This window comes from Oryctolagus cuniculus, chromosome 9 (genome assembly GCF_964237555.1).
Source record: "Oryctolagus cuniculus chromosome 9, mOryCun1.1, whole genome shotgun sequence".
NCBI lineage: Eukaryota > Metazoa > Chordata > Mammalia > Lagomorpha > Leporidae > Oryctolagus > Oryctolagus cuniculus.
Window position 1 is genome coordinate 137,416,898 of NC_091440.1, and position 61,671 is coordinate 137,478,568.

General features: G+C 66.6%; 3 protein-coding genes across 25 annotated transcripts; 1 reads left to right on the forward strand and 2 right to left on the reverse strand.

Annotated features, from left to right (window-relative positions):
• Positions 1–4: 4 nt before the first annotated feature.
• Positions 5–14,235, reverse strand: RAPGEF3 (Rap guanine nucleotide exchange factor 3). 8 transcript variants are annotated; one of them, XM_070049736.1, is made up of 27 exons: positions 13,831–14,235; positions 10,237–10,290; positions 10,059–10,165; positions 9,813–9,934; positions 9,547–9,692; positions 9,172–9,256; positions 9,026–9,086; positions 8,881–8,957; positions 8,647–8,793; positions 8,389–8,501; positions 8,121–8,209; positions 7,861–7,939; positions 7,341–7,491; positions 7,183–7,265; positions 6,654–6,693; positions 6,007–6,088; positions 5,670–5,816; positions 4,526–4,623; positions 4,137–4,295; positions 3,462–3,643; positions 3,273–3,385; positions 3,110–3,160; positions 2,320–2,407; positions 2,055–2,119; positions 1,909–1,963; positions 1,749–1,820; positions 5–539 (listed from the first exon to the last, which is right to left on the reverse strand). In XM_070049736.1, exons 4-27 carry the CDS (start codon positions 9,831–9,833, stop codon positions 20–22), a joined length of 2,724 nt encoding a protein of 907 aa, XP_069905837.1. In that variant the 5' UTR covers positions 9,834–9,934; positions 10,059–10,165; positions 10,237–10,290; positions 13,831–14,235; the 3' UTR covers positions 5–19. The 8 variants fall into 8 exon arrangements, with proteins under 8 accessions (XP_069905837.1, XP_069905836.1, XP_069905835.1 ...); XM_070049735.1 differs by having other exon boundaries at positions 4,137–4,262; positions 9,547–9,715; XM_070049734.1 differs by having other exon boundaries at positions 9,547–9,715.
• A 9,861-nt stretch (positions 14,236–24,096) lies between these two features.
• On the forward strand, positions 24,097–29,390 carry SLC48A1 (solute carrier family 48 member 1). Of its 2 annotated transcripts, XM_070049746.1 has the most exons (4): positions 24,113–24,342; positions 26,541–26,609; positions 28,068–28,235; positions 28,531–29,390. In XM_070049746.1, the coding sequence occupies exons 1-4, from the start codon at positions 24,207–24,209 to the stop codon at positions 28,665–28,667; spliced, it is 510 nt and encodes a 169-aa protein (XP_069905847.1). In that variant the 5' UTR covers positions 24,113–24,206; the 3' UTR covers positions 28,668–29,390. The 2 variants fall into 2 exon arrangements, with proteins under 2 accessions (XP_002712714.2, XP_069905847.1); XM_002712668.5 differs by lacking the exon at positions 26,541–26,609 and having other exon boundaries at positions 24,097–24,342.
• HDAC7 (histone deacetylase 7) lies at positions 29,358–52,881 on the reverse strand. 15 transcript variants are annotated; one of them, XM_051850414.2, is made up of 27 exons: positions 52,686–52,881; positions 41,736–41,785; positions 40,995–41,174; positions 39,803–39,993; positions 39,636–39,708; positions 39,367–39,478; positions 38,977–39,092; positions 38,758–38,883; positions 38,435–38,526; positions 38,226–38,336; positions 37,963–38,143; positions 37,698–37,855; positions 37,427–37,600; positions 37,068–37,287; positions 36,408–36,541; positions 35,524–35,644; positions 35,389–35,438; positions 34,421–34,528; positions 33,890–33,945; positions 33,704–33,791; positions 33,001–33,120; positions 32,789–32,886; positions 31,725–31,843; positions 31,298–31,431; positions 31,135–31,219; positions 30,216–30,351; positions 29,358–30,109 (listed from the first exon to the last, which is right to left on the reverse strand). In XM_051850414.2, exons 1-27 carry the CDS (start codon positions 52,862–52,864, stop codon positions 30,064–30,066), a joined length of 3,258 nt encoding a protein of 1,085 aa, XP_051706374.1. In that variant the 5' UTR covers positions 52,865–52,881; the 3' UTR covers positions 29,358–30,063. The 15 variants fall into 15 exon arrangements, with proteins under 15 accessions (XP_051706374.1, XP_051706373.1, XP_051706378.1 ...); XM_051850413.2 differs by having other exon boundaries at positions 29,358–30,133; XM_051850418.2 differs by lacking the exon at positions 52,686–52,881 and adding an exon at positions 52,330–52,633 and having other exon boundaries at positions 29,358–30,133.
• Between the last annotated feature and the right edge of the window lie 8,790 nt (positions 52,882–61,671).

Consider the following 61,671-nt stretch of genomic DNA (forward strand, 5'->3'; position numbering starts at 1 on the left):
CACCTCCACAACACCGGCCTCAGAAGAAACAAGAAAGACCCCCAGGGACCGCCCCTCCCAGACGGAGCCCTGCCCACAACTGCTGCTCCTCACCGAGGACCCAACCAGGCCACACACACGCAGTCTCAGTGCACGACAGAGCAGAGGCAGAGTCCAGAGTGCGCCAGGTGCGGACAGCTCTATTGGACGGCCCCGGACCCGCCAGCCCCGCCCATGCCAGGGTCTCTCCGTTCCCCACTCCACGGTTCCACTCGGAAGTCCTCCTCAGCCACCAGTCATCACAGGGGACAGCAGCTCCACGCTGCCCACACCGGGGCCTCCAGTCCACTCCACGGGGAGCCCTGCCCAGCCTGCGGGAGCCTCTGCCCCGGCCTGCCCTGGTCTCCCCGTGGGAAGTGCCTGCTCCAGCCCCCGCTCGCATCATGGCTCCAGCTCCCGAGACAGGCGGGATAGCTCCCGCTGGTTGTCGATGACCTTCAGCTGCTGGACGTACGCCCAGGTGCTGGCCGGACTCCGGGTGCTCAGGGACTGCTCCGAGCCTGGCAGGGAAGAGTGGTCAGCAAGGCACTATGCCACGTGATGGCGACCGCCCCCCCTCCCAGGACCAGGGGCAGTAGAACACCGTGCCTAGGAGACGGGATCTGGGGGCCGGCACTATGGCACAGTGGGTTAAGCCGCTGCCTGTGATGCCAGCATCCCAAACAACGCCGGTTCGGGGCCTGGCTGACCCACTTCCAATCCAGCTCCCTGCTAACGCACCTGGGAAGGCAGAAGATGGCCCGGGTACTTGGACCCTTGCCACCCTCGTCGGAGACCCGGATTAAGCTCCTGCCTTTGGCCTGGCCCAGCCCAGCCATTGCAGCTGTTTGGGGAGTCAACCAGCAGGTGAAGACTGATTTTTCTACCTCCCTCTCCCTCTCTAACTCTGCCTTTCAAATAAAATCAAATCTTTAAAAAAACCAAAATAAAGGCAGGGTGTGAAGAGAGCAGATCTCGGGCTGCAAACATCAACCTCACCGGGGTCAGAAAGAGCCAAAGCCAGAAGCACTTGCTGTCTTTACACGTTTAACCCATGAGAGGGGTCCTGAGGAGGAGGGGTGTGTGTGAGCGACGCCGTGATTTCAAAAAACAAACAGGAGCCACTCAGAATTCAGGGAGTGGCTGCCCGGCTGGGAGGGGCAATGACTGGCTCCAGAGAGGCATGCGCTATTGGGACAGACGCAGACTGGGGGCGAGGGCTGAACCCTATCACACAGCGTGGCAGTTACGGACCTGGCGGGGTACCCTGCTCGGGTTTCAGTTCTGGTCCTGCTTCCAACTCCAGCTCCCTGCTGATGCGCACCCTGGCAGGCAGCAGTGATGGCCTAAGTATCTGGGCCCCTGCCACACACCTGGGAGACCCGGATGGAGCTCCTGGCTCCCGGCTTCAGCCTGGCGCAGCCCTGACTGTTGTGGCCCTTTGGGGAATGAACCTGCAGACAAAAGACCTGCCCCCCACCAGCCCCCGACCCCATGTGTCTGCGTCTGTGTGTCACTTTGCCTTTAAAATAAATAGATAAATCTTTAAAAAGGAGAGCAGAGACTAAACTGAATTAAGAACTGAGCAGGCCAGAGAAGGGTGGCCCTGGCTTCCTCGCCAGGCCGCAGGCAGCAGCAGGTACTTCCATATTCTGAGCCGGCTCGGAGGCCGCCGGGAAGGCAGAGCCTGGCACACCCAGGCACCGGGGCGCCCGCCCGGCCCCACTCACACGTGGAAATCCGCGACGCCTGGCTGTCCTCGTGCACGTGGGAAGCTCGGGTCCTGAGTGGGGAGAGGGGTGCTGGTGGGTGAGAGGGGGGAGTCAGGGGCACGGCTGAGCCAGGGGATGCTGGGGTGGGGGGCTCTGCCCAGGGCCCCAGCCCTCTCACCATGGCCGTGGCCTCGGCAGTGCTGCAGCACGCGCACGGCTCGGGCCATCATCCGCTGTGGGCAACACGGGGGTGTGAGCTGGGCCTGGGCTGGGAGTGTGGAGCAGGGAGCCCCGGCCAGGCCCCGGCCACACCCCCACGCTCACCATCTTCTCGAAGTTGATGAGGTTCTCCACCAGTGTGCGGTTGCCCTCGTGGATGAAGGTCATGTCTGCAAGGGGGGTCTGCTCACAGCCATACCCTGCCCTGCAGGCCCAGGCCCCCGCCCCAGCTCTCACACCTCCTGCAGGGGCTCCGGGAACCCAGGAGGCTCCAAAGGGGGCCTCACGGGCTGCCTCTTGGGCTCTACTCTTCCTCTGTCCCTGGGCCCCACCCAGCACTGGCGGCAGGAGGGGAGAGCTTGGCCTTTACCTTTGAGGAGGAGGGGCATGAAGGGGATGATGGGAGGGGAGAGCTTGGCCAGGGCCACACGGTAGGCTCGGTGGTTCCAGGAGGGGTCCTGTGGGGGGGGAGGGGCCGCAGTGGGGGGTCCTGCCCACCACAAGCACAGGACTCCCACCCCACCCCTCCCACTGAAGGCCCAAGGCCGCACTAAGCCACAAGGTTAGCCTCAGGGTCCAGCCTCACAGAGGGCTCAGCCCAGGCCAGGGGCTGCAGCCGTGGCTTCCGGATCTCCCACCAGCCCTGAAGACGCTCCACAGCGGGGGCCACAGGCGCCAGGCTCCTGGGGCACTCCTGTGTCTGCCCCCTCGGGGTCTCTGTCTCTGGTACGTAAGGCCCTGTGAGCCCAAGAGGCCAGCTTCCTTCTCAAAGGCTCCAGGGCTAAGCGGACCAGCACCAGCTCTGCTCTGTTCTGCCCACAGCTCTACGGAGACACAGAGCCTCCAAAATCCCCCCCACCCCGAGGCGGCTCCAGCCCCCAGCTCGGGCCTGCAGAGCGGGTATGCTCAGGGCAGCCGGAACCACCATTCCCCTGATACCGTCCACTCGGATCAAGGAGCAGACAGCCCTGCCACCTGCCCCAAGTGACCAGGACTCCACTGTGGCCACCGCGTGACCTGTCCACACACGCTGAGGCTGGGACTCCATGCTCTCTCCGGCGTCCAGCACCCTGCCAGGAGCCTGAGGGACCCCACAGAGGGGGAGGCGCCTGGGAATCCTCCCGCAGGGTTCCGGGGGCGGAGCCGACAGCGGCACTCACCAGCAGCCTCTCGAGGGCAGAGTGCAGCTTCCGCACCTTCTGGGGCAACCGCTGGAAGACAGCGAGACGGGAGGGGCCCTGTGGCGTCCACACAGAGCGGCCCCCTCCCCACACCCGCCAGGGCTCGAGGCCTCGCCAGGACTGTGCCTCCAGGGGCACCTACCTCCCAGGTGTGGGCCAGGCGGCTGATGGCCGAGTTGCTGAGACCAAACATCACGGCAAAGAAAGAATTGAGGTTCTTCTGCTCCTTGAGGCTGTGAGCAGAGGAGCAGAGACCTAGACACAGGGTCCCGGGCTGGACGGGCGGGGAGCCAGATTTCAGGACAAGGAGGCCGCAGGCCCCGGCACTCACTGGGCAGCCAGCTTGATGAACTTCCTGAGCAGCTGGGCCCGCGGGCCGGGCAGGAGGCAGAGGCACAGCTCCGTGGCCACCCAGTACTGCAGCTCGTTGAAGCGGCGCATGAAGCGCTCCAGGTTGGCAGTGGTGACGTCACGCAGGTGCTGGGGGCCCAGCACGTAGTGGATCAGCTCCACCTGGGGGGGGAGGCGTGGTCAGAGCCACCTGGGTGGGGGAGGCATGGATCACCTCCACGTGGGCAGGGGGGGGCATGGGCGTGGCCAGAGCCACCTGGGCAGGAGAGGTGTGGATCAGCTCCACGTAGGTGGGGGGGAGGCGTGGATCAGCTCCCCGTGGGCAGGGGATGCATGGTCAGCCACCTGGGGCCACCTGCTGCCCCCCCCACCAGCATAGTGGATCAGCTCCTCATGGGCGGGGGGAGGCGTGGATCAGCTCCCCGTGGGTGGGGGGGGGGAGGCGTGGATCAGCTCCACGTGGGCAGGGGATGCATGGTCGGAGCCACCTGGGGCCACCTGCTGCCCCCCCCCTTAGAGGATCAGCTCCACCTGGGCAGAGGGAGGTGTGGATCAACACCCCGTGGGCGGGAGAGGCGTGGATCAGCTCCACGTGGGCCCGAGGTGGGGGAAGCGTGGTCAGAGCCACCCATGGCCACCTCAGCTGGCCCCACACCTGGTGGACGCTGTAGAAGAGGTCCCTGTCCTGCTCGGTCAGCTGACTGGCCAGGTCCTTGGCGCTCACTAGCTCCAGCGCCTCAGCTGAGCCCACCGTGGGCCCCAGCTGTTCAGGGTGTGGACTCTGCAAGCGAGAGCACAGGGTGGGACGAGGGTGCTGGGGAAGGTGAGCAGGCCACGGGGCAGAGGAGCCCTTAGGCTTCCTGACAGCTCCCTGATGCTGGGAATCCCCCGTCCCCACCCCCCACCCCCAACAGGGCTCCTGTCTCCCGGAGAGTCCTCTACCCAGCAAATCCCATTAGTCCTCACCACCAACATGCAGGGCCAGCAGCAGCCAGAGCCAGACCCCTCCCCTGACCGCCACCCACACCCCGTCCCGGTGCTTACCAGCTCATGCACTTGCTGTGGGTCGACCACAAAGAGCCGCTCATTGAGCCCCAGGGATGTGGCCACACCGCGGGCATCTGGCTGCAAGCCCACAGCATCTGCAGAGAGAGCAGGGGCTGAGCTGGGTGGGGAGGGGCCCATACTCACACTGCCCAGGCAGGAAGGGGACTCCATGAGCCAGGGAGGCCCCTGGGCAAGTGTGGCTCTCCAAATCTGAGCTTCCGAATGCAGAGTGGAGATGGCAAGACCTGCCTGACCACACAGGAGCACTTGGTAGGCCTGGAGTCCCTGATGTACGTGGAAGCCCCTGCAGGCTGGGAGCCGTGCTCAGGGCGTCCTGATGCTGCCCTCCAGCCCAGCACTGCAGGCTGTGGTCTTAGTCCCTGGGGGTAAGGCAGCTGCTTTGCAATTGTATTTCATGTACAGCTTGATGGTGGCACAACAGCAGTTCTTCAGCGTTATGAGTCACACACACACTCACTCGGGGGTTTGTAATAAAATATCAGCCACTGAAGTCTGTCCGTCATCACGGTCTGAACACTGGCACCGCCAAAGCTCCAGGTGCGCAATAGAACCCCAATGACAGGGTCCTGGGCAACTGCAACTCAACAGGTGGCCACTAGGGGGCAGTGCCCCACAGGAGGGAGCCCGCAGGTGGCCTCATCACCTGCAGGGAGAGGCTGTTGTCCCCTGCACCTCCCATTCTGCCCGGGCCCATACCCACTCGTCGTGCAGCCACAGCCTGTGCCCTGGCCTTGTGCCAGGCCTGTGTGCTGAGGGCTGGACACGTGCTCTGCCTGCTAGGTACACTCAGGCTCGGCAGCGTGCCTGGGACACAGCTCTGCTGTGGCCATGGGGCTGACTGTCCGGCCAGGGCACGTCTGCCCTCCCTAACATGCTGTGGGTCCACAGTGCCCGAGGGAACAAGGACCCCACGAGGCAGCTGCACACTCTGACCCGAGTCCCGGCTTCCTGTCCACAAGCCTCCCGGGCAGTCAGCAGGGTCAAATGAGAGCAGTGCCCACGCAGGAGGTGCAGGCCCACCCGAGGACACCTGGGGTAAAGCATGCTCCCTGCACATCGCGGCCCTCAGCACAGACTCGGTCTGGTGCCCGCTCTCCCCCAGGGCTGGCCCACAACTCACCTCCTGCAGAGTTGACCTTCACCAACACCTGCCCCCTGGTCCCGCCGTCCTCCTGAGCCAAGGCCACAAGCACCTCTCGCACAGAGGCCGTCACGGGCAGCTGCAGGGTCAGCCCCGAGTGGTCGGGCCGGTAGATGTCGTAGGGGACTGGAGAGGAGGCCGAGGCTGAGCCGGAGGGGTCACCCGGCCTCCCCATCCCTGGAGGGTCAGGCGGCGGGGAAGGGGCCTGGGGTGCACTGTGGGGTGGAGAGGCCCTGAGCCCAGACACACCAGGCACACGCACTCGGCGATGACAGCAGGGAGTGCACGTCCCCTAGCCCCGTGGCCGAGCACCCACCTTTGTCCCCAGCCCGGATGGCACAGTTGCTGCTGGCCAGGAGCTCGTCATGGCCGGGGAGCCAGACAGGTGCGTTCCGGGCCTGAGAGGGAGAGAAAGCCTGAGGGGCGGACACCGAGGGTGCCTGGGGAGGGGAGGGGCCGGGTACAGGGGCCGCGCTGCACGCACACCTGGCGGCTCTGCCTATGTGTTAGCACCCGGACCCCTGCCCAGGAAGGCTGGCGCAGGCCCCAGGGTAGGGCGGGTGTGTGGCGCGTGTTCTTTCCCCCTGCCAAATCAGTGCTGCACACAGGCCATGGATAGGCCGACCTGCCGAGAAACCAACCCCGGGGGCGGAGCTCTGCAGGGGATGCACGGGGCTCGGCAGGGCTGGAACGAGGAGGCCCGCGTCAGGCAGAGCCAGTGGGGGACGCTCCCGGCTGAGTCAGGTGCAGAAGCCCTGAGGTGAGCCTGCGCCTGGCCCAGCAAGGGGCACGAGGCTGCACAAGCGCCGGCTGGGACGGGCAGGGCGGCCAGGTGGTGGCCACCCCAGACCCCTGTGTCTGCACCAGGGGGCTTGGCCATGGAGTGGCACAGAGCAAGGCCCGGGGCACCTGTCACGGCCCAGAGCATCCCCGGCAGCGCCGACGGCAGGCCCAGGCCAGTACCTTCGTCTGAGGAGAGGCGTTCCCGCAGCCGTTTTCCAGCCTGTGGGGCAGGAGAGGAGGTGAGAGGAGGAAGCCAGGCTCCCACGGCAGCAACGGCAGGCCCTGGCCCTGGAGCCACCCGCCCACCCTCACGGAGGCACACAGGCTAGAAACCAGGCCCAGGGCTCCCCGGATGTTCCAAGGAGGCAGGGGAGTGGATGGCGGGCAGAGACCCGGGGAGGCAGACGGACTGGTTCAGGGGAGCTCTGGACCCCCAAGCCCCATCCCCAGCCTCAGCCGCCCCCACAGGAATGTCTGGGAAGGCGGGGGTAACATCAGGGACTGTGGCACGGACTGGCACCGAGGGTTTCCAGCAGTAAGTGAGCTGGATGGGGCAAGTGAGGACAGCAGGTGTGCCGGGTAGAGAAGGAGCCAGTGGACGGCGTGGTGGTGAGAGGGGCTGGGGCACACAGTGGGAGGTGCCCAGCAGTGAGCACTCTCGTGCCCTTGTGCGGCTGGCGGGGGTGCCAGTCACTGGCTCAAGGGTCACCTGTGGTGTCGCCGCCTCTCTGGCCACTGCCCCCTCAGCAGGCTGCTCAACTGGACGTCCTCACTCACCAGCTCGGACAGTCTCTGTGAAGAGCAAGAGCAGTCACTGAGCCGCCTGCAGCCCCAGGGGGCCCAGCCAGACCCCTCGCGCCCAGGCACCTGGAGGAAGCTGGAGGCCACGGGGTCTGCGTGGAGCATGGGGCCGTACAGGGCCACCCACTGGCTGACCAGCCGTAGGATCTGCTGCCTCTTGTTGCACACGTAGGAGCTGCGTTCCTGCTCACTGCTGCCCGCAGGCTCCGCGTGGAAGGTGGCACCCGTCAGGAAAACCACGGCCCAGCCAAGGAAGGAGGCAGTGCCCCCAGAGCCCCCACCCAGCCAGGGAAGGAGGCAGCCCCCAGAGCCCCCACCCAGCCAGGGAAGGAGGCAGCCCCCCAGAGCCCCCAGTCCAGCGGGGGAAGGAGGCAGCCCCTGCAAAGCCTCTGGCCCAGGAGGGGAAGGAGGCAGCCCCCCCAGAGCCCCCACCCAGCCAAAGAAGGAGGCAGCCCCCCCCCAGAGCCCCTGGCCTAGCAGGGGAAGGAGGCAGCCCCCCAGAGCCCCCACCCAGTACACATGCACACACCCTGGTTGACGGGTGCCTTCTCCACGGCCTGCACCCCTCAGCAGGCTGCAAGGATATTGGTGCAGCAGCGCAGGGCAGAGCTGGGCGCTGGGCATGAAGACGCTGTGGGTCAGCAGGAAGTCGCTGAGGAAGGTCTCTGGGGGGGAGGGGTAGTGGCAGGAGGCTTCAGCGTCCAGCGCTGCGAGCGGGACGCCCTCCCCCAGCCCCCGTCTGGAGCTGAAGGTACCTGCAGGGCCTGGCTCTCTGGACCAGCCGAGGTCCCAGGTTCCCGTGCAGTGGCCTGGACCCAGGCTGCACCGATCACCCAGTGCTCCTACCTGTGGGGTCGTGGGTGCTGGAATCGGGCCGCATGGCCTCCAGTAGGAGCTCAAGGATCTTCTCTGGGGTGCCGGACATCACCGTGTACCTGGGGAAGGTGGGCCCTGCACTGACCATGTCCCACCTCCACTCCCCCACCCCAGGGCGGCAGACATCAACCATGCTGCCACCTGCCCCGCCCAAGTGTTCCAGCCTGGCCCCGGGGGTGGGGCGAGGCTGACTCAGGGGCACCTCCCTCACCGGGGGGAGGAGGGGCAGCCTGTGTACCGGGTCCGGCCTGGGGTCGGGGGGCAAGCAGGGCCGGCGCCCTGGGAGGCTCTCTCCAGCACCAGCACCACCTTGCCGTGCTCTTCCAGCCGCATGGTCTTCGCTTCCACGTCCTGGAGAACAGAGCCACTCCGCCCTGTCCTCCCGGCCCTAGCTGCCCGGCCCGGCCTATGCCTCGCCCAGCACCAGGCCCCAGGCCCGGCTGGGCTTCTCCCCTGCTCCGCCACTCCATGGGCAGGCACCCAGGGCAGGAGGCACCTTGATGATGCGATTGAAGTCCTGCTTGTCCACGCGCAGGAAGTGACAGCTGTCCTCCCGCAGGACGATGGTGGCCGCGCGGGGGGCGTCGTTTACCAGGGCCAGCTGTCCAAAGTCGTCTCCCTCGTGCAGGGTGGTCACCAGCCCCTGCAGCCAGGACACACGGGAAGGGTGGGGGGCAGCAGCCTCGGGGCCCGCAGAGGCCCTGCTGGGGAGGACGAAGCCGGAGCTCACCTTGCCATGGGTGACCACGTTGACAGACCCCTTCCAGATGATGTACCACGAGGTGCCCTTGTCCCCCTGGCTGAACACTGCAAGAGGCACGGGTCAGCACGGGCCACCCGCCACCCCCCAGGCCCCAGGGCCCAGCCCCACTTACACACAGTGCCCGCCTTGCTGTGCGGCTCAAACAGCAGCACGGCCGCCAGCTCGCGCTTCACCTGTGGGCGGGGCGGGGCGGTCAGTGCGGCCAGCCCAGGCGAGGCTGCCGGGGACAGAGACCGACAGGGGCAGGGCTGCACTGACCGAGTTGGACAGGTGAGCCACAGCCTTGATGTGCAGCAGCTCCTCGAAGATGAGCTCCAGCTCCTCATGCGTGCGCTGAGCCGGGCTGTGGCACAGCACGGGAAGCGAGGGTGACGCGAGCCAGCCAGCGCCTCCGCTGACCTTTCCCGGCGCCAGGGGCCTTCACGCATCGCCTCGCTGCTCTCCCGCCAGCCTTCTGAGCCCCGCCCACTCCACAGGGGAGGAAGCTGGCCCTGCCGGAATCTGACCTGCCCGGGCTCCAAAGCCCACCCCCTCACGACCACACAGTGGGCAGGCCCCTCCGAGACCCCAGCTCCTTCCCCTCGGCAGCAAGGGGGCTCTCCCCAGGGGCCGCGGTGAGGGATCCCCACTCACGGCTTCCGAAGGGCCACGGTGAGCAGGGCGTCGGGCCCCCGCTGGGCCAGCAGAGCCACAGCCTCCAGCAGATCCTCCTCCACCTCGGGCCTGCTGGCGGGCTCCGGCTCCGGCCCAGGGAAGCGGTAGAACTGAGCATCGCGGTCCTGGAAGGCCCAGTCGTGTCTCACTAGGGACAGAGGCCCAGGCGAGAGGAGGAGAGGGTGTTGAGGCTGTGTGGGCCTCGGGCCCCCTGCACTGCCAGCCCCGCCCCCGCCAGCGCTCACCGTGGCACAAGGCGCCTTCATCGAGCAGCACCTGGCACACGCCCACAGCCTGGCTCCGTGAGTGCACCGCCAGCCCCAGAGCCAGGATCCCGTCCACCAGCTCCCGGCCGGAGCAGCACTGCCTGAGGAACGAGGCCCGTCAGAGGGGCCGCAGCCAAGCAAGGCCCACAGCCGGGTCTGCCTCCGGCCGCTGGCCGGCCCCCAGGCCTCTCCAGCCTGGGCAGGGGCAGCAGGAAGCCCGCTCACCGGTAGAGCCTCAGGTGGTGCTTCCTGTCACGGATGAGGCCCGGACAGGCGGCCAGGAGGTGCCGGTGCAGCTGCTTCCCAGCCCTGAGGACTCGCTCCGTGGAGGCCTTGGAGGGGGGCACAGCTGGCTCAGGCCTGCGCCCCTCCTGCGGCCCCCACCCCCCACCCGTGCTCCTACCTGCTCCAGGCTCCCGCTGAAATCCAGGGACTCCTGGCTGGTGGTGAGCGGCGTCTGAGGGCAGAGGGTGGGCATCGGTGCGCGGCCTCACCCCACTGCTGGACCTGCCTCTCGTCCCGTCCGCCTCAGCCGTGCCCAGCCCCCAGCCCAAGGCGTCCACGTGGCACTCACAGGGTGCCTCCCCAGCACCCACAGAAAGACTCCTGCAGCCAGGGCTCTTGCAGGAGGAAGCGACGGAGCTGCCGTGGGCAGCAGCAGAGAACTGGAAACCAGCTCCTGCGCTGGGGTCCCGGGCCCGATCCCCACCCCGACAGGCAGCTTGCATCCTCATCTACAAAACCTGCAAGAACCCCGTGACACTGACAGCGGGCTTTGGGGAGGGCCAGAGTGCGTTGCTGTTGCCGGAGGCTGTGCCGCGAGCAGGCAGCGCCCCCCTCTGGGGGACAGGGCCCCCCAAGGCCCCTCTTTCCTAGGCTGCCACACTCAGAGCACTTGACCAGCAGATGTGAAGCAGGCTCACGGGGAAACGGAGGTGGGGGTGAGGGGCCCTAGTAACTGCGCCACCCACCGGGACCACGATGGACAGTCTGCCTGCAGGTGCCCAGCGCACCTGCTCCTTCCTCTTCCTCCCATTCCTCTCGCTACCTGAGAAGGATGTGGCTGGGAGCTGGGGGCACAGCAAGGCTCTGACTCCAAGCACAGGGCCGCTGACGGCCCAGGCAGGGGCCCGAGGCCTGGCGTGCGCAGGCGCCTGGCCAGAGGCTGGGCGGAAGTCACTAGGTGTCCCCAGGGTATCCCTGCCGGGGTCACGGGGCCCAGGCCAGTGCCAGACACAAAGCCCTAGAGACTCAAGGACAGGAAACGAGGAGGAGGAGGAGTCGGGGGAGGGAGGAAGGGCAGGAATGCTGCCCGGCCTGTGCCCAAGAGCTAATGACTCCTTGTTGTCCGGGACGAAATGACCAGGTGCCCACAGCCCAGGTGCCGGCAGCAGCCGCCTTGTTGGCACTGTTCTGAGCCAGGAGGGCACTGGAGCAGAGGAGCCAGGTCATGCGCTTGGGGGGAGACGACGGGGCCTTAAGGCACCCCTCCCACTCCGCCGCATGGAGCTGAAGCCACAGGCAGTCACTCCGGACTCCCCAGAAATCAGGTCCTCCTGCCCAACAAGGTCTCTGACACTGCCTGGGGGCAGGTGTCTGTCCCCAGTTCCACAGCTGTGGAAAGGAACCTGGGGCTGTGCCCCTCCTCCGGCCTCAGGAGAGCCAGGCGTCACAGCCTTCCCCTGCCCGTGGTGCCCACCTCCTCCCTCCACGGAGCAGGTGCGTCCCGTGGGAAGCAAGTGTGGAAAGCCATGAGCTACACCATGCAAGACTGCCTGGCATCAGACCCTGTGGGCCCCCAGGACGTCCAGGCACTTGGGAACATTCTAGGATGTGGAGGGGGGCCGCTTGTGGGAGCAGTGGTCCCATGTGTGGCTCCGGGGCCAGACGCTAGGGTTGAATCCCCTCTCCCACACAGCTCCCTGCCCACCTGACCAGGTGGCTGTGGGCTGCTCATTTAAGCTCTTGGTGCTGCAGGGTGTGGGAAGCGTGCCTGGTGCCCATGCCACGGGGTCATCCTAAGCATCAGATGAGGCAAGGATCTCAAGTGCACGGAGCCGCGCCTGCACATAGCAACCGCGCACAGGTGCTCAGGGACGCCATCACCCTTCCTTATCTCACAAGGGGCATTGCTAACTCCACACAGCACGGGATGCTGCACCACGGCTGCCCCGACGCACTGGCCCTGCGTGCCGACTCAGGGTCCGCAGTCACAGAGAAGCAGCTGGCATGGCTGAGGGGAAGGCCCTCGCCCACCTGCCCCTCTCATTCCCAGACATGGAGGATTTGGGCACTCCTGCGCACCGGCAGGGCCGCTGGCCACCCCCACCCCTGCTCTCCTTGTCACTAGCACAGCTGCTTGGTGTGGGGACCCCGCAGACCAGCTCCCTCCCGCTGGTCAGACCCCAGGCTGATGGGGAAGGCAGCGAGGGGCAGGGGCGCCTTGGGCCAGTCTTGCTGTGCGGCAGGAGCAGCTCGGTGTGGTGGATCCTGCAGCCAGGCCGCCAGGACCGAGGTGCAGCTCTGCAGCCACGGCCCTGCCACCTCTGTGCCTCCACCTTCCCACCCACTACACGGGGACAATCTGATGGGGCTGTTGGGAGGACTTGCGAGGGGGCCCGGGATGCAATCCCACCCCCGTAACTCTGAGGACGGCTGGATGAAGCTGGGGTTTGAGTTGGAGAACAGGGCCACTCCCCCAGAAGTCACTCAAGGGCAGCGTACTGGGCTCCCCTCAGCTGGCGGCTCCACAGAGGGCACCCTGACCTTGCCTGCCCCCACATGGCTGGCAGGACCTTCCACGCTGTTCTGCACCCTTCCCCGTCACCTTTGCCATCCAGGGTCCCTTCTGCAGCTGCTCTCCGGCCTCTGCCAGGCCTGCCTCAACCCCTCTCGCCCTGGTCTCGGCAGGAGCAGAAAGCCACCTGCAGGCCTCCCGCCCCTGCCTGGGCACTGCCCTCCTGAGCTGCACCTCACCCCGGCCCCACAGAACTGAAGGCATCAGCCGGCTGTGAGAGGTGCGGACACTGGGGACTGACCCAGCCCAGCCCGCTGCTCAGGGGCGTCTCTGGACACAGGGCGGTCAGTGCTTCTGCCCTCAACCTCTGAGCTCCCTCCAGTCCCAGCACCTGGCAGGGAAGGGCCTCATTTCTGTGCCTCTGACCCCATTCACAGCCCAGCAGCCTGCACCCCACCCTTCCGGCCACCCCACGCACGGGCCGGTGGAGGGGGGGCTCCAACTCCAGGGCTAGCAGTCAGGAGGCAGCCTGGCAGCCTCCTCCAGCCCCTCCCAGGCTCTGGGTCCCAGGAGGCTAGCCGCTGACCTCACAGTCCCCCGCACCTGACCTGCCCCCACCCTACCTTGAGTCCATGGCTGGAAAGGGGACAGGAAATGCACAAGTAATTATAGCCTGGGCGGGACAGAGGGCAGCAGGGTTCCAGCCCAGTGGCTCCAGGCCTAGAAGCTCCTGCCAGGCCCGGAGCCGGGCTGGGGACCCCTCTGCCTGAGCCTCATGGTATGGCACACGGAGGGCGGGGGGGGGGGCCCTCCACTCAGGGGGCTGCGGGAGGCAGTGCCCTCCGATTCCTCTGCTCCCACCCCCATCCCCACTGCAAGGCAGCTTCAGGGCCCCTCCTTCCCCGGCCGCTGGCTCCTTCCTTCCTGCAGCTCCAGGGAACTTTTCCACAGCCTCAGAGGCTCCACACGTCTCAGATTCCGCCCCAGCCCCCAAAGCCAGGACCCCAGTGGACCACTTCACCTCAAAGATAGAGCCCGGTGGTGCGGGGCTCGTGGGGGAGATCGGCCGCAGTTTAGCTCACCTACCCCACCTGGCCCCGGCCGGCCCACACCTCCGTGCACCTGAGCCCCGCGCAGTGGCAGATGGGGCCCCGAGGAACACCCGGGCGCACGTGCACTCAGCAGGCACTCCCCCAGCAGGCCAGGGACCGCCCGGCCGCTCTAGCCCCGGCCCTCCAGCCCCGGTCCCGCCGTGCTCACCCAGCGAAGCCCTTGCACGCGTCCGGGGCGCCCGTGCGCCAGCAGCAGCTGGTAGGAGCAGCTCCGGGGCCGGCGCATCCTCCGCACCGCGTCGAGCAGCTACGCCCCCGGCGCCAGGTCAGCGAGGCCGCCCACCTGCGCCGCGGGCTCGGCCCACTTGCAGGCGGCTCTCACCTGAGCAGCCCACCTGTGACTTGAGAAGGAAGGTGGACAGCCATGGACAGCAGCGGCGGGACCGCGGCCTCACCGCCCAGCAGAACCACCTCCTCCAAGCGCTGGGCGGGTCAGCAGGAGGCACCGCCCCTGCGCGCGCGGGGTGCAGGCGGGCTCCTCCGGTCCCCGTCGCCGGAACGCCGCGGATCTCCAGCCCCGGGACTGCCGGACGCTCGGGACCCGGCGGCCCCGCCTGCGCCCCCGCTCGCGGCTGCGGGCGTCCGCTGCGCCCGCCCCTCGGCTCCTCCCCGTCCGGCCCCCTTCCACCTTCAGGGACCTCCGGGCGGGCGCTTGGCGCAGCTGGGTCAGGTCCTGCCGGCGCCGCGGAGCCATCCGGGCCCAGGAGCCCAGAGCTTGGGCCCCTCTCCGGGGGCGGGCGGAGGCGCCCCGCCCAGGTGGGAGGGGGCATGAGAGGGGGCGGCCGGGCAGGGTGCGGGGTGCTATCCCGGCCGCCACGTGGCCTGGAGGAGAAACGCAAACAAGGAAACGGGGCGGGGGTGAGTCACGGCGGCCCCACCCGCGGGAAATCCGGGCCGGGGGCCGCTTCCCGTCCTCAGACGCGCGCCTGGCGCAGCGGGGAGCTGGAGAGGAAGGCGGCGCTCCGAGCTGCTGGGCAGGGGGAGGGCTCCGCACCCCGCAGGTGCCGGCCGCGTTGCTGCCAGGGGGCCCGGCGCCGACCTCGCCCCACTCCTGCTTGCCCGAACCGTGCTCCGTTCAGGAAAAGCGCGCCCGCAGCCGCCCCTGCCCCGGGATGCTTGCTCTCCTTAGTTGGGGTTGGAATCTCCGTCTTGATGTGTACCGTGCAGCGCGCCTGTCCAGGTGCGGGCTCCATCCTCACACGTCCAGGTGCGATCCTGCTGGCGAGGACGGGGAATCCGACTCGTGCAGACACCGCTGGGAAGAAGCCAGCCGAGGCTGAACAAGAACAAGAACAGCCGAGGGTGGGGTGCGGGCTGCTGGGCTGTGAATGGGGTCAGAGGCACAGAAATGAGGCCCTTCCCTGCCAGGTGCTGGGACTGGAGGGGGGGGCCTGGAGGGAGCTCAGAGGTTGAGGGCAGAAGCACTGACCGTCCTGTGTGCAGATCCAAACCCAGGGCCGAGCCCTGGGAATCTGCAGAGGAGCGTGGGTCCCGGTGGGAGCAGGAGTGGGCGGGCCAGCTGCCTGGGCAGGAGGTCTTGCAGGCGAGGGCCCCGGCTCCTGTCCCTGCTGGCCCTGCCACAGCATTGTGGAAGATGACGGGCAGTGAGGCCAGGCACCAGCGTGCTTCCCTGTGGCCCCTCTGCTGAGCTGCAGGGCAGGCTGCGTCCCTGGCACTGTGCCCAGAGCGTCCACACATTTAACCCTGCCACAGCCCGTTTACATGTGGGGACACTGAGGCTCCAGAGTCACCTTCCAAGGTCAGCTGGCAGTGGACATGGGGTTGGGTGGAGCTGGGGCGAGAACCCAGGCGGCCCCAGGCAGCAGGCGCCCAGTACACGCCTTCTTCCCCCGGCCTGTTCAGAGGAGCAGGTTTGGAGGCTGCTGCCGCGGCCGGCCAGGCCCCCGGTCTGGTGGATGCCACTGCCTGCTGCAGCTACCTGTGATGCTCCACACACATCTTGGCGTCCTCAAAGCAGCTGCTGGGACGAGGGTGAAATCGAGGGTGAAATGGGCACGAGGTGCGGCGCCTCACCTGAGGTCACACAGCGGCGAGAAGAGCCAGCCTGCGGCCATCTGACGGTCCTGCCCTGGCTCTGCGGGCAGCCTCAGCCCATCCTTTCTATGCAGTGTGTGGGAGCCAGGAAGGGATCTGCTTCATTCGGCAGCACTGTGGGTGAGGGAGCTTCTGGGCCCACCTGAAACCCAGCCTACCAGAGTCTGCATCACACGGGAACTACACTTGAGCCCACACCTGTGTCTGCATCACACGGGAACTACACCTGAGCCCACACCTGTGACTGCATCACACGGGAACTACACCTGAGCCCACACCAAACCCAGGGTCTGCATCACACGGGAACTACACCTGAGCCCACACCAAAACCCAGGGTCTGCATCACACGGGAACTACACCTGAGCCCACACCAAACCCAGGGTCTGCATCACACGGGAACTACACCTGAGCCCACACCAAAACCCAGGGTCTGCATCACACGGGACTACACCTGAGCCCACACCTGTGTCTGCATCACACGGGAACTACACCTGCCTGACCCTACACCAAAACCCAGGATCTGCATCACACGGGAATTACACCTGAGCCCACACCAAACCCAGGGTCTGCATCACACGGGAACTACACCTGAGCCCACACCAAACCCAGGGTCTGCATCACACGGGAACTACACCTGAGCCCACACCAAAACCCAGGGTCTGCATCACACGGGAACTACACCTGAGCCCACACCAAACCCAGGGTCTGCATCACACGGGAACTACACCTGAGCCCACACCAAACCCAGGGTCTGCATCACACGGGAACTACACCTGAGCCCACACCTGTGCCTGTGCCTGTGCCTGTGCCTGCATCACACAGGAAAGCACACTGAGCCCACACCTGTGCCTGCATCACACAGGAGAGCACACCTGAGCCCACACCTGTGCCTGCATCACACAGGAAAGCACACCTGAGCCCACACCTGTGCCTGCATCACACAGGAAAGCACACCTGAGCCCACACCTGTGCCTGCATCACACAGGAGAGCACACCTGAGCCCACACCTGTGCCTGCATCACACAGGAAAGCACACCTGAGCCCACACCTGTGCCTGCATCACACAGGAAAGCACACCTGAGCCCACACCTGTGCCTGCATCACACAGGAGAGCACACCTGAGCCCACACCTGTGCCTGCATCACACAGGAGAGCACACCTGAGCCCACACCTGTGCCTGCATCACACAGGAGAGCACACTGAGCCCACACCTGTGCCTGCATCACACAGGAGAGCACACCTGAGCCCACACCTGTGCCTGCATCACACAGGAAAGCACACCTGAGCCCACACCTGTGCCTGCATCACACAGGAAAGCACACTGAGCCCACACCTGTGCCTGCATCACACAGGAAAGCACACTGAGCCCACACCTGTGCCTGCATCACACAGGAGAGCACACCTGAGCCCACACCTGTGCCTGCATCACACAGGAGAGCACACCTGAGCCCACACCTGTGCCTGCATCACACAGGAGAGCACACTGAGCCCACACCTGTGCCTGCATCACACAGGAGAGCACACTGAGCCCACACCTGTGCCTGCATCACACAGGAGAGCACACCTGAGCCCACACCTGTGCCTGCATCACACAGGAGAGCACACCTGAGCCCACACCTGTGCCTGCATCACACAGGAGAGCACACCTGAACCCACACCTGTGCCTGCATCACACAGGAAAGCACACTGAGCCCACACCTGTGCCTGCATCACACAGGAGAGCACACTGAGCCCACACCTGTGCCTGCATCACACAGGAGAGCACACCTGAGCCAAACCTGTGCCTGCATCACACAGGAGAGCACACCTGAGCCCACACCTGTGCCTGCATCACACAGGAAAGCACACCTGAGCCCACACCTGTGCCTGCATCACACAGGAAAGCACACTGAGCCCACACCTGTGCCTGCATCACACAGGAGAGCACACTGAGCCCACACCTGTGCCTGCATCACACAGGAGAGCACACCTGATCCCACACCTGTGCCTGCATCACACAGGAGAGCACACTGAGCCCACACCTGTGCCTGTATCACACAGGAGAGCACACTGAGCCCACACCTGTGCCTGCATCACACAGGAGAGCACACTGAGCCCACACCTGTGCTTGTGCCTGCATCACACAGGAGAGCACACCTGAGCCCACACCTGTGCCTGTGCCTGCATCACACAGGAGAGCACACCTGAGCCCACACCTGTGCCTGCATCACACAGGAGAGCACACCTGAGCCCACACCTGTGCCTGTGCCTGCATCACACAGGAGAGCACACCTGAGCCCACACCTGTGCCTGCATCACACAGGAGAGCACACTGAGCCCACACCTGTGCCTGTGCCTGCATCACACAGGAGAGCACACTGAGCCCACACCTGTGCCTGCATCACACAGGAGAGCACACTGAGCCCACACCTGTGCCTGCATCACACAGGAGAGCACACTGAGCCCACACCTGTGCCTGCATCACACAGGAGAGCACACCTGAGCCCACACCTGTGCCTGCATCACACAGGAGAGCACACCTGAGCCCACACCTGTGCCTGTGCCTGCATCACACAGGAGAGCACACTGAGCCCACACCTGTGCCTGTGCCTGCATCACACAGGAGAGCACACTGAGCCCACACCTGTGCCTGCATCACACAGGAGAGCACACCTGAGCCCACACCTGTGCCTAGAGTCTTTTTCAAGGCAAAGTGTACAGTGGGGAGTTGGCTGCTGCCAGCTAGGCCCACACCCAGCGATAGCTCTTGTTCCTGGTCACCTCCTGCTCTGTCCCATTTTGGGCAGCAGGCCTTGCTCACCGGCCCTGCCGTGCATCTGAGCTCGGCTGGGATGGTCAGTGGGCTTGAAGTGAGACTAGAAGTAGAGGCCAACGAGGAACCACAAAAGAGGGCACTCAGACACTGGCTCTGAGACCCAGCTGAAGGGGTGGGAGGGCTCGGCGAGCCCTTCCCGGGGCCGGGGCTCCTGTCTGCTGGGCTTGGTCGACAGAGGCCAGGGGCTGAGGTGACGGTGCAGGGATCCTCGTCTGGACTCTGCTTTGGCTGTGTCTGGCAGAAGGCTACTTCTCCTGTGCATGGTTCCAGTTCAGTTCCCCCATCCCCTCCCTGCCCATTCCTGGGGTGGGGGGCAGAGGCGGGTGCTGGAATGTCCATGGGCACAGCCAGCTCTCCCCAGGACAAACAGGCCACAGCCAGCGCCCCGTGCCACTCCTGCCAGGGCTGTGGGGCCATAGCTGGGGGTGGACTGTAGGCCAGGGCAACAGAGAACAGTCCATCATGCTGAGCACGGCAGGGCCACCACCGGGCAGTGTCACCTGCCATGAGCTTCTGCTTCTCCAGGGTGGGCCTGAGTGTGGCTGTGTGGGCGCCAGCACCCAGGGAGCCCGGCCTCCCACCCCGAGTGGCCACTTTGCCTTATGCTTACCCTGGTACCAGACCCACTGCCCATCTCCTCCCTCCTGAGAGGACCTGGTCAAAGACCTGGGGAGGCCCAGAGGTGGGGGCTGCGCCTCCAGTGGGGTGCAGAACACTTTGTGGGGTGGCCTGAACCCTGAAATGAACTCTCCTGGCTAGGCCTGCCCCCCCTCTGCACCCCAAAGTTCACTGCCTGCTCCTCCCTCGGGGCCCCTGGGCCACTGCACCCTCAGAGCCTTCATGGTGAATCCATAAACCCAGCCCTCAGGCCCCCACACAAAGGGCAGGTACCGCTGGCCCCAGGCTCAAGTCCATCTTAGGTGCTCTGCACGTCTTCCCGCCCCTGCCCACCCAGCAGCAGCGCTCAGGCTGGGGGGCTCAGGGCAGGGGTCGGAGGTTGCCAGGGCTCAGCAGGCCCCAGGCAGGCCTGGCGCCTCCTGACTCCTTGTGCCCCTGGAGCTCCCGGAGCTCTTGGGAGCTAAGCTGCAGCTTGCACTGGGCTTCTTTGCCGCCTCGAGGGCCCCCAGGCTGTGCAGAGAGCGCCCTCTGGGGGCAGAAGGCTGCAGCTCTGGGGAAAAGGCTCCTCAGGCCAGGGCTGGAGCCCTGGAGGGAGGGGCTCACCCGGCAGCCAGCTGCCCTGCTCCCTAGGGCAATGTTTCTCTTCTGTGGTCCACAGGCCAGCCTCAGGAGGGGCGCAAAGCGGCCGAGTGGGCTGGGGAGGGGCAGGGATCCCACCTGCGTCAGGCATGGCCTCGGGACCTGGCCAGGGCCCTCAGCGTGGAGCTCTGGAGGGCCCTGGGGCAGGGGTCTGCACAAGGGCTGGGAGCACTCTGGACCTCGGCTGCTGAATGCACACGTACCAGGGTTCAGCCGCGGCACGGCTGAGGAAAGCTGCCTGTGGGGCCAGCTCGGGGGTTCCTGGACAACAGTGACCCGTGGGAGGCCCTGCCTCAGGGCCAGGGAACGCAGGCTGAGGCAGCTACCGGGCGACCGCCAGCCCGGCTCACCCTGGACGGAGCAGCCTCCTGGTGGGTGGCACTTTGAGGGGTGAACCTGCAAATGCCCCAGGGCAATCAGGGCAGGGTGACTGCCCTGAGAGGCGGGCTCCCGGGCGGCAGGTGATGTGGGGGAGACCCTTCCCAGACAGAGTACAAAACCCCAGGGCGGGGTCAGGCACGGTGTACACAGTGCCAAGGCGACGTGAGCAGGGTCGGATTGCCCTAAGAGCTTCCGGAAGCCGTGGAGGGACTGAAGCAGGGACTGCTTGTCCAGGATGTTGTCTTCTGATCACTCCAGCTATGGGGTGCTGGGTAAAGCCATCATCTACAGTGCCGGCATCCCGTACGGGTACCAGTTCGTGTCCTGGCTGCTCCATTTCTGCTTTAGCTCCCTGCTGACGGCCCAAGTGTTTGGGCCCCTGCGCCCACGTGTGAGGCCTGGATGAAGCTCCTGGCTCCAGTCTGGCCGAGCCCCAGCTCCGCAGTCCTGGGGGCCCGCCTGTCAGTGCTTGCACGGCAGGATCTCAGCACAGCTGTCTCTGGCACAGCCCTGTGGTATCTGAGCCTCATCTCTCCACTGCCACAAGAGTTACTCAGGTCAAAATCAAAATCAAGTACAATCAAAACCTCAGTGGTGCAGTCACGCCAGCCACACTCCATGCGCTCTGCAGCCACATGTGACGGGTCACCCCTGGGGCAGAACAGGTGCAGACTCCTTGGTGGCAGTTGTGTGGGCCCCTCTGAGTGGAGGGAACCTGCCCAGGACTGCACCTGGCCCCCAGCTCAGCCTGAAGCCGACTAAGAAAGGGGTCGGCCTGGCCTCCACCCTGTGCCACCCGGGCCCCTGCTGCTGTGGCCTGCTCACTTCCCAGTGCCACATGCAGGGCCCTTCACGGTGGCCTTGCTGCCCTCCTTCGGGTCTGCCCAGCAGGGGCCAAATCACCTGAGTCTCCATTCCCAAGGCCTGCACCAACAGAGAGAAACCACTCGCCAAGTGCGCTCGTCAGAGCCGCAGCCAGGAACCCGAGTGCAACCCAGGTCTCCCCTACGGGGGGTGGGGGTGGGGGTGGGGCCAACGTGTGGACTCGCCCTGGGAGGCCCGCATGTCGGAACGGTGGGGCGACGGCGTTCTCCCACAAGAAGCACCAGAGACGAGTTTCGGCGAACAAGTCCGTTTAGCAACAATCAAGCACACCTTTTCAGGGGCACGCAGAGGGGGCGTAGCTAATTCGGGGCAGCACTCCAGGATAGAGCCCATACTGTGCTTCTCCAGTCAGCTTGAAGGTCAGTGGCCTAGTAGCCTCCCAGGTGGCCCTGATGGGCCTGGGCCACACCGGGGGCTGTGGCACAGGATCACCTGAGCCATCCCTGGTGCTTCACAGGGTCTGCACCCGGGCACGAGGCCCTGAAGGCGTGGGAACACCTGGGCTACTCCCCGGCGCCCTCTCATGGCCACAGCACTGTGGGGCAGGCGCCCTGGCAGCAGCACGCTGGGGACTGGTAATCTGAGCCCAGGAACTGTGTCTGTTCATGGGCAGCTCCCGCCATGTCTTCACCCCAGCCCACGTCCTCAGGGTGCAGCCTTGGCATCCCTGCTGGGCATCGTGGGGAGCACGGCCTTCCCAGAGCTCACAATGCCATCCCAGTCCCCCACCAGCACTGCAGCCTCAAGCCACCCGGTGTCTGAACCTGTCACGCCCTGTGGGCCACTGACCACTGCTGGCAGTGCCAGGGGTGTCGCCAGGCACCAACTCTCCCCCAGCAGCCCCTGCAGAAAGGCTGGCTGGGGGCTGAGCTCATGGTGTTAAGATCCCTTCTTCAGGTCAGTGTCAAGGCATAGCAGGTGAAGCCACCACCTGCAGTGCCGGCATCCCATATGGGTGCTGGTTCGAGTCTCAGCTGCTCCACTTCTGATCTAGCTTTTCTCAGCTATGGCCTGGGAAAGCAGTGGAAGATGGCCCAAGTTCCTGGGCCCCTGCACCTGCGTGGGAGACCTGGACGAACCTCCTGGCTTCGGCCTGGCCCAGTGCTGGCCATTGTGACCGTCTGGGTAATGAACCAGCAGATGCAAGACTTCTCTCTCTGTCTCTCCCTCTGTCCTTAACTCTTTCAAATAAATAATCTTGAACACAAAAATCCCTTCTCATTACAACTCTCCAAAACTCAAAATGTGGTGGGGTGGTTAGGTGAGTGAGGTAAGGACATGCCCTGCACACTCTGCTTCTGTCCCTGTGTGCAGCCCCTGACCTCACACACACTCACCTGCGCCACCAGGATTTACCACAGTGCCAGACTCTCTGAGCTGCCGTGGACAGGCCTGGCCCACACCGCACAGCACCGGCATTCCAGGTAAGGTAAGGGGCAGAGGGAGGAAGAGGGCACAGGTGGAGAAGCAGGGGCCCCTGAGTGTCCAGGGCTCCAGGGCTGCAGGGCTGCAGCCATCAGTCTGTGTGCAGTCAGCTGAACCCGCGGTGGTTTCCCTCCACAAGGCCAGTGCGGGTCCTGTGGCCAGCAGTCCGGGGGCCTGGGACCCGCCTCCGCAGCTCTCATTTCCCGCCCGGGGCCGCACAGGGGCGCCACGCGTTGCACTGTAGGACCCTCGGGTGCTGAGGGTGGCTGGGGCTCAGTGCTGAAGTCAGGAGCCCACGGCGGTGTGCGGAGGACTCTCTGGGTGCGGGAGCCCGCGTGAGGGATCCAGGTGGAACCTATTCAGCTCGCCCGTGGGAGGCCGCATCCCGTCAGAGCGCTTGCGCGTCCCTCCGTGCCAGCTGCACACCCCGGAGGCGGTGGTGTCGGCCCAGGGACTTGGCTCCTGCCGCTCACATGGGAGACCTGGGAGGAGCTCCCAGCTCCTGGCTTTGGCCAGGTGCAGCCCCAGCACTTGCCAGGATTTAGTGAGTGACCCAGTGGGGCTCTCCCCTTCTCTCTGCCTCTCAGATAAATGAAAGCAGTTAATAGAGCAACACTCACCACCGAGCTGGCTTATACCTCGGGGACTCAAAGTTCATTTAAATGGAATACAGGCCGGCGCTGCGGCCAGCAGGTTCAAGTCCCGGCCTGAAGTCCGGGTCTAGTCCCGGCTGCTCCTCTTCCGATCCAGCTCTCTGCTATGGCCTGGGAAACAGTGGAGGATGGCCTAAGTCCTTGGGCCCCTGCACCCGCATGGGAGACCCGGAGGAAGCTCCTGGCTTCAGACCTGCGCAGCTCCGGCCGTTGCGGCCATCTGGGGAGTGAACCAGTGGATGGAAGACTTTCTCTCTGTCTCTACCTCTCTCTGTAACTCTTTCAAATAAATAAAAATAAACCTTTAAAAAAAAAAAACAGAGGCCGGTGCCGCGGCTCACTAGGCTAATCCTCCGCCTTGCGGCGCCGGCACACCGGGTTCTAGTCCCGGTCGGGGCACCGGATTCTGTCCCGGTTGCCCCTCTTCCAGGCCAGCTCTCTGCTGTGGCCAGGGAGTGCAGTGGAGGATGGCCCAAGTACTTGGGCCCTGCACCCCATGGGAGACCAGGAGAAGCACCTGTCTCCTGGCTTCGGATCAGTGCGATGCGCTGGCCGCGGCGGCCATTGGAGGGTGAACCAACGGCAAAAAGGAAGACCTTTCTCTCTGTCTCTCACTGTCCACTCTGCCTGTCAAAAAAAAAAAAAAAGAAAAAGAAAGACTCTTAAAAAAAAAACAGAATACAAGGTAAGTTTATTTCGCTGCAAAAATTTGTGAAACTTAATGCATGGTTTTTTCATAACACGCATTTTCCAAGAAAGCACAGCTGTCCTGAGGCGGGGTGAAGGAGCCCCCAAAAGACCACGCTCCGCCAAGCTGAGGCTGGGCGCGGCGGGGGCGGGTCAGGGGGTGGGGCCCGGGAGGGCGGGGTGGGGCCCGGGAGGGCGGGGCGGGGCCGGAGCCAGGCAGGGCGGGCCGGTCCTGGAGGGGCGTGTCTGCGATTACGAGGCGGGGCGGGGCTCCGCTGACGGGGCGGGGAGGGGCAGGGCCATCGGGCCCGGCAGGGCCTGCACCTGCGCCCGCAGCGCTCGCCTCCGCACGCCGCGCCGCAGCCCATGGCCCCTACGCGGCTGCAGCTGGGCCTCCGCGCCGCCTACGCCGGCGTCAGCTCGGTAGCCGGCTTCTCCATCTTCCTCGTCTGGACCGTGGTCTACAGACAGCCGGCGACCGCGGCCATGGGCGGGCTCGCAGGTACCCCGGGGCGCTGGGGACACGGGGCGGGCTCCGTCTGCGGTTCCGGGAGCGACGGGAGTGGGAAGGGTTGGGGGCTGCGGCCGAACACGCGCAATGGCAGCGCAGGCCCCGAGGGGCCAGGGTCTGGGCGTCCCCGGTGCCGTCCGGATCAGCTGCGCGCCCAGGGCGCCCTGCCCGCTGGCCTCCCGGGCGCGCCCCTCCGGACCCCTCTGCTTCCGCCGCGCTCACTTCAGCCTGCCCTCAGCGGGGCGCCCCTCCACGCTCAGGCCTGGGCGGCCCCCGCCCCTCCAGCGCCCCTTGCACCTAGTGCGGGGTGCTGGGGAAGGGAGAGGGCTGGGGGACCCTCGGGAGTCGTTCCGCCTGCCTGCCGGCGCAGACACAGCGCCAGCGGAGTCCGGCAGGGAGCCGAAGGGCTTAGGAGCCATCGCCGGCTGCGGCTCCGAGCGAGGCCTGTTGCTGTGCACCTTGGCGCTCGCGGTGGAGCTGCTCTGTGTGGCCTGCAGTGCCTGCGTCCCTACTCGGGAGCCCCTCCAGGTGGGTGTCATCAGTGAGCCGGCCTCACGGGTCCGGGGGCGGAGACGGAGTCAGTGAACAGCTTGCCCAGGGCTGCACGCTTGTGCAGGAGAAGTGTGGTGAGGGGATACTTTGACACCCGCTGACCCGATCCCCCCTCCCCAGAACCTTCAGCCCAAAGGGCCTGCAGTGGAAACCCTCATCTCCTCATGGCCCTCGCAGGTCGCAGCAGGAACTGGTGGGGGGGTCCCCACCTTACAGGAGCCTGTACAGGCCCAGGCCAAGCAATTCCAAGAGAAACACGGGGTGCCCTGGGGCTGCTCACTCCCATGGAGCCTAGCTCCCTTCCCCTCCCCCTCTGCACCCTGTGCACCACCGGGGTCCTATGGGTGCTGGGACCTGTGAGAAGGGGGACAGTTAGGGGCCCACCCGGGGGAGGTTGGGGGGGGGCTGCCGGGCATGTGGGTGCCTCCTGGGCCTGTTTCCTCCGCTGCGTAAGTGGCGTGGGGAGAAGCCACCGAGAGCTTGGGTTCCCTCCAGGGCTGAGGTGTGGTCCCTCCCTGTGCCCGCCCTGCCTGGCCAGGCCCTGCCCTCTCTGGGTGCTGAGGCAGGCCGGCGGGGGAGCGTCCTTGCACAGAGCCTTTGAGGTGGCCCGGGAGAGCCAGACCACGCGGTGGCGGGCAGATGGGGTCTGCAGCCAGCCGGGCTTCCTCTTTGGGGACGAGGAGTCAGCAGGTTCGCCGGCTCGTGAGCGCTGCACGGACAGGCACTTCCCTAGGCAGAAGCTGCTGAGTCACCGGGAGCAGCTCTGGGGCTGTGTCAGGTCCGCCCTGGAGCCCTGCGGGCAGAGCCCTCCTGGCTGGGGACAGGGGGACGTGACTCCTGCCCAGGGTCTCCGTTGCTCTGAGAGCTGTCGGCAGGGAGCCCTGGGCCTCTCCTCCCACCGGAGGAGCTGGGCTGTACCTGACCCAGGCACCGTCCTGCTTCTCTGTGGTTTCCTTTGGGCTCCCCGCTGCACCTAACCCTTCCTCACCTCGGCCGGGCTCCCAGCTGGCTGGCCAAGGGCACAGTGGTCCAGACATCCCTGGGAGCCCTTGGCCAGCCGGCTGGGAGCCCAGAGCTCAGCAGGGCCCCTGAAGTGGGTGAGGGGGAGGCAGCACGAGGGCTGGCATGGACTGGTAGCCAGGGGGTCCTGGGCACCCATCTGCTTCACCCAGGTTGTGCAAACCGGGCTTCCTGGAGTCCCAGGGCATCTTACTCGGTGGGGGGACAGGGATGGGAGTTTGGGGCATGGCCGGTGGGCTGAGCTGGGGAGACCAGTTAGTGGAGGAGGGGGCGTAGGAAGGGGCTGGGCAGGGCTGAGGGTGGAGGGAGGCAAGTGAAGTAGCCCCAGACAGCCACCCTCAGCTCTGTTGGGGGTAAGCATGTTGCTGGGGATGGCATTTGGGGCATGGCCAGTGGGCTGAGCTGGCGTCCTCGGGGGCCCCATCTCAGCATTTCCTAACCCAGAAACTGCTGAGTCACAGAGGAGTACTCTGACCTCATTTGTCTCTGAGGCTGGCTCCCAGAATCTTCTGGGGGAAAGCTCCCCGACTCCAGCCCCTGTGGCAGGAGGAGACAGGGCGGGGAGGAGCTGGTGGGCCTGTCCCAGATGGCCCGGTGGCACTCAGTCTCATCCCCAGGACCTTTGAGAACGAGCCGGGTACCCCCATCTTGGCACCGGGAGAGACTTCTGGGGACGGAGGCCACAGGTGCTCGCAGAAGCCTGGGCTGGTGTTTCCCTCGTGGTCAGCCATGAAAAGATGCCCGAGTGGCCCTCCCTGACCTGCGGGGTGGCAGGACCCACGTGCCAAGCCCCCAGCCCCAAGGCAGGTTGGGAAGCAGCCCTCTTGGTGCAGAGCCCTGGGCCCACCCCCTTGGTGGCATGGGAGCGCCATGCCCAGGTTCTCGTGGGACCATGTCCCTCAAAGGCTGCCTGGTGTCATGCTGAGCTCCATGGTGACTGCTTTCCCCGACTTCTTAAGACCGTGGGCCATTTCAGGCATGTTAAGAGACAGCCAATTTGACCAATGCCCTTACCTTGGCTGCCTGGCCTAAGAGAGCAGGGCAGCAGATGGTGTCGGGCGCCTGTCTCACTGGCCCTCGCCAGAGACCACGCTGGCTGCGTGCATCTCGGAGGCTGCTGGGCCTACAGCCTGTGTGGCCCATGCCCAGGGCCAGCCGGGAGCCTGCAGCTGCCCTGCCCCAGGCCCTTGGCAATGGAGTCCACATTTGTTCCAGCCTTAGGGCTGTGCCACCAGGCACTGCCTGGCACCGAGGACTGAATGGTACCGGCTGAGTGGCAGCAGTGCTGGGGGAGGTGCCCACCCAGGCCCAGAGGGCAGGCCCAGGGGAGGCTGGGGGGTACCCGGCCGCCCTTGGCTGCAAACCGGGAACAGCGCGAGGTCAAGAAGGCCAGGCACCTGCCCGGTGGCCCTGGGAGCCTCCCGCCCTGGAGGAGCCTGCTGTGCAGGTGGGGACCCTGAGACTAGGCGGGGGGCTGGGGGCAGGAAGTCCCCAGGAAGCAGGTGGGGCCACCGCGGCCCCCCACACTTTCCCTCTCAGGACCCCTTTGCGGGCTGGACAAGTCGGGAAACTCAGCAGATTCCGCTCGCTTGGCGTTCGTCAGCACCCACCGAACGAGAGGACAGCAGGACGCTGACAAGCTGGAGGGTGGCGGTGCAGAGTGCCGGTGTAGGGACGTCTTAGGGAAGTCCACACTGTCCAGAACAGGAGACGGTGGGGGCTGGTGTCTGCGTGGACCCCGTTAGGAAGTGATGAGTGCCTGTGGCCCTGTGTGCACACTGCAACCAGTGACCAAGGCGTGCCCTCTCAGCGGCCTCTCCCAGATATGCCCGGCCCGGTGGACCTGGAGGGCTGGGGGCTGGGTGGTCTCCCAGTGTCCTACAGGTGTGCTGGCACTGTGGGTGCTGGGCGCTCTGACCGTGTCTCAGGTATATGTGCACTGTGGGCCCTGGTGGCCTGACCGTTTCTCTGGTGTGCTGGCGCTGTGGGTGCCGGGTGGTCTGCGTCTCAGGTATACATGCATGGTGGACCCTAGGTGGTCTCTCAGGGGTGCTGGCACTGTGGGCCCTGGGTGGTCTGATGCACCTGTCCCGCAGGGGTGCTGGCACTGTGGGCCCTGTGTGGCTGACGCGCCTGTCCCGCAGGGGTGCTGGCGCTCTGGGTGCTGGTGACGCATATCATGTACAAGCAGGACTACTGGAGGACCTGGCTCAAGGGGCTTCGTGGCTTCTTCTTCGTGGGTGTCCTCTTCGCCACCGTCTCCGTGGCCGCCTTCTGCACCTTCCTCGCGCTGGCCATCACCCAACACCAGAGTGAGGGCCGTCCCCGGGGCCGGGGGGAGCAGGGCAGGTGGAGGTGACCCTGGGGCTCTGGGGCCTCTTTGCACCCCATGCTGGGTTCCCTGGGTTGCTGCCGAGAGCAGTGGTCAGGGAGGTAAGAAGCGTGCAGCTGGGAGCCGCGCCCCCTGGTGGCAGCGGCAGAAAGTAGCCTGGCAGAGGTCAGAGACGGCATGGCCCCCTGCCCAGCGCTGCGCGCCCCCTGCACCCCTGCAGGCTCAGCCGCCTCCGCCACACCCCGGCGTGGCTCTGACGGGTGCTCCCCCCGCAGGCCTCACTGACCCCGGCGGCTACTACCTGTCGTGTGTGTGGAGCTGCATCTCCTTCAAGTGGGCCTTCCTGCTGGGCCTGTATGCCCACCGCTACCGGGCAGACTTCGCCGACATCAGCATCCTCAGCGACTTCTGACCTGGATGGGGCCGGGGGGCACCCAGGACTCTGGCAGGAAACAGGTCTCAGGACGAGGGGCGTGGGGGCGGGGTCCTGCCTCGGGGCCACCGGTGACACTGGTGAGGAAGCATCCTTGGTGACAGGTGGGGTGGGGATCCTGTGGCCTGCTGCCCCGGCCGCCGCCCAGGGGCTGTCAGCAGCCCCCTCCCGTTGTAAGGGTCGCCGAGGGCCAGAGTGCCACTCGCCTCACACGTGTGCTCGCACCCGCCTGCCCGGGGGGCACGGGGGGCCGTGCTGCTGCCCCACACCTGCCCCCACACCATGCCCCTCACTGCCCCCCACTACGGGCCTGCCCCGCCCCAGCTCTGCCTTATCTGTGGTCACTGCGTCGGCCCTTTGGATTGACCCTGGTTTCTCGCGGGGTGGAGACCTTCGGGAAGGGGCTGTCACGGGGGTCCCGCCAGCCCCGCCCGGCGGCCCTGGGTGCCGCTGTCCACCTCGAGGCCCTGCCCAGCTGCCGCAGGCTCAGGAGCAGGCCTGGAAAGGCCGGGCAGGCCCAGAGCCGCGAAGGCAGGGCTCCCTCCCTCGGTGCGCCTCCTGTCCTCGCGGGCGGGGCAGCAGGGCCAGGTAGGTGGAGAACGGGCTCCTCCCGCAGAGCTGAGCCCAGCCCCGCACGCGGCTCGGAACTGCACGGTCCTCTCACAGGCGTTTTTAAAGCAAATAAAACATTTATTGTTCAGATTTTTTTTCCATTTTTCCTTTTTTTTTACAAAAACATGCACAGGGTATAGTGGGGGAGACACCACACACAGACTCACTGTCTTACGCTCGGCGCCTGTGCACGCACATACACACACACACACACACTCACACTCACACTCCTTCCTTCCTGGACCCAGGCCTAGACCCCGAAAGCCTTGAAGATGGCAGGGAGGCCCCCTCGCCCTCAGCCGAGCCAGCCCCGTGGGGCAGGAGCGGCAGCTGGCAGGGGAGGCCCCGGATCACAGGGTCCCTGGGCTGCGCTGTGCTCCTGTGGGAGATGAAGGTTTGGCACCATTGGGTCAGGAAGCAGAGCTCCCAGGGCACCTGTGGGCTCCACGGCGCGGAGATGGGAGGGCTCTCCCCCAGGGACGGGGCCCTCAGGCTACAGAGCCTACAGGGGCTCCCGGCCGAGGCCAAGTTCACATTTGTGCGTGGGGCGTGGGGCTGTGTGCAGTCTGGGGCCTGCAGGGTGAGAACAGTGGTTATGGGTGGGCCCCAGCCCGTCCTCCGTCCCATCCTGAGGCGTGCTGGGGTCTGCTCTGCCCCCTCCTGGCCCAGGCCCTGCAGGGACCTGGGAGCAGAGGCTGGGAGAGGTCCCGGTCCCAAGGGCAGGGCAGGGCAGGGCAGGGCAGGCAGCAGAGCCGTTGGCGCCTCAGAGGTTCATGGGTTCTTCCTCTTCCGTCAGCTGCTCAGTAGGCCTGTGCAGGGGAGGGGAGGCGAGGCTGCAAGCCAGGGGCTACCACGCAGGGCTCGGGTCCTCAGGCTGGGAAGATCCTGGGGACGCAGGGCCAGGGTCTGTGTTACCTGTCTTCGGCCAGGATGCCCACAGAGAGGGATGCCAGTGCTGTCACAGCCTCCACTTCTGCGTCGGTCCCCGGGCCCCTGGGCACCCAGGAGCCAGGGCAGGCGGCCAGGCGCTGCATGCAGCCCCAGTACTTGCCTGGGATAGGAAGCGTATCAGGGGCTGGGGAGCAGGGGCCTGGGCCGGAGGAGTGGCAAGCATGTCCTCGGCTTGGGGTCAGCACTCCACCAGCCTCTATCCCCACCCCTACCCCCGCCCTGACCAGGGTGGCTGTGTTGGTGCCTCAGGGCCTTGCCTCTCCCTCACCACTTGGGCTGAAAGGCCACTGCTGGCCCCACAGAGGCAGGGCTCCTGAGTGCACAGGGTCTGCCTCCTGCAGCCTGGAGGGCCAGCCTCACCCCAGCCACTCTGCGTCCCCTGGGACCAGGGGACACTCATCTTGCCCACCACCGTGGACATCAACAGGAACAGTGCAAGGCCGGGCCAGCAGAGGGTCCAGTAAGAGTCATCAGCTGCTGAACCCGGATGGGGTACCCACTCCATTTCTGCACTCCTAGCACAGACCCTGGGTCTCTGCATCCGCTGCTCAGGACCTGGAGGTGCTGAGCTGAATTTGAATTTTAAGGCGCTTTCCAAACGGAGAGGTCACTCAACGACAGGCGGAGGCCTGGACCCTCGCAGCCAGGGCTGAGCGGTGGGAGCTGGGCCTTGTAGCCAACAGGCCTGAGTGTAGCTATAGGCTGGCCCTGGCCCAGGACTGGTGAGAGCTGGGACAGCTTGCTCTCTGCCCCACAGAGGCCACCGTAGGCTCCATCTGGAGGGCTCGGAGGACACCCACGTGTGAGGGCCCTTGCAGAGTGACTCTGGGGCATAGCAGGCTCCCCCGGGTGTGGGCTCAGCAGGTGCCCTGGCCCCACTCACTGTGCACACGGATCACAGCCTCCAGGGAGCGGATGGCGTTGAGGTTGGGCTTCTGCGTCCAGCCCTCTTCTGCAAGCGGGTCCACCTGCATAGAGCAGCCCTTTAGCCGCCCTGCCCACCCCGTCCCTTCTGGGGACCTGGAGCGTGGATGGGGGCCGCCCACCTTGTTGCCCAGCAGGGCGGCCACGCAGGCCTCCGAGGCGTCACAGATGGCTGTGAGGTCATGGCCACCCTCCAGGGCCAGCACCACGGCGCCTCCTGCCAGGCTCATCAGCTGCTGCGTCATGCACCCGAAACCTGGGGAGGGAGAGGCAGGCAGGCAGGGTGGCGGGTGTGGCCGTTCTCTGCCTGTGCGGGCACCTGCAGACTCCCAGAGCTCCACCCAAGGCTCAGGGCACTGGGGGGCCGGAGCGAGGCCACACCATGTCCTCCCTGCTCTCCGGGGGCGGCCTCTGTTCTGAGAACCACCTCCCCTCTTCCCCTGGACCCCACACCCTGGGGCCGGAGCAGGAGCCACGGCAGGGCCAGCAGCACGCTCCAGCCCGCAAGCCCACCTGCTCCCAGCACCTAACCTTGGCCGGGCCCCTTACATTTGGCAGAGACTCGGTAGCCACCCAGGGGGGCAGGGTGGCCCTCGGCCGCATCAAACCCTGCCGACACCAGCACCAGGTCTGGAGAGAACTCCCGGGCGACGGGCATCACGACCGTCCTGTGAAGGTGAGGGGGGGGCCGGTGCACAGGGCTGCAGGCGTCCTGCTCCCAGCACCCCTGCTCCTCGCAGCTTCGGCGTGCCCTGTGCCCCCACTCAGCACCCACATCCCTGGCACACCCAGGGACTCGGCCACCCAGGGCAGTTAATGAGCAAGGGGGCAGAGAGGAGCCAAGCAGAGGGAGCCAGAGGAAACAGGAGGGCATATGCAGGGTGTGTGCCCAGTGTGCTCATGTGCAGGGGTGTGTGTGCGTGGTGTGGTGTGTTCCTGTGCAGGCGTGTGCATGCAGTGTGTTCATGTGCATGGTGTGTCCATGAGGGCATGTGCATGGCATGTGTGTATGGTGTATGCATGACATGGTCGTGTGTGGTGTGCTTGTGGTGTACGTGGTTTGCGTGTGCATGGCGTGTGTGTATGTGGTGTGTGCACAGCTGGGGAGGCCTGGGCAGGGCACTGGGTAGGGCAGCCTCACGCCAGCCGAGCTGGGCCCCTGGCACTGGGCCTCAGGGACTTCAAATGCTCTGAACCCTCGCTGGTAGTGACCTGAGAGCTGGCTGGTGCCCAGTCCCTTGGAGGTTCTGGTCAGCCTGTGCCCACAGGCTCCCCTGTGCCCACCAGCCCCAGCCCAAACCCGGGGCTCCTGCAGAGGACGCCCAGGGGAGTGTCTGGAGACGCGCTCCCCGGTCCTCCTCCCCAATGGCCTTTGCTGAGTCAGCCCAGGACCTGGCTGCCCCGTCCAGGCGGCAGTCGCTCACCACGCCCTGCCCACGGCCACGTGCACCCACACAGGCTCAGCGAAGTGACCTCGCAACGTGCCCCGGACCTCACTCTTGTCTCCCTGCAGGGCTGCCTGTGTCTGTGACGGGGTGGGGGGGCAGGCCGAGTGATGCTCGCTCCCCACCCGCCAGTCCACTGGGGAAAGCGGAGGCCCCGAGAGCGCTCACCTGAAGGCAGCCAGGTACTCGGGGTCCCCCATAGGGGGGTCCAGGCCTCCAGCCCAGGCCACGTTCACGTTGAAGCCCTCTCCGCTGCCAGCGCCCACCTGGAACACAGGACCCGGGTGAGGGAGGAAGGACTGCGACGCTCTGCACGCCGGGAGGGACGCGGCGGCGGCGGCGGCGGCGGCGGCGTGGCAGGGCCGGCCCTCGTGCGGTACCTCGTCCACGGCCCCGCTGCCCGGGAAGAAGTTGCCGCCGTCGTGGCGGTGCAGAGAGATGTAGAGCACGCTGGGGTCCTGGTAGAAGGTCTGCTGCGTGCCATTGCCGTGGTGCACGTCCTGCGCGGGAGGCCAGGGGTGAGGCAGCTGGCGGCAGCCGGCCGCCAGGCCCCTCTCTCCACACGCAGCCCCCCGCCCCCGTGCGCATGCAGGGGCAGAGAAACATCTCTGCAGTGTGAGCAGGCAGCCATGGACGCGCGCTGGGAGAGAACTGTCTGGATCTCGAGGTGTGCGCCGCAGTAAACACGTCTCACGTCTCCGCTCCGCTCCGCGCACGGCTGCGGGCCCCCCAGCCCGTCCGAGTGACGCACATTCTGTGCCCGCCCCCTCTGTGCAGACGATGGAGCAGTGACCACACGCAGCCCTGGGCGGGGCCAGGCCACCAGGAGAGCACGTGTGGGGTGGACGTGGCAGGAGCGGCACCCAGTCCCGCACGAGGTGCTGAGGTGGCCCCGCGAGCAGGCACCAGGGCAGCCGCGGTCCAGGGTCTCTCGGCCCCCGACGCAGAGATCCAAGTATCATCGTCGCCCAGACTTCCCACACGGGGAAACCGAGGCCTGGGGCCCTGGTGCAGAACAAGACAGCAGGCCACACCCCCAAGCCAGGCGTGGGCTCCTCCCTCTGGGCTGGGAGCCCCACTCACCCAGTCCACGATGAGGACCTTGCTCGCCTTGCCCTGCTGCTGCAGCTGCCGGCACGCGATGGCCACGGAATTGAAGAAGCAGAAGCCCCTGGTGGGGGGTGGGAGAGAGGTCTCATCGCCTATTCCCTCCCAGGACCCCCCTCTGGAAGCTCTCACCCCCCCCCCGCCTCCACCCTCAGGCCTCACATGGCCGTGGAGTGGTCCGCATGGTGTCCTGGGGGCCGCACCACAGCAAAACCATTCTGGAAAAAGAGGGAGCCTCGTGTGGGGACACCAGCTCCTCCTGGCACCACGGAGACCCTGCCTGCGTGTCCTGGCTGTCACCGCTCTGCAGCTGGCACCCGCCGGGACCTCCAGGACGCCGCTGTGGTTGTGGTGGGACTCCAGCCACACTGTCCCTGGCTCACCAGGGAGAGTGAGCACAAAGGCCCCTGGCCCCTGGGCGTGGCCTCGGGATGAGCTCCCATGGGGCGAGCAGCCCAGAGCAGTTCTGCGCTGGGCAGAAGCAGGCACGTGGCAGGCAGTGCCATGGCATCCTGGGCGATAGGACCCTGATCCCCTGGATGCCGAGGGGGCCAGGGTCATAGCTCCAGGGTGCCTGGAGAGCCCAGACCTCACCCTGGCCCTGAGCCCGCTGTGTCCCTGGCACCCCAGAGGCAGCATCCAGGATGGTGAGGGCTGGGGCCTGGGTCTCCTCCTGTACCCCAAGCCACCTACCTTCAGCTCCCGGGAAGCCACCTTGAAGGCCAGGTCAGTGACGCTGCCCGCGGCCCAGCGGGCCGCATTAGAGGAGTGCAGCTCATTCCAGATGGTGTCAGTGTCCACCTGCGGGGCCAGAGCCGGGGCCCGCATCATGCTGGGCTTCCTTCGGGGGCCAGGGTCCGGGACCCCAGGGGCAGGGAGCCGGGCAGACAGTGCTGCCTCCCCAGGGCCCCACCGCCCAAAGGCATGGCCTCCTGTGCCCCCAGCCCCAGCAGGGCCCCTTCCCAGCTGTCCGCCCAGCGTCAGTGGCAGCATCACACCAGCCTCCCCGAGGAGGGGAGAGGGGCGTGGCGTTACCTGGGCGGGACTTGGGGTTTGGGCCGGGCGGGGGGGTTTTAGGCCCCAGCTGACTCTGCTCAGGCCCTGCCGACGGTCGGAGCCGGAGGGGCCATCTGCACCACTGTCTTCCACTCGGGGCCCCTAGCCCAGGCCAGGAGGCCCCCAAACCCAGTCCCTGGGCCTCAAGGCTAGGGAGGGGCCGGGGGCATGGTGGGGAGATGGGGAGGGCGAGGCCGACCGAGAGAGGCCAGGAAGGCAGAGACAGTCGCAAGAGGCTGGAGGAAGAGAGACAGAGGGAGAGGGGGAGGGAGACAGAAGCACAACAGTTGGGAACCAGAAAGTGCGGGCAGGGGTGGGGGGTGAGCAGGACGCTCGGTGGCACCCGCTCCAGAGGGCTCCACCTCACAGGCCAGGCCGGGGCACCCCGGGGGCGAGGGGGAGGGGGCAAAGCCACCAGGGCCGAGACCTGGGGCGAGGGGGGCGTCTGCAGCACCCTCTGGGCACACCGCGGCCACGCCGGGCAGCCCACCGACCTGGGATCTTGTCTGGGCTCCTGGAGCCCCGTGAGGGGCACCTCCCAAACCCCTTTCTCGGGCGGGAAGGGAGCCGGGGCGGGTCAGAGGACACACGCTGGGCACACTTACCCCGACCCCGCCGCATGGCAGCATCACGAACATGCGCTGCTCCAGGAGCTCTGGGGGAGGGGCACTGTGGTGAGGAGGGGGCAGCGAGGGGGTCGGCGGGCAGGGGTGGCCGGGCGGGGGCGGCCAGGGCCCTACCTGCCAGCTTCCCGTTGTCCAGCTTCAGACGGCTCAGCGGGTTGGTGCCGTACAGCAGCACGTGCCGCTCCGAGTGCACCGACTGCAGCTCCTCCAGGGAGGCCTTGCGGCCCCGCAGACACTGCGGAAGGGCAGGCGCTGAGCCGGCTCCCCGCACCCCTGCCGCCAGTCCCAGGCCCACCCGCCTCACCTCAGACACTGCGGAAGGGCAGGCGCTAAGCCCGCTCCCCCCACGCCCGCCGCCCTCCCCAGGCCCACCCGCCTCACCTCAGACACTGTGGAAGGGCAGGCGCTGAGCCCGCTCCCCCCACACCCGCCGCCCTCCCCAGGCCCACCCGCCTCACCTCAGACACTGCGGAAGGGCAGGCGCTGAGCCGGCTCCCCGCACCCCTGTCACCGGCCCCAGGCCCACCCGCCTCACCTCAGACACTGCGGAAGGGCAGGCGCTGAGCCCTGCTCCCCCACCCCTGCCGCCGGCCCCAGGCCCACCCGCCTCACCTCAGACACTGCGGAAGGGCAGGCGCTGAGCCGGCTCCCCGCACCCCTGTCACCGGCCCCAGGCCCACCCACCTCACCTCAGACACTGCGGAAGGGCAGGCGCTGAGCCCTGCTCCCCCACCCCTGCCGCCGGCCCCAGGCCCACCCGCCTCACCTCAGACACTGTGGAAGGGCAGGTGCTGAGCCTGCTCCCCCCACCCCTGCCGCCGGCCCCAGGCCCACCCGCCTCACCTCAGACACTGCGGAAGGGCAGGCGCTGAGCCCCGCTCCCCCCACCCCTGCCGCCGGCCCCAGGCCCACCCGCCTCACCTCAGACACTGCGGAAGGGCAGGCGCAGAGCCCCGCTCCCCCACCCCTGCTGCCAGCCCCAGGCCCACCCGCCTCACCTCACACTGGCTCCGCAGCCCTCGCTCCTGCAGCCGGGACCAGATGCTCTGGATGCGGCCGGCGTGCTCGGGGTGCCGGCTGCTGTCCCCACAGGGACACTGGTGCTTCAGCATCACGGAGTCGTAGACCAGCCCTGCCGGGAGCACCCGCTGCAGCTGGCACGGCCGCAGCCCTGCCTGCCCAGCGCCCGGGGCGCAGGAGCCCCTAGGACGTCCCACACCTGGGGCTCAGAGCCACAGGACTTCTGGCCCAGGTCAGCTGGAGAGGAGGGCCCTGTGAGCACAGCCCAGAGGGGCCGGGGAACCCCCAAAACCCCGGCCACAGCCAAGGAGGCCACCGCAGGGTCTCCATCTGAGACCGGTGCCAGCAAGAAGCGTGTGCAGTGCGGGGCCAACAGGGCCTCCCAAGCACCTCCTCCACAGTTCTGGCACGTGGACGTGGGCCCAAGTGTGGCAGAATTCAGGAGGCAGCTGTTTGTGCCATCTTTTGCCTTCCTGCGTTTTTCAAAATCCCTGGCACACTGCGGCCCGGCAGCGCCACGCTTTCCCACTGGGCTGCTCACGCTGGCCCGAGGCGCCACCCCCGCCCTCTGGTCCCCCCTACGAGCCAGCAAAGTCCCGCTGCACCCCCAGGAGTGCACCCGAGCCCCTCCCTCTCACCTGTGGTGAAGGGCACGGTCCGGGCAGGGGGCTCTGAGCTAGACAGCAGGCGGGCCTGGCTGGCGGGCTCCGGGGTTGGCAGCGAGGCAGGCGCCGCTGGTGAGGACTGAGCTCTGGACAACGGCCGGTGCCCGCCCTGGGCCCGAGGAAGCAGCACACAGTCCCCCGTGCCTCCCCGGGGCGGTGGTCCAGGCAGGTGCTTCTGTTCCCAGAGCAGCACCTGAGGGAAGGGGACTCAGCACCTGTGGCACCTGCTACTGTAGGATGTGGCCTGCGGGGCTGGCAGACGGCCCTGTGTGGGGGCGCTGTGCACACTGGTGCCCTCCCCCCCATTCCAAGCTGGTCAGACATGACCCTACCTGCGGGGGGCGTGCAGGTGCGACAGGGCCTCTGGCCTCCGGCTGCCCGTGGCTCGGCTCCCTGTGTTCAAGGCCATTATCCACGCCCTGCCGCACCCCACCGCTGTCTGGCCCGGGGCCCTCAGCGGAGGGCATCTGCCGGAGCCGGGGCTTCTCGCTGGGCTTGGCCGGCCTCTGGGAGGGAAGAATGGGGTGAGCAGCTGGTGTGGGGAGGCCCTCTTCTGCCCCCAGACCAGGTAGGCACACCCTCCACATCACCTGCTGCGCTCACCTCGGCCAGCGGCAGGTGAGGCCTGAGCTGCTCCAGGTGTGGCTGCAGGGGCTCTGAGCGGGTCCAGCTCAGTGGCCAGTGGAGGCCTGACCCGGAGAGCCGCTCGGGGGTCAGCAAGGACTGAGCAAACTGGAAGGGCAGGGGCCCGAGGCCGGGCACTGGAAAGAACAGGGTGGGGCATAAGGGGCAAGCGTGGGGCAGGGAGGAAGCCGGGATAATGGGGTGCGGGAAGCAGGGCCCTCCCCAGGGTGGGCAGGGGACTCACCTGTCAGCAGGGGGCCACGAGACGCTGAGGGGTCCAGGAGGAGAACCGGCTGCAGGCCAGAGGACAGGGTGCTCCCAGCCTCAGGCTCCAGGCCCTGGGGCAGGTAGAGGGGAACGTGGGGGCTCCCCAGGACAGGCCCCCGAGGGCCCAGAGCCGGATGGGCTCTGCGGTCACTGTCGGCCTGGGGGAGAGCAGAGGTCCTGGGGGAGCTGGCAGACAGCAGGGGGGTCTTGGGGGGTTGAGGTGGGGGGGCCGCCACTCACCCTGGCAGGGGCCGGCAGCCCCAGTGTGATGGCGGGCAGCAGGGACACGGTCGGCAAGGCAAACGGCGCCAGAGAGGCCTCCTGCAGCCGCAGGCGCTGGCCCAGGAGTGCCTGCCACGGGGAGCAGGATAAGAGCCCTGGCACTGCTCCCCAGGGGGACAGCACGGCCCCAGAACTGTCCTCCGGGGAAGGGGCCACGCGGGCCTTACCTCGGAGCCCAGGACAGGGCTGGGGCCGTGCTCGCTGTCGTTGGGGGAGCTACAGCCGGACGCAGGCGTGCTGCTGCTGCTGGGGGAAGAGTCTGGGGGTCAGGGAGAAAGGGCGGCGCGGTCAGAGGCCGGTGTGGGCACGCCGGGGAGCCGTCCGACCCCGGCAGGCAGCCTCTGCAGCCAGGACTTGCCCCACAGAGGGGATGAGGGTGCCCCACTGGCCCACAGCATCTCAGCAGATGTCACTCAGCCCGACGCACACCCCCGCCCATGGGAGTGGCAGGGAGCAAGGACAAGGCCAGCCCCAGCCCGGCGGCCCTCACCTCCCAGGGTCTCGGCCGGCCTCCGCCGCAGGCTGGGGGGGGCGCTCTCCTTCCTGAGCAGGGGGTTCTTCCTGCGCTCCAGGGACTTCTTGGGCTTGTAGCGCAGCTTCAGGTTGGGCTCAGAGACTGCGGGGTGGGTGGGGGCACACAGCTGCTCAGCGCCCCCGGCCCAGCTCCCCGGCCTCTGCCCCCACAGGCCCTGTGGTCTGCCCAGCTCACCTGTCTTGCGCAGGGGGAAGTGCTCGGGGGTGTCACTGGGCAGGCCGGGAACAGGGGGCAGAAAGCGCCCGAGCGGGCAGCGGGCGGCTCCGTCAGTCTCCAAGGGCTCCAGCGTCCTGCGGAGAGCAGCACAGCTGTGTCGGAGGCGGAGGCGCAGCCCCTGGCTCTGCACAGCAAGCTCCGGAGCAGGGCTCCAGCAGGGCTGGGCCGCGCAGCACGGGCAGAGGCCAGCGCGGGCCCCTGGGGATGCTGTCTGTCCCCTGCAGCAGACGCAGAGAAGGGGCTCCACGTGCAGAAGCAAGCTGGGGGCGGGGTAAGGGGCCACCGTGGAGGAGAAGGGGACTGCACGGCCGGGAGCGCCAGGAGCCGAGGCCGGCGGGACGCGGTCACCTGTAGGCGGTGCTGGGGCCGTTGGGGTGGGCCGTCCTCTCCAGCGCCGCCTGCTGCTTCTTCAGGATCACTTCTGCCAACTTCTGCTTCACCACACTGCTGGCCACGGCACCTGCAGGCCCGAGGGCCACGAGAGGGCTGGGCTGGGCGACAGGCGGCCACGCTGCCACTGCCCAGGCCAGAGCCGAGCCCCCGGCCCCCGGCCCCCAGCCCCAGCCCAGGCAGAGCCGGGAGCTCCCGCAGGCCCTCACGGCCGTGTCCGTCCTTACTGCGCCGGCTCTTGTCTTTGTTGAGAAGCTGCCGCAGCTCCTGCTCCTGCCGCAGCCCCTGTGACGCTGGCACCTGCGCATCCACGGAGAGCGGTGGGCGGGGCTGGCAGCTCGGGAGGGACAGGGGAGGGGACGGGAGGGGTGCGGTGGGGGGGCTCCATCTTTACCCTCATGGGCTCTGCCTCGCGCTGCTGCTGCAGGCCCGGGAGGAAGAGGTGGTGGCCCAGGCGCTGCGGGGGCGGCTGCAGGGCCAGCAGTGTAGGCTCCGGCGGGGGCTCCACGGGGGGCCGCTGGCCCACCCGCAGGTCCATGGGCTGCCGCTGAGGACCGGGCGTGTCCGTGCAGGGCGTGGGGCAGCCTGGGGACAGGGAAGGGGGGCCCTCAGGTGGGCCTGCGGGGCCCTCCAGGGCCTGCTCCGCTGGGTCTCCCCGGGGACCCACAAGGCAGGTGCTGTCCCCAAGGGCAGTCGCGAGCCAGAGCCGGCGGTATCTGAATCGAGACCCGAGCTACCCCCCTGCCCTGGGACTGCAGAATGTGCCAGGTAGCCAGGCAGGCCAGCGGGCCCTCTGCTGCAGCGCACTCCCCTGCCCATCTATCCCGGGTCTCGGGAGGAAGGTGACAGCCCCAGCCACCCATAGGGCTGCAGAGCCCTGTTCCCAGCACAGGTCTCCTGGTCCCCTTGCCCAGGGGCTTGCCTGTGGGCACTTCCCACAGCAGCTCAGGGCTGGGCTCAGCTCCTGCCAAGGTACAGAGACTACTCATAAGCACCAGCAGGCCAGGTCCAGGCCAGCCCAGCAGCGACACTGCGGTCAGGGGCAGGCTGGACGCACGACAGCACTAGTGGGCAGCCTTCAGAGAGGCTTTCCTCAGGGTCCCAACACCAGGCGCCCCTAGCTGGGACAGCCAGACCAGCTGGCCAGGGCCAGCAGCGAGGAGTGCAGGCACACAGCTCCGGGCCAGCCCACCTTCCCAGTCTCATTCTGCTAACCCAGATGCAACACCAAGGTCACCCAACAAGGGGTAGAGTGGGCACGGCTCCCAACCTGCCCAGGCCACACCCTGCTCTTGTGTCTTCTCGGGAGAGGAAGAGGGGAACTGCGAGAGCCACAGCAGAGGGCCTGAGCTGGGAGGGGCCCTGCGGGGTCCTGTGGCTGAGCCAGGGTCTCAGAGACCAGCATGCTCCTGCCCAGGAAAGACCCCCATCAGGCTGTGCTGTCCTGGCTTTCTGGGGTGATGCCCAGTGCTGCACAAGAGGCCAGGTGCAGCAGGGACCCCCGACACGCGCGGCCCCAGGCTCAGGCTCCTCTCCCTGGCCACCGCTGCCTTTCCCCTCTCACTCGTCACCTGACCCGCACCTGCCTGTAGGCCTCTGGCCAGCCCCGACGGGGGCAGAGGACACCTGCCTTCCATGCTCTCTGCCGCGTGGGGTCGCCGCACGCCAGGCTGGGATCTTGCACTGAGCAGGCCCCCGGGGGGACATGGACTGCAGTGAAGGCAAGGCGGGCCTTGTCCAGTGGAGACCTAGCCCCCTGGCATGTCCTGGGCCAGCAGGGAGGGAGTAGGGAGAAGAGGGAGCACCACGTCACCAGGAGGAGTCGTTCCTTCCCACAGGGGCTGCCCCTGGAAGACTGCAGCTGTGGACAAACCGCACACCTGCTGCCCAGGGCTGGGGCGGACAGGGTCTGCGTACCATCCCCGGCGTCCTTTTCCTTCCTGCTTCCTGCCCCGCCAGGACAAGAGGACCCTGTCTGCCTTTCTCTGCTGGGCACTGGGCCGCCCCACCCAGCCTCCCAGCTCTGTGGCTTGTTAACAGCTCCCCCACTTCTCCAACCCACAGCTACTCCCACTCTCCTGGCTCCCACATATACCCAGCTCCCTCCTTCCCCTGGCCCCCCCACCCCCCATCCCTGGCTCCCCGATCCCTCCCCAACTCCTCCCTTCCCCCAGCTCCTCTCCTCCCCTGGGCTCCCTCCTTCCTCTGGCTCCCCAACCCCTGCTTCTCTGACTCCTGGCTCCTCCCCTCCCCCAACTTCTTGCCACTGCACCCCTACACCCCTCCTCTTCATCTCCCACCTCGGGCTCCCTCAGACTGCCTCTTACCTGTGCTGGGGGGCACTGGAGTAGCGGGCCCTGGCTCACTTGGCTCCCATCTGCAGAGAGAAGACAGAGTGAGAGGCAGGGACGGGGTGGGGGTGCAAAGCCTGCATCCCTTGTGGGCCCCACCACTTGGAGAGGGCTCCCCTTCCTTCTCCAAATCTCATTGGCTGTGAAGGACCCCTGGGCCCTCCCCGTCCTGATCCACCTGCAGAATCAGGTTCACACATCAGCGGCCCCAGTGTGGTCAGATACCGTCACCCTTGGGGGCCAAGCCAGGCCCCCACAGCCTGCAGGAAAGAGGCAGGGCCTGAGGGAGAGGCCAGGAGGGAGAGGGGCTGGGCAGGGCCTGGTGGTCAGGGCAGAGCTGGTGGGAGCCAGAATGCACAGTACAGGCCGAGGACCCTCCTAGGCTGCCACCCACAATCCTCTCCCCTGCACCAGAGACCACGAGCCCCCCCCCCCGTAACTGAGATGCAACACTTGCTTTGCGAGACCACAAGCCCCTCCCCGCACCCCAAGAGGCAATCTTCCTCTGCGAGAGACCACCCAGCTCCCCCTGCACCCCTGAGACGCAATCTTTCTCTGTGCAGCAGCCCCTCCCAGACCCCTGACCCAGAAGTCACCGCAGGGACACAGCGGTGGCTGCACTGTGGATCTGAGCCACAGAAGCCAGGGAGACCCCTGTGGGCAGTGCTAGACACGGAGACGCTGACCACCCGCAGACACCACTGCTCCTCTTCTACTCTGCCCACCTGAGGCCCACCGACAGCACCCACCTTTACCTCACACCCTTCTGGACATGAGATCGACACAGTCTCTCCTGGCTACCCCCAAGATGTAGTACCAAGGTGTCTTGGGGTCGGTGAGCCCCAAGAACACTGTGCCAGAGGTAGGCAGCCACCCGGATGGGCACCCTCACCGGGGAGAAGCACCCTCACTGGGGACAGGTACCCACCTGGGACAGGGACCCACCTGGGACAGGCACCCTCACTGGGACGGGCACCCTCACCTGGGACAGGGACCCACCTGGGACAGGCACCCTCACCTGGGACAGGCACCCACATGGGTTCCCCCAGAAACTCCTCTTTGTCCTGCAGGGTCTGCTCACCCAGCACAGGTTGCTGGACTGGACTCCTGGGTACGTCCCAAGGGGCCACGCCAGGCGTCAGTCCCCTGCCCAGGCTGGCCAGCAGCACTGACACAGAGAACAGGCCCAGGTTCTCCACGCCTCGCCCCTGGCGGCCACTGGTGCTGGACACTGTGCACTGCATAGAAGGGGTAATGGCTCTGAACTGTGTGGAGCTCCTTGCCAGGCCCCAGAGGGAGGACTGGTGGGGAGGATCTGTGCCGTACCCGTCGGAAAGCTGCAGGCTTCCACAGCCACTCCTGGCAGGGTTACACTCCTGCACCCGCCCTGGCTCCCTGCCTAGGGCCAGCGCGTTCTACGGAGCCTGGGGCAGGTGTCGGTGTGTCCCGTGCAGGTGACAGCACCCGCCGGCCCTGCACCCACTCCCCTCCCCAGCTGGTGAAGGCAGCTGCCCGAGGAGGAAACGGATCGAGGAGCCTTTGCACTCTGCAGGCTGGGGAGCAGTCCCATTTCTGCCATTTTTCTAAACAGCTACAGCATAGCAAGAAGCAGTTTACCTGGCCCCGGGCACCTGGCCCCGCCCGGCCTGCTCCACAACCAGACCCCCCAGAAATTCTGCCCAGGGGTCTGCCCCACCCTTGGCACTTGCGCCACAGTCACAGACGCCACAGATCTGCCAGAGCTCTGGGCTGGACAGGCTCCCCAAGGCTCCCCGTGCAGCCCTCCCCCTGCGCCCGGCATCCCCCTCCCTTCCGAGAGCCTGAACAGAAGCAGACAGAGGGCCTGGGTCCTTCATGGCAAGTCCCAGCCCCAGACCCCTGTCCCAGCCCCTGCACGGGGCCAGCAGGAAACTCAAGAATAAACCAAGAACGTGGGGGGTGGCAGACGAGGCTGGGAGAGGGCAGAGGGCTGGTGAGGGGCTCTTCCTCCAGGTGTCTGGTCACACACTCTGCTGAGGGGGCTTCAGAGGGAAGGTGCGGGCAGGAGCTGGTCACAGCCACCCAGCAGGCTGGCACCAGCCCAGGCAGGCCGGGTCAGGCCAGTGGGGACAAGACCAAGAGGCTGACAGCAAGCACAGGCAGACAGGACCTCCGTGGACAGCCACAGCAGGGGCTGAAGGGACAGGGAAACCAATGAAACTGGCTCTCCCTCCCAAGGAGTTTCAAATACGGCCCGCATCTCGAAGGGAAAGTTAAGAGCTACACAGGTGCAGACATGACAAGAACTCCAAGAGCCCACAGAGCACAAAGCACAGGGCCCTCTCCTGCCTGGGCTCCCGGCTCCAGCCCTTTCAACCGCTCCCCGTGCACCTCCCAGGGGTTCTCTCACCGCTCAGCAGCCTGCACGGCCACGGGGCTGCCCAGAGGAGGGCTGGGGTTGGCAGGACAGAGACCAGCAGGGCAGCGGTGAGGAGTCCCGGGAGCAGCTGAGGAGCACGGCGGGGCCCCCACTCCGCAGCACGCGCCTCCGTGCCTGCTCCCCACTCTACTCCCCTCAGCTGCGCCCGCACTTCTCTCCCCCGCCGCGCCCACCTCTGGGTTCCTCCCTTCTTCCATGTGAACACGTGTGGGCTCACACTTCCCGTGTGCGTTGCTCCAAGCTTCTCACACTTGCCAACTCACCTAACGCTGGTCATCAGCCTCTGAGCCAGCTCCTGTTTTCAAGCCCCCACGCAGGTGAGCGCACTGAGGTCCAGCGACCCTAGCTCGTCCAGGCTCACTGGAGAGGGGCTGAGCTGGGCTCTGTGCACAGCCACAGCCCACCTGTGCCCACCAAACATGGGCCCCACGAGGGCTCCGGCAAACACGGGGAACTCAGCCAGCCCCACGGAGGCCCTGCTGCGGCCGAGGGGCACCTGGGAGATCTGCCCCAAGCACCACTGAACGCAACGGCCCAGGTCACAGTGCCCACGCCGTGCACGGGCACGGGGCGGCCGCTTCAGGAGAGACCACGTCCGCCTGGCTCCGGGCACAAGCGCCCCCCGCCCCAGTCCACCCGCCGTGCACCGCCCGTCTGGCACAGGCAGAGGTCAGTGGTCAGGTGAGCAGCCGGCCATCTAACCAGGGCATCCACAGCGCCCAGAGCACTGAGGCAGAGGGCAGCTGTGCGCCCCAGAGCAGGAGGCCGTGGGCACGCCCCTGTCCCCGCCACCGCTGGGCAGCTATTTTTAGCTCCTGACACCTGGGTATTCTGCAGCCGCAGGACGTCCGGTTTGGAGTCTCTTTCTGGGAATCCCACACGCGGCTGCTGTAAACAGCTCCACGGAGTGGGGGCCGAGCCTGAGCTGCGCCTGCCTTCTGCTGAGATGAATCAAACAGGAAGCAGATGTAACCATGGCAGCGGCAGCTCGTGCTGGGCGGGGGGGGGGGGGGAGAGGCCGTTCCCCGGCTCCCCAGAGCCGTGGGGGGCCGCCCTCATGGAAGGGGACATGGCTGGGGCCTGAGGCCATCGGCTCCCGGGCCTGCACTACCTGCCCAAGGATGCGGAGGGCACAGCTGGTTCTCGGTGGCACCCACAGAGCCCACGTCCACGCACCGGCTTCCTGCCCCCTCAGGCTGATGGGGCCCTGGGGTTCCTCAGGCCCTGGCAGCTCTGGGAGAGCCAAGTCCACATCTGTCCCCCAGCGTCTCCAATCCCTACCACAGGAAGTTCACCACGATGTCTCACTACCACCCTCTTTCCTGCCACATGAAAACATTCCAAGCAGGCAAGATTTGTGGCCCCAGTGGCAGCGTGGGGCGAGTCTGAGGTATGCCAGGCTCTGCCTGGGACGCCCTGCCCCCTCGAGCCAGCAACCCCTCTCTGCAGCCGGACACAGCAGCTGCCACCCAGGGCTGCCTCTGCAGGCTCCTCTCCCCTAGAGAGCCTCACAAGTCTGCCGGCTCCTCGTTGGGCCCTCGTCTGCTGGGCCTTGGCTCCCCACGCACCCAACTCCCACCAGTCCAAGCTTCCTCCTCGCGGCTGTGGGGTGAGCCAGGGATGCGCCACCCCCAAGGCTGCTCAGCCAGGCCGAGACAACGCTCACGGGGCCATGCTGTTAAGAGAGGAGTCAGCAACGGCACTGACCCAGGCTGCGCTGCACTGCCGGCTGCCACGGCCCGGGGACCGGCAGAGTTCACAGCAGCCGGCGACAGGCAGGGCAGGCGACATGGCGAGGTCACAGCCACGGAGTGGCCAGGACTCCAGAACCGAAGTTCACACTCAGCCTCCGAGTCTGGCCCTGCTCCTGCTTCCGCCAGCAGCTCCACAGGCAGGCTGGGCCCCGTCCAGAGATGGCCCGAAGCAGTGCCCACCTGGTCCCCAGCAGGCGGCCCCTACCTTCACTTCCTTTTTCTTCTTGCGTTCTCCCTCTTTTCAGATGTGCGTTCCAGCACACCACCGCTTCCTGTGAGCTGCCTCCAGCACAGTGCGACAGAACACACGGCCCTCCCTGGCTGTGCGTGAATGACACAGGCGAGAAGCCCTGTGCAGCCCGAGCAGGGGCAAGGCTGCAGGACAGCGGCGGGGAGCGAGGCGGAGGCCACGCGAATGCTGGCACTCACTCGGGACAGAGACCCAGAGGATCTGCCCAACTGGTGTCACAGAGGGCAGCAGAACTCCGCAGCGCAGGGTCTCCAGATGTTCTGACTCCCATCTGCACCCGGCAGGGGTCTCCCCAGCTTGGACACTAGGACAGCGCTAGGCGGGCGCTGGGTGAGACAGGAACCTGCAGGTGTGCAGGGGCCTCCATGGCGAGAGCAAGCGACCCTGTGGTGAGGGCGGACATGCTGCTCTCTGACCACCTGCAGCAGCCCACACACGACAGTCACAACCCGAGAGGTGGCAGAGAACCAGGCCACGCGACCCTCCAGCCACGTCCACCCACCCAGCACCCTGTGTCCCCTGGGTCCAGCTGAGGGCCTTGGACGGGCTAGACACCCAGCAGGACTGGCTCAGCAAATGCCTGTCCACTGTGTATGGAGACGCCATGCTGGCAGTGCCCACCTCCCGCCCCTCCCCGGCTGGCGAGGGTCCCCTTGCCCGGCCTCCCTGGGAAGCGAGGGTGTGGAGGAGCAGGCGCCCACCCGCCGCGCCGGGCTCTCGTGGGTGCAGGAATCTGGAGCAGGGAATGCGGCCTGTTTTCTTTCTGAGAACTGGGGCCGGGCCCAGCGTCTGCTCTCCGTGTCCTCAGCATTCCCCACTCCTGTCTCAGAACTACAATCGGCAACACCGACCGCAGGGACGGGCCCAGCGTGCACTCACTCCCGCCAGGCTGGGAGCTGGCCTGGCACACGTCATCTCCTCCAGTCTTCCCCACGTGGCGGCTGGGGACACTGAGGCACAGAGGGCAGTGTGCCTGCCCCCGGCCCCTCAGCCTCTGCAGGACAGACAGGGGCCTGCCAAGGCCTCAGGGCTGGGGGAGGCTCCTGACATTCTGCAGTGGGCACAGCTTTAGCGGCCCCAGGGTCTGAGCAGAGGCCTCCCCACAGCCTGGGCGAGGGCTACAGAACAGTGGGCGCCCCTGTGACGGTTCACGGCCAGCAAACCCCGCTCACTGGCCCGGCAGGGCACGTGCCCCTCCACTCACCCCTCCCCCGTCACACGCCCCTGGACTGCTTGCTCCGTGGGGCGGGGTGGGTGTGGGGTGCTGCCCTGGGTGACTCAGGGGACCGGGGAGGCAGACACCGCCCGCCCACCTCCACATTTGCCAACCGAAACCCGGCCGCTGCTATTTTTAACCCTCCACTCACCCCCACTCGCCTGGGGCTCCCCCCTTCAGCCCCCACCACTGCACCAACCGGGTGCCACCAGCCTGTCGTTCCGCACTTAGCGGATGCCCGGGCCGCGCAGGCCCCCGCCCGCCGCTCCCAGCCTGCCCTCTGTCCCTGCCACCTCAGGCTCCCGGGAACGGGCTGAGCTGAGAGCAGAGCTGACGAAAGGGGAACGGGGTTCCCCTCATCCTCCCCACGGCTGACGCAGGCCTCCAGGCCCATGGGCTCTGACCACCGGGGTTTCCAATCCCTGTGGGCAACAGGGGAAAGGAAGTGGTGTGCAGACAGGGTGGGGGCCCCTGCGGGAGCCCCACTGCAGGGCTGGCAGCGGGAGCCGGGAAAGCGGGAGACGCAGGAGCCGGGGCAGGGGCGCGGATCAGCCAGCCTGCAGGCCTACAGGCCCCGCAGCGGAGGCAGGAGACACAGGAGCTGGGGCAGGGGTGCGGATCAGCCAGCCTGCAGGCCTACAGGGCCCGCAGCGGAGGCAGGAGACGCAGGAGCCGGGGCAGGGGTGCGGATCAGCCAGCCTGCAGGCCTACAGGGCCCCGCAGTGGAGGCAGGAGACGCAGGAGCCGGGGCAGGGGTGCGGATCAGCCAGCCTGCAGGCCTACAGGCCCCGCAGCGGAGGCAGGAGACGCAGGAGCCGGGGCAGGGGTGCGGATCAGCCAGCCTGCAGGCCTACAGGCCCCGCAGTGGAGGCAGGAGACACAGGAGCTGGGGCAGGGGCGCGGATCAGCCAGCCTGCAGGCCTACAGGCCCCGCAGTGGAGGCAGGAGACACAGGAGCCGGGGCAGGGGTGCGGATCAGCCAGCCTGCAGGCCTACAGGGCCCCGCAGCGGAGGCAGGAGACACAGGAGCCGGGGCAGGGGTGCGGATCAGCCAGCCTGCAGGCCTACAGGGCCCCGCAGCGGAGGCAGGAGACACAGGAGCTGGGGCAGGGGTGCGGATCAGCCAGCCTGCAGGCCTACAGGGCCCCGCAGCGGAGGCAGGAGACACAGGAGCTGGGGCAGGGGTGCGGATCAGCCAGCCTGCAGGCCTACAGGGCCCCGCAGCGGAGGCAGGAGACGCAGGAGCTGGGGCAGGGGTGCGGATCAGCCAGCCTGCAGGCCTACAGGCCCCGCAGCGGAGGCAGGAGACGCAGGAGCCGGGGCAGGGGTGCGGATCAGCCAGCCTGCAGGCCTACAGGCCCCGCAGTGGAGGCAGGAGACGCAGGAGCCGGGGCAGGGGCGCGGATCAGCCAGCCTGCAGGCCTACAGGCCCCGCAGTGGAGGCAGGGCCACAGGTGGGCCTGAGGAAGCACTTCCTGCAGCTGAGTGCAGCCGGTGCCTTGAGTCAGACCCTGGTGCCCCTCTGATCTCAGTGTCACCCCAGGGGAGGCTCAGCCCTCTCTGGCTCTGTCCCCTCTGCTAGGACCCACGGTGCCCCTAAGCCTTGATTCCCCCGTCCTTGCCAGGCCAGTGCCAGAGCGGAGGGACTCGGCACAGGGCAGGAAGGGAATGGAGTGGGAGGGCAATGAAGCTGAGGAGGGTCGCGCTGGGCCATACCGGGGACTCCGGAGGAAGGCACCTCCCTCCCGACACGCCACATGGCCACAGGTCCTGGAGCTCACTCCCCAGAGATACGGCAGGCTGGATTCTGGCCCATGGACAGGAGACCGCTGCCTTCCAGGCCAGGCAGGAGGCAGGCAACTCCGCCCCTCCCAGCCCAGGTCCCCCACCGGGGGCAGGTGGCTTCTGAGCACGGTTCCGAAGGCGGTGAGGGTCTGTCCCGGCCACCCTCTCCGCAAAGTGCATTTCTCCCAGGCCTTGTCACAGCGTGCAGCCACTCATCCCACCTGGCTCCTGCTGTCTGTGCACCAGCGTGGACGCGGCCGGGGCCCGCCAGGCCTCTCTGCCACCCGCCCGTCTGTGCATGGCTGCCTCAGGCACTGGGTCTCCCTGGCTGCCAGCACTGACCTTCAGGGTGAGGCTCGGCAGTTCCAGGATTTCCCGAGGAGGAAGAAGCAGAAAGAGCAAGGTCAGGGCGGCGGCCGAGACCCCCGTGCCAAGGTCAGCCCAGGGCTCTGCCCTCACGCTGAGCACACTCGAAGGGCGTGTGGGTGAGCACCACGTCCCGGCCAGGTCCTGGGAGATGTGAGTGCCGTCCTGCTCCTTCCTCTTCAAGCCCTGGGAGCTCCAGGAGGAACACAGAGGGGCAGGCCTAGATCCGTGGTCCTCCAAGACGCAGAGCCAGGGCGGGCCCTGTGCTACAGTGAAGACGCCACGTGGGATGCCCGCCTCCCGGCCACACAGCCTGGCTTTGAGTCCCCGCTCCGCTTCTGCTTCCAGCTCCCTGCTAACACACACCCCGGGAAGCAGCAGCCAACGGCTCAGGGACCGCGAGGGTCCCTGTCACTCTCGTGGGAGACCCAGCTGGAGTTCCCAGCGCCTCGTGTTGGCCTAGCCCAGCCCTGATTATTGAGGGCAAAAACAAGTGGATGGAAGAGCACTCGCTTGCTCTCTCTCTCTGCCCTTTAGTAAGAATTAATAAAAATGTAAAGCCCTGCAGACAAAGTGGGTCTGGACTGGGCGGCTGGGGCGGTAGGAGGTGGTTTCCAGCACGATCCCAGGAAATGCGCTGTCGGACCGCAGGTGACATGTGCTTTGAAAGCCACCATCTGGACCTCTACTAAGAAGCCGCTCCTGCACAGGTGCACACCTCCCGGAGCACGTACACGTTCCCCACACGCTGCAGGTGACACGCATGCCCATTCAGAACCCCCAAGCGTGTGGCCACAGCCCAGGGCCCAGCACACGGAAGCCCACACTACACAGGATCTCCTGCCTGTGCTGTCCTCTAGTGCTGCCGCCAGCAGCCCTTGTCCACCTCCCCTTGGGCAGCAGACTGAGGCCAGCGGCCAGCTGTCCCACAGTTGGCACCGCCTCCCTGCCCCTGCTCCCCTGAAGTCAGGGCCTACTCAGGTCCTGGTCCCTGGGAGCCACAAGGGTCAGGGAGGGGTCAGGTCTGGGGACCTCTGAGGAAAGGGCCGTCTGGGGGCACCTTCCTGCAGCCCCAAGGCCCGGCCCCCAGGGAAAGTTACCACAGCAACGGGGGAAATAGCACAAGGAGACACAATACCCGGCAGGGTCACCTGCGGACCAGGCTTCCTGCTGGGTTGCCCGCCACCCCCACCCCCAGCACAGCCTGAGCCCTCCACTCGGCCTCCTTCCTGTCTCCTGGGCAGGAACTGCCCACTGTTTGCAAACCACTCAGGGATGGCCCAGAGCTGAGCCCCCCACCTCTAATCCCCACTGCCCCCCACACACAGGAAATCCAAGCTTCCTGCCCAGAGGAAGTGCCCATGTCGTGAAACGAGTCCAGCACGCACACAGCACAGAGGGCCCTGCCCCAGGCCCAGCGGAGGTGGGAGGCCTGGGCCCTGCTGGGTGACCCTGGGCCCCGCATGAGGTCATCGCTCAGGCCTCTGCCAGCCTCAAGATGACCAGCTCTTCAGAAGGCAGGCACGCCCACGGCAAGAGGGGCCTCGCCCCAGACAGGAGCTGCCCACCTGCCCAGGGGACCCTCACTCAGATGCCACCGAGGGTCCCCACTCCCCCAGCGATGGTCAGCCCCCCTCCCCCTGAGCACCAGGGTCAGAGGGAGCCGCTGGCCCAGAAGGCAGCTTCCCTGCCCAGGGGTGCAGCAGGACACCTGGAGGCCACTGGCCCAGGACAGGGACAGGAACCAGAGGCCCAGGAGCTGGCTGCAGTCTGGCCCCCTGGATACTCAGCTGCCCTCAGAAGTAACTGGAAAGTTCCCCAGCACACGGGGACTGGACGGGGCGGGATGTCCAGGCCTCGGGCTCCTGCTGGAAACTGGGGGTGGGGGAGGGACTCGAAGGGCCCCAGGGGTCAGGGCAAGTGGAAGCCACACTGGAAGAGTCCAGATGTTGCTCCCAGAGGGTGCCAAAGCCAATACGCGGCTCTCACCCAAACGCCAGCAGGCAGAGTCCAACCTGCAGCAGATGCAGAGGCTGGGAGGCCCCTGGCGTAGGCAACCGCAGGGAGGGGAATGGGGAGCAATGGCTGGCCAGCTCAGGCCAAGCAGCGGCCGCGGGGAAGCCAACAGGGCTGCTGGAGGCCTCCAGGCCCTACCGGGCTCCGTCCCAGCCCCAGGCCTAGCAACCCGACGGAGAGAACCCAGCTGCCAGATCCGCACCCGCCCTCACTCTCCCCAGCACCCACAGACCCTGCGGTGTGTGGGGGGGCGCTTCCTGTCCCCACCCCTCAGTCCACAGCCTGGGCCGCACCTTCCTGCGCTCCTGCACCGCCTTCCTCAGCTCACCTGGACACAGGTGTCTCTTCAGGCCAGTGGGCGAGCAAGAGCGCGGGCCCACGCCCCAGAGCCCTCCCCGCCCCCAGCCCGGGACCCTCTGGGGCACGGCTCTCCCCACCCAAGGATGCGAGCAGGCCCCGCCCGGCTCCGCGGGATGCGGCACTGGGCTCCGGCCCCAGCTCGGCGGGTCCTGCCCTGAACCCGCGCGCTGCCCACCTCCCGCCACGGCACCGCCCTCCGGGAACCGCGGCCCGCGGCGCGAGCTCGCAGCCCCTCCCTCGGCCGCCGCCGCCGCCGCCGCCGCCGCCGCCGCCAGGGCGGGCGGATGTGGGTGCCGGGGAGGCCTGCGTCCCGGGGACGCAGCACCGGCCCGGCGGCAGCAGCCGGAGCCCGGCGGGGTGCGGGCCGGGGGCGCAGTCGCGGGAGCGCCGGGCCCGGTACTCACCCGCGGGCCGTGCGTCGGGCCAGGCGCTCAGAGCGGGGGTCGCATGGCGGGCGGGGCCAGACGCCGAGGCCGCGGCGACGGGAGGCGCGAGCAGGGAGGGCGCCGGCGGGCGGGCCCTGGCAGCCGGCGGCCGGGCGCGGTGACAATGGAAGGAAGCGCTTTATCTGCGGCTGCGAGCGCGAGGGGAGGGGCGGCCCGGGACGCTCCGGCCCGCGCGGTCCCGGAAACCCGCGCCCGCGCGGCGCCGCCCCACGCGCCCTGCACCCTGGGCCCGCGCGCCGGTCACGCGCGCCCCCTGCGCCCTGGGCCTCGCGTCCCGTGCACCCCGGCCCGCGCGCCCCCTGCGGGTTGCCTACCCCGCGGGTCTCTCCGTGCAGGGCTGGCGGCGCGCGCGGAGCCCATGGCCGGGCGCGGGGTCCACCGGGCTCCCACGCGCGCGCCCGGCCTCGGAAGAGTGGCCTGGGCAGATCTGAATCACTGCCCAGCTTCCCCACCGCCACGGCACCCCAGCCTGCTGAGGAGAGCAAGGGCCCATCCTGTTCCCATTAGAAGGGGTGGGGGTGGTTCGCGCTCTGAAAGTTTCCTTTTTTTTTTTTTTTTTTTTTTTTTAAGGAAATTTCTCCAGGGATTTCCTTGCCTCCCCCTCGCCCGCCCTCCCCTCCCGGTCCCTATGAGTCAAACTCCAGCAATGCGCCCAGTGTCCCCCAGTGCATTACAGCGGATCACAGAAATGTTCCAGTCTGATGGTCGGAATGCAGCCGCCTCCAGCCCTCCCTGGCTAATAAACTCGGCCCTTCCCGCCTCCCCCACGCTCCTCCCTGCTACAGAGAAGTCAGATCCAGGGGTCAAGGGCTAGGGAACTGCCACTGCCCCTCCTGGGGCAGGCTGACAGCCTGGTCAGCTGTCAGTCATCAGTGGGGGTCCCGGGGACCCCCGCCCTCCTATGACCAGAGACGCCACCCCCTGGAAGGCAGGGAGCAGCCTCCAGGGACCCTATTCTGCCTCCCAGCCAATGTCTCTAGGAGAGACTGAGGCGGATCCGATGGCAAGCGTCCTCCCCAGTGGGCTAGGAGGGCAAGGCCGGCCGAGAGCGCTCGGACACCTGGCCCCGGCCTCACCATCTGCCACTCCCTGGGTACTTCCTGGGTACCCTCTTCAGTTCCCTCCCTGGTGCCTCTGCAGCTAACAGGGTCCACAGCCTCCTCTCCCAGCTCTGAGGCCTTCCTCCCACACAGGCCGGTGCAGGGCCCTGCCCACAGCCCACGCCCACCCCCACGCCCACATGGGCTCGCTCAGCAGCTCCCCAGTCCCCCTCGGCTCTCCCCCAGAGGCTGGGCCTACACCAGGATGCTTTTCTGGCTCCCGGGCCAGAACACTCATGGGAGAACCTCACACCACAGGTCACACACTCCATGTGGGCTATGAGGGTCACGGACCTCCTGGTTGGCCCCACTGCCCCAAGAAGTGACCTCAGAGCAGGTCACCCCTTCCCAAAAGCTGCTAGGTTACTGCAGCCTCTCGCCGGCTACCCACCACCCCGGCACTCCCGTGCTGTGTCCACACCGTGCCCAGCCTCCGTGTGCATCTCCTTTTTCCTCTGAACCTGGGCAGTGAGGGGCCCCGGGGGCCTGTTGGACTCGCTGCCCCTGTACAGGCAGAGAGAAGTGCATACGGGCCTTCAGCCAGGAACCCCCGTCCACCGCAGGTCCTCCACGAGTCTGCAGGCCACAGGCTCCCTGCTAGAGACACGGAGTGCGGGCCACCTCTCCTGCCTGCACCCTGGGTACCTGGGGAGCCCCGCTGGACACCCTGCCAAGAGTTGGGCCCAAGGGACCTGCCCCAGCTTCGAGAGCCCGCCCGGAAAAGGTGCCAGGGCACCCCTAGGAGTTCCAGGCCCGCTGACTTCCACTGCCTCCTTTGCCTCTTCCTCCTGCAGCTGGCTGCCCAGTACCCAGTGTGTATGTCCCACTGCCCCGCGCTGTCCCCTGGACACACAGAGCTCATCTGCTCCTAACAACGTCCCTTGTCATGCCCGTGAGCACTAGTGACGATTGAGAACTGGCCACAGCTGCACACCTGACCAGTGGCACTCTGCACCCCAGGGCTGCCCCAGCCTGTACTTGGTCTCACGAACTCCCCGCAGGGTCAGACAGAAGCTGCTCACTGTCCAAGGCCGGGGTGACAGCTCCGTGGGGTCAATGCCGATTCCCAGGACTCGGGTGTGCCAGTACCGGGATTTCCAAAGGCTTCCAGGGTACCTGGCAGAAGTAGAGCAAGGAGGGCAGTTAGGCTTCTCGGTGCCCCCCACGCTTTCCAAGGCCTTTTCACCGCCTCTCACTGACCCCCTGCATCACTGATTTGTCCCTGGCCACCCAGCCCGTAGGCAACTTCACCCGGGTGTCTGATGGGAGCCCACGTGGGTCGTCCCCACGGGCCCAGACGCTGGGGGGCCCTGCCACTGCGAAGCTGGGTCCCTGGCGGTCCTGCCAGCCTCGGTGTGTGGTCCCCACTCAGTTTCTTGCACCGCGCAGAGCAGCATGGTCCGCAGAGCTGTGCCCTTGCTCTGGGAGCAGCTGGAGGGCCCCGGGGCGCAGGCAAGCACACCCACACCTAGCGTCTCAGAGCCAAAATGTGCCACAGCCTTCTGGGCTGGGCAGCCGACCCAGGTGGGAGGGGGTGGCCGTGGGGCAGGGGCAGGTGGGGAGCAAGTACCTTCCCTGCCCCCCCGCCCCAGGCAGCCGAGCTGGCGTGGTTTCCCTTGTGGTCGGCTGCCCTAGACACCTGCAGCCCTGAGCGTCTGTGGTGGGGGCGTGCAGAGAACCACCGTGCCAGGATGGAGGGTAGGAAGCCCAAGACAGGGTCTCCTCGGCCTAAGGACAAAGACGCCAGGAGTCGTCCCCTCTGCTCCTGCAGGCCCATCCCGAGCTGGGTGCCCACCTCAGGTTCCAGGCCCGTGCTCTCCTGGCCTTCTGGGTCACCGTTGATGTGTTTCCTGCCCCATAAAGGAGCAACCTCGGCTCCCTCCCTCCTAGCACTGGCGCAGAATTACCGTCCTGAGGAGTACTGCAGCTGCAGACAGCGGGCCTGTGCGCAGGAACACACACACGTGCACACGCACATGCACACATGTCCCCATGCACACACATGCCCCCCACATGCACACATGGGTGCACACACAAAAACACACGTGCCCACCACATGCACACATAGGTAAACACACAAAAATACACATGCCCCCACATGCACATGCTCCCCCACATGCACACGCACACACGTGTCCCCATGTGCACACACACGCCCCCCCACATGCACATGCACACACATGCCCCCCACATGCACATGCAACACATGCCCCTACACATACGCACACACACATGCCCCACACACATGCACATGCACACACATGCCCCACACACATGCACATGCACAAACACACATGCCCCCAGGTGCACACATACACACACACGCCCCCCACCACATGCACACACACACACACGCCCCCCCACATGCACACGCACACACACGCCCCCCCACATGCACACACACACATGCCCCCCACATGCACATGCACAAACACATATGCCCCCCACGTGCACACACACACACACGCCTCCACCACCACATGCACACGCACACACACATGCCCCCCCACATTCACATGCACACACACGCCCCCACACACATGCACACACATGCCCCCCACCACATGCACACACACACATGCCCCCCACATTCACATGCACACACACGCCCCCCACATGCACACATGGGTGCACACACACACAATCCCAGCCCCTGCCCAGGTGGGCCACCAGGCATCGGGGAAGCAAAGCCACCGCTGAGAGCCCCTGCGCGGGTGGCCCTCAGATGCAGTCCGAGCCCTACGAGGCTGTTGCTCCTGAGAGCTGACACACAGGGCAGAACGTGCAGGGTGGAGCAGCACAGCTGGGCCATGCAGGAGCCCTGAAATGTGACGGGGGGGGGGGGCATTCCAGGTGGGCAGGGCGTGGCAGAGTGGGGGGGCGGGCAGGCGGGGCTGGGGGAGGGAAGGGCCTCAGCCCCACCCCTTCCAACCCCAAGGTAAGCGCGGAGCCCCTTAGGCCGTGAGGGAGACCCCAGGCACTCTCGCCTCCTGTTCTGCCCCGCCCGCTGAGGTCCCTCATGGCCTGCCGACCCCCAGAGCGGCAAGAGTCCCTCGTCCACAGGGTCCCCCACACCTGCCCCGGTCCCTGTCACCCGCAGGCCTCTCAGTCCCACCATCAGACCCCTTTCACTACTTGCTTGTGGCTATCCTGTGACGCAGCTTCCAGGCCAGCTGAGGGTGGGAGGCCACCTGCTCATCCTCAATGAGTACCGGTTCCCCTGGGTTGCAAAGCGCCTCTCTAGGGGCTCGCACTGCCCCGCTCCGCTGGCCCCTGCAGGGACGCTGTGTCCACGCTGGCTTCAGGCCCGGCCTGGGCACGCCAGCAGCACAGACACGGCCTGCCCCGGCCGCCTTGCCTGCAGGCGGGACCCTGCCCTGTGCGCAGGCACTTCCAGGAGCTCCTGAGCTCCCCTGGGGAGGCCGGGGTGCGGCGAGCCGGGCCGAGGGCAGTGGCTGAGTGGGGGTCGCTGCTGGGGCCCGAGGCGCCCGGCTGCACCCTGGCTTCATCAGCTCGTCCTCGCTGGCACAACCACGGCCCGCCGGCAGCTCTGGCAGCAGGGTGCCGCCTGCCACGCAGGTCAGGGCCTGGCGTGGAGGAGACAGCCGAGCGGACAGCTGCCCTGCCCTGGGAAGCAGTGCCGGCTCTCACGGGAAGTGCCCGACAGACGGAGCCTCCGTGTGGGAGAGGGGCAAGAAAACGCGAATTTTTCGGCAAGCTGACTTCTGGGATGAAGGTGCGAGGACGAGGACACAAGCCCAGAAAGCAGAGCGGCGCGGGCAGCTGTGGCCTCTGCTCTGCTCAGTGACCCTGGAGGAGGGGCCCCAGGCCTCAGGGAGCGCCCCGCCCAGCACCGAGGGGGCTGCTAGGTCCCATAACGCTCTTCTCATAAGGAACTCCACATCCAGAAACCCCCTCCCACGATTTCCCAAAAGAGGGAGGAGGGAGGAGAAACGGGGCCCCACACTCCCGTCCAGAGCGACCCCAGTCTGGATGCAGACGGCACTCGGTTCTCTCCTGAGATGCCCGCCTGGCCCGGCAGGTGTCCCTCGTCACCACACCTTGCTGCCTGCCCGAGCCCACGGAAGTGTCTCGCAGCCTGACGGGGGGGGGGGGGGGCCTGGGCCGACCCCGGGAATGCACATCTGCCGTGAGCCACATCTGGCTGCATCCCTGAGCGATGGCCGCAGCTGTGACATTAGAGGGAGGAGAGGGCTTGGGCCATAAATAACGGGGGAGTGTGACCTCTGGGGAGGGCGGGGCTTCCCCCAGTGTCCCCTCCCTGTTGGGTGCAGAGCCATAGTTTCAGCAAAACAGGAAGAGGCAGTGGCAGCGGCTGGGAAAGTAGGAGAGGCCCCTCCCCTTGTGCCTAGGGCTTAGGGATCCCAGCCAAAACCTGGAGAGGTGGAGCCAGCTGGGCCAGGACAGGGAGGGGCAGGCCAGGCCCTGCTCTGTGGCCCCTCAAGGGCCAGCTGGGATTCAGAAGTGCCCTCTGCGGCTGTGCCTGCCACCCCCGGCCCTTCCTGTTCCTCTCCCAGGCAGGATCAGGAGGGAACCCAGGCCCAGACTGATTCCCCCACGGCCTGCAGGTGGAGGATGGAGGGGCCTGGTGGGCCTACCAGGGCTGGTACGGGACCCCTCTGCCAGGCAGCTGGACAGCATCCAGGGCCAGCTGGGCGGAGTTAAGAGCAGCTCAGCGGCCTAGGGGAGTCCAGGCAGCTGGGGATGGACCTGGGCAGGGCTGTGCCGGGCTGTGCTGCACTTGCTGGCTGCGTCGGCCGGGTGGGCGGCACCTGCGCTGTCCGACAGAAGCCACTTTAAATTTTCTAGTTCCAACACTAACGACAGCCCAAATAGAGGAAACTCATTTTCACAGTGTGTTGGTTTAACCTGATCTATCTAAAATATCGTCTCAGCATGTTACCGAGACAATCTTGTACGCGCTCCTTTCACACTAAGTCTCTGAGGCCCGGTGAGGGCAGCTTTGGTTCTGGTCAGCCAGGTTCTGGCCCCATGGGCTTGAGACTGACCCCGCCCCGCCCCCTGCTGGACAGGCTCTGCAGCTGGAGGGGCCCCGGTGAGGGTGCTGCCACACAGACTGGCAAGGAAAGAGTCGGGGCTCCCTTGAGAACTGGCCTTCTCCTCCCTCCTCTCTTTGCCCACCCCAGAGGCATTCAGTTAGGGAGTGTGGGGCGCAGTGGACAGGTGTGGTCTGAGGCCCACGGCGGGGGGCAGGGCGGGGCCGCAGGTGCAGAGAGGCTCCTCTGCTCTTGCCGCAGGGGCAGTGCTTGGCAGCTGCCAGCCCACACGGGCAGCCTCCGGGCGCCGCTGGCCATCTGGTCGGAGCACTCCCGAAACCAGGGGCCCCGGCCCTAGGAGGCTCCGTCCTGTCCCTTGGCTTTGTCCGACGCCTTGCTCCGCGCACTCTGACCTGGATGTGTCACCTACAGCCAGGACGGACACCAGCTTGAGCGCCTGCAGGCGCAGCCTCATCGTGAGAATCGGGCTCCTGCACACAGACCCCCTGCAGCTGGCAGAAACATGCAGACAGCTGTGCGCGTGCCCCGGGACGCCATGCGCAGTGGGGGGCCAGACAGGAAGCAGCCAGGCAGGTAACGGCTGTGACCAGTCAAGGAGCCTCCACTGCTCGCGTGCAGGGCCCAGAGCTGAGGCCCTCCACAGCTGAGGGACGCGCTCCCCCCAGGGTCCCTGTCTGGATTGCTGGTGCTCCCCTCTGCTTCTCTGAGGTCCAGGTTGTGGCCTGGCCTGGAAGGACAGTCCAGAGAACCGACGCTGGTGAGAGTGGCCACAGTGAGGTCACCAGGGAGCCCAGGGGACATGCAGACGGCTCAGCTGCCTGTCACCCCTCCACCACCCCTACGGGGACCCAGCCCTGTGTGGACCCCACGTCCAGGCAGCCCGCAGCTGGGGTGTGGGCATCGCACAGAAGCCATGGTTTCATCACTGGCCTGCAATTCAGTGGTTGTCAAGAGGTGCTGGACTCTCTGCTCCAGCTGCCAGGGGTCCCCCAGTGCCTCCCCCCAGCCAGTGTCCCACCTGCCCCCACACCAACTCCTTCAATGGTTCTGGGGGAGTGGCTGGGACGGGCTGGTCCACGTTGCACCCAGCCACTGCCCAGCCCAGACCTCAGCCTCTGGGGGGCTGTCAGCCTCAGGGGGCGCAGTGACCTCACAGAGCAGGAAGCTCCAGAGCCCTCAGCCCCACAGGCTGTCCCTCCCTGTAGCCCCCACCACCTGGATGCACGCATGCACGTGTGAGCATGCGTGTACATGTGGATGCATGACAGCACTGTGGGGGTGTGTATGGTCACATGTGAGAGCATATGTGTATGTGAACACACATGTGTTGCACGCGACCATGTACATGCAAGCATGCATGTGCTTGTGTGTATGAGTGTGTGAGCACGTGTGTTAGTCTGTGAGCATGTCACGTGTGAGCGTGTGCGTGTACCTGTGTGGGGCTAGGCATTGCCCAGTCATCCTCAGGGCTCTCCAGCCGCTGTGGTCAGGTTACCTGAGGTGAGGGCCCAGAGCAGCCGGGACCTGGAGCCCGGTGGAGACAGAGGTGGGGGAGGAGCCACGATACTGCTGCCTTCCTGGGGCCGGCACTGTGGCGTAGCAGGCAAAGCCGCTGCCTGCAGTGCCAGCTTCCCATATGGGCACCAGTTCAAGTCCCAGCTGCTCCACTTCTGATCCAGCTCCCTGCTGTGGCCTGGGAAGGTGGTGGAGGATGGCCCGGGTCCTTGGACCCCTGCACCCACATGGGAAACCCAAAAGAAGCTCCTGGCTCCTGGCTGCGTATCGGCTCAGCTCCAGCCATTGCAGGCCAATTGGGGCGTGAACCAGTGGATGGAAGACTCGTCTCTCTCTGCCTCTCCTTCTCTCTCTGTGTAACTCTTTCAAATAAAATAAATAAATCTAAAAAAAAAAGGATATACCACCCCTAAACATACCACTCTGACAACAAGGATTATGAGAGAAAGAAAGAGAGAGAGAGAGAGAGAGAGAGAGAGAGAGAGAGAAAGGAAGAAAGGAAGAAAGAAAGAAACTAACTGCTGGCTTCCCACTCCAGAGGCCACCCTGCATCCTGCGGTCTTTGGTGGCCGGGCCTCGGGACACCCCTGCCAGGGGAGCAGGCAGCCTGCCCTGGGCACTGGGCGCCGTGGGACAGGCCCGGCCTTCTCCCTGAATCCCAGCGGTTGGAGACATTTGCGGGTCTGTAATCTCAGAGGGGTTGCCGGGCACGGGAGGTTCCTGGGGAGGAGATAAGCCGGCAGAACAGTGCTGCAGCCACACCTCGGCCACCACGGGTCCTCCTGCCAGGGGCTCACCACGCGGGTGTGGCCACTCTCACAGGGGCTGCTCCAGCAGGGTGCCCGCCGTGAGCCTGCATGGCACCTGCCTCCCCCTTGCCTGGTGGGGGTGCAGTATGGGGAGGAAGCTGCACACACAGGGCACAGTTCTCATCCTGGCTGCCCAACACTGAGGCTGCGCTCTCCAGGGCGGGGGGGGGGGGCTCGTGGGGGCTGAGGCCCTCCGGCTAAGTGGGCACCCTGCCCTGCGTGAGGCTGAGCCGGCACAGCCCTTCTGTCCAGTCACCTCCTCACACGCACACCAGGTCCCCCAGGGTCGCAGTCAGTGAGAGCCGGCACAGCCCTTCTGTCCAGTCACCTCCTCACACGCACACCAGGTCCCCCAGGGTCGCAGTCAGTGAGAGCCGAGGAGCCCCCAGGACTCTGGGTGACTGATAGAGGAGGAGGTGTGGGCGGAGCAGGAGGCGGGAGAGCAACTTGCATGGCTGGGCTTGCACGGGGAGCTGAGGCCAGTGTTGGCCAAGTGAGCGAGCGGCAAGGGACCAAGGACAAACAGTCATATTCAAGAAAAGAGCGGCAGAAGCCATCAGTATCTTGCCCCGCTGTACCCATCTGCCCCTCCACGGCCTCGAGTCCTTCCTGTAAACACAGCAGAGGGCGGGAGCCCCTTGGGGTGGGGTCCCTATCAGGGAGGAAGTGCAGCCGGCTGGGCCCCATCCCATTTATCTCTTCTCCTCCATCCCCTCTTTATCACCAGGGGTGCTGCCCGGGCGCTGACCTTGTGCCAGAGGGCCTGGTGGAAGGCTGAGGAGGGCAGGGAGCAGGCAGGGCTCACAGGGTCCCACGGCCCTGGCGGGCAGCCACCTG

Coding starts and splice junctions, on each gene's coding strand:
- HDAC7 (XM_051850413.2), bottom strand. CDS start 52,864: ATGGGCCCTTGCTCTCCTCAGCAGGCTGGGGTGCCGTGGCGGTGGGGA. Junction 41,786..52,685: donor TGCACGGAGAGACCCGCGGG/GTAGGCAACCCG, acceptor TTCTCTCTGCAG/ATGGGAGCCAAGTGAGCCAG. Junction 38,884..38,976: donor CTTCCCCCTGCGCAAGACAG/GTGAGCTGGGCA, acceptor CCCACCCCGCAG/TCTCTGAGCCCAACCTGAAG.
- SLC48A1 (XM_070049746.1), top strand. CDS start 24,207: ATGGCCCCTACGCGGCTGCAGCTGGGCCTCCGCGCCGCCTACGCCGGC. Junction 26,610..28,067: donor TCTGGGGACGGAGGCCACAG/GTGCTCGCAGAA, acceptor CCTGTCCCGCAG/GGGTGCTGGCGCTCTGGGTG. Junction 28,236..28,530: donor GGCCATCACCCAACACCAGA/GTGAGGGCCGTC, acceptor CTCCCCCCGCAG/GCCTCACTGACCCCGGCGGC.
- RAPGEF3 (XM_070049734.1), bottom strand. CDS start 13,908: ATGCGCCGGCCCCGGAGCTGCTCCTACCAGCTGCTGCTGGCGCACGGG. Junction 9,087..9,171: donor TGGCTCACCTGTCCAACTCG/GTCAGTGCAGCC, acceptor CCCCGCCCACAG/GTGAAGCGCGAGCTGGCGGC. Junction 8,210..8,388: donor CCGACCCCAGGCCGGACCCG/GTACACAGGCTG, acceptor CACCTTCCCCAG/GTACACGGTGATGTCCGGCA.